Genomic DNA, 72089 nt, shown 5'->3' with positions numbered 1-72089 from the left:
CAGCCTCCATAAGTGCTAGGATTACAGGCATCAGCCACTGCATCTGGCCTCTTTTTTTTTTTTTTTTCTTTTAAGATGGAGTCTCACTCTGTTGCCCAGGCTGGAATGTAGTGGTGCTATCTCAGCTCACTGCAAGCTTCACCTCCCAGTTACAATCAATTCTCCTGCCTCAGCCTCCCAAGTAGCTGGGATTACAGGTGCACACCACCATGCCTGGCTAATCTTTTGTATTTTTAGTAGAGATACGTTTTGACCACATCAGCCAGGCTGGACTTGAACTCCTGATCTCTTGATCCACCTGCCTCTGCCTCCCAAAGTGCTGAGATTACAGGCGTGAGCCACAGTGCCCGGCATGTATATTTATTTTTTTAACTGATCAAAGAACAATCAGACCCACTCATCAGGGTGGCAATTCCCTTGGCAACAAGGGAGGGAGAAACTTGGAGGTGGGGGTGGGGGCAGTGGAGAAGACACAGCTGCCTTGGGCTGTGCCCAGGTGCCATGAGCTTTCTTCCTCCTTGAGGCCTCGGTTTTCAGAGTAACAATGGCTGCTAGGTGATGCCCAACTTAGACCATTAGGTGAATAGGGTGGCATATGCCAATGAGAGTGTCAGACCGCAATGAATTGGCATCACCCGGAGTGGGGAAAGGAGGGGAAGGATGGAAGTCCCCACAGTACACTGGGTCACAGCACCCTCACAGGCAGTCCCCATAACTAATCAACCAGGGCCCCTGGGGGGGACACAGCCTAAGTCCCCACCCATCAGATCATCTGGAACTTCCATCCAAATACCGACTGGAAATTCTCTCAGTCAAGCTCCAAACCTAAAAGAATCACTGCCACACCCACCAGGACTAACACAACTTTTAAAAGAATCATTTCTGTGTTTTAGGTGCATCCGTGTATTTCTGTACAACAAAATTATTTATTTTAAATGTTACTAGTTTTTTGCTTCTTACGTGTACAGTCTCACGATGGATAGACAAGGGGACTCTTCAGTCCAGAGTCCATGAGGCCAGAAGCGGACATCCTCAATTCTTATTCAGAATGAATTTAAACAAGCCAGCCAAGCGCCCTGCCATGAAACTCCTGGAAAGACAAGCGATTAAGAAAAGAAAAACAAAGTAAACAACAACAACAACAACAACAAAAAACAATGGTGTCAGAAGCAGTAGCTCATGCCTTTAATCCCCGCACTTTGGGAGCCTGAGAGCGGGTGGATTCCTTGATTCCAGGCAATCAAGACCAGCCTTGGCAACATGGTGAAACCTCATCTCTTCAAAAATATAAAAATTAGCTGGCTTCATAATTTGGACTCAAAATTAATAAATAAATAATTTGAAATTTAAAATGTAAAAATATCTTAATTGCTGTATTCTGTTATTTTTGCATCCTACCGTGAGAAGGACATAATATAGGTATTATCTGTCTCTCTGTTTGCAACAGGGTCTCGCTCTGTCTGTAGCCCGGGATGGAGTGCAGTGACATCATTACGGCTCACTGCAGCCTCAACCACCCCAGAGTCAGGTGATTCTCCCACTTCAGCCTCCTGAGTAGCTAAGACCCCAGGCATGCACCTCAGGTTTTGGCTGTGTTGTCCAAGGCTTGTCTCGAGCTCCCAGGCTCAAGAGATCCTGCCGCCTTGGCCTCCCAAAGTGTTGGGGTTTCAGGCCTGAGTCGCCGCACCCAGGCTGACTTAATACATCTGGTCTCACTACGTCCTGACTACATGCCCTTGAAGAACTCAAGTCAAGAGAGTCAGCAAGAGACTTTCAGCATTCTCTTCATAAACCAGTGAGGTGGATGGCGGCTGAGTGTCCTGGGCTCCTGTGGTTTTAGGTGGCCATGCGTAGAGGATAAATTTCAAATGCTTCCAGAGAGGTGGGAGCCACAGTCATTCGGGGCATCCAAGCTTGGGATACAGTTTCTGACAGCATCTTAAGGGCCAGGAAGGGCCAGGATCTGCCAAGGCTGGTGTTCCACGGTGGGGACAATGGAACCCAAGGTAGAGGGAGCCATCCATCCACACTGAGCTCCAGCCCTAGACCCCACCATGCAGATTAAGTCAGAAGGAACAGTCCTTCCTCCTACATGCCACATCCCTCCACTCAACTTGGGAGCAGATCTATTTTCCAAACATGAGGTGACTCTCGGTTTGAAATGAATCACAAGGGGCCCAGCTTTCTTGAGTCCGCAGGATAAAGAAGTCATTCTGTGACATAGAATGAGATATGCCTCGAATCTAGAATCTCCAGTTAAAACCAATGATGGTGGCCAGGTGCAGTGCCTCATGACTGTCATCCCAGCACTTCAGGAGGCCAAGGCTGGCAGATCACGAAGTCAGGATTGTGAGATCAGCCTGGCCAATATGGTGAAATCCTGTATTTACTAAAAAAACAAAGGTTAGCTGGATAGGGTAGCACACACCTGTAATTTGTACTACTCCGGGGGCTGAGGCAGGAGAATCGCTGGAAGCAAGGAGGTGGAGATTGCAGCCAGCCGAGACCATGCCACCGCCTTGGCAACAGAAGGAGACACCATTTACCTAGAGGGATAAAAAAACAACAGGGTCCACACCAGGATGGAAGTTCCCTAGGCAGTGACTGAGAGAGGGAGGGGCCTCCAGAAGGGAAGGAGAGAACGCAGTTGCCCCAGGCTCTGTGAAGTGGCCAGGCGGCCCTCAGTGCCACCTTTAAATAACAGTGGCCACTTTCAATAACAGTGGCCTTTCAATAACAGTGGTCACTAGGTGATGACCTACTTTAAAAAAAAAACAAAACATTTATTTTGAAAAATTGCAATTTAGGCTGGGCGCGGTGACTCACACCTGTTATCCCAGCACTTTGGGAGACTGAGGCAGGCAGATCCCTGAAGGTCAGCCTGGGCAACATGGTGAAACCCTGTCTCTACTAAAAAAACAAAAGTTAGGTGAGTAGGGTGGCATACACCTGTAATCCCAGCTACTCTGAAGGCTGTGGCAGGAGAATTGCTGGAACCAGGGAGGCGGAGATTGCAGCCAGCCAAAAAAACCCCACAGCCTGGGCTACAGAACAAGACTCTATTTAAAATAAAGTAATAAATAAATAAGTGAACGAATGTATGTAAAAAGAAAAATGCAAGGAAATGGCGGAACTCGGGAAGGCTCCCCTCATTCCTAAAGACCAGAGCAGAAAAACAGGACCATCAAGTTCAGACACCGGCCATTTTGAATCTGTTGTCACCATGCTCAATTGGTGCCAAAGAAGGGTAGGTTTCTGTGCCACCCATCTGTCATCACCACCCTTGTCAAATATAATTGCAGGGTCACGACTGCACAGAGATCTCTCAACCCACTGAATGCATCCGTATTTTTATGAGCCCTGTTGGGAGAATAAACAGGATATTTAGAAAAGTACTCATCGTGCGTTCTTTGGTCTCCCATGTCTCTTGTGAAACCAAACAAATTTATGGGCCATTTTTTTTCTTTCCAGCACTTGACCATCCATATAGTACCTAAATAAAAGAAGAATGAATGCATTTTATGAAACAAGGAGAAAAACAATGAAGCGAAAGTCTCAGAGGCTTGTGATACACAGGGGTATACAGAATGAGGAGACTTCCAGAATCCAAACAAAGACAGACGGAGGGATGGGAGGAAACGAATTGAGAAAAGAGAGACACAAAAAGATGAAGAAAAATAAATGCAAAGAAAAAGAGACAGAGATGTAAAGGGAAGAAAGATAAAGAAAATAGAAAGACAGAGAAACAGAAAAAGAGAATAAGAAATGATAGAAAGAAGGGAGGAAGAAAAAGAGAGGGAAGAAAGAAAAAGAAAAGAAAGAAAATGAAAGAAAGAAAGAGGAAGAAGAAAGAAAAATAAAGGAAATAAAAAAGAGAGAAGTGCATCAAGGCTTACACCTGTAATCCCAACACTTCGGGAGTTTGACATGGAAGAATTGTTTGAACCCACCATTTTGAGACCAGCCCTGACAATACAGTGAGACCATGCCTCTACTTAAATAAAATAAAATAAAATAAAATAAAATAAAATAAAATAAAATAAAATAAAATAAAATAAAATAAAATGTTAGCCGGGCATGATGGCAGGCGCCTGTACTTTCAGCTCCTTTGGAGCCTGAGGTGGGAGCATCCCTTGGGCTCGGGAGGTGGAGGCTGCGTTGGGCCTTGGTCAGGTAATGCACTGCAGCGTGTTGTCCAGGCTGGTCTTGAACTCCCGAACTCTTGCCAACTGCCTGCCTCAGACTCCGAAATTGCACCTGCCATATTCAACGGCCCTGGGGGTATCAGTGACAGATTTTAGTAAGCATGGTTGTTATGCCATATTGCCCAGGTTGGTCTCGAACTTGAACCCGGGAATTTGAGGCTACGGTGAGCCAAGGTCATGCCACTGTACTGCAGTCTGGGTGATAAAGCAAGAACCCATCTCTAAATATCTAAATAATAAAAACAATAACAATAATATAAACAATAATACAAAGAAATAACAAACAACAGCAATAATAATAAACAAACTAGTGAGAGTGAAAAATATAAAAATAAAAAAGGTAATTTAGATCACAATTAATTGCAGTAATTTCAAGGAGTTATTTCTTTAACCTGTCTCTCTTACTTTCTGAAACAGGGTCTTTCTCTGTCACTCAGGCTGGAGGGCAATGGCGTGATCATGGCTCACTGCAGCTTCGACATCCCAGAATCAAGCTATTCCTGCAATCTCAGCCACTTGGAAGGCTGAGATGGCAAGAACACCTGCGGGAGCCCAGGAAGGTTGAGGCTGTGATGAGCCGAGAATGCAATCTCACACTCCAACTTTTCAAAAAAAAGAAAAGAAGAATTAGAAGGAGAAGAAGTAAACATAAAACAACAGCAACTTCAGTGTGTAGAAAGGGGAGTAAGAAAAGTAAAAGGAAAAAGAAAAACAAAATGAAGAGCAGCTGAAAATACTGTGGAAACAGTTGGAGAGGAAGAAACGACGTAGTGAAAACAGCGACATCTCTTGAAGGAAGGTGGTAGTGCTGCTGATCTGAGTTACCCTTTCTACCTTAGAAATCCCAGGTTGACGGTCAAGTCCAACGCTCGCTGCCGACATCTCATGGACCCAGGGCTCGCGGAAGGACCCAGTTGGAACTTTATCACACCGATCCGGCTCACCTTTGCTGCCATCTAACTCCGCCGACGTGCCCACAGTTTCCCCACTGTCCGCTGGCTGACCTGGGCAGCGGAGAGAGGAGGAAAGCACAAAGGCAGTGACTGGTTCACATCCCATCGCCGCGCGCCTGGGGTGGGAAGAAGGGCCGTGACCCCAACGACCACCACGAGGCATGCGCGAACCGCAGGGGCACACCCTCGGACAACCACTCCTCAGTCATTTTCACCAGGCTCGGTGAATCCAATCTCAGCCCCTGGAGGAGTTCCCAGCAGGGTGCGAGGAGGAGGTGGAATCGGAGAGGTGGAAGGAGGAGCAGGGGCGCCACCCCTACCTCAGCAACCCCTGGCGCGGCACCTTGGAAAGCCCGAGGGTGGGGACGTGAGCCTCCCAATGCACAGCGGGCGCCGATGGGCTCTCGCGAGAGACACCCACTGCGTGATCCGGGGCTCAGGGGTGGGTGGGCATGAGCGGGCCAGGGAAGAGGTTCTCGGGAACAGGAGAAAGGAAGGAAGGTATATGTCAAGGGCTGAATTACACAGGACACGCCACATCACACACCACATCACCAGGTCCTCCGCACACGGGTGCAGAGAGCCTTGTGTGGAGGTCTGACTTTCAATAGATAGCAGCGAGGGAGCTGCTCTGCTCCATGGAAAACCCTGACCCAGAAGCAGGACGTCTGCGAATAGTTTAGCATCAGGTTCCCCACAAACGCGTTATGTGATGGGTCAGGGGGTGACCGCCTTTCTGGCAGCAGCCTGTTTCCCAGGATGGGGGTTTCTCTGCACCGGATCCCGGTTTCCGGAGCACGGCAGGACATGCGCCCAGCGCGGGGCGGAGCGGCACACCGGAGGGGACTGCAGAAGACCGCCTACCCGAGGCCAACAAAGGTTCCTTGGCGCTGCCTTATCATTCCTCATGGGCGGGATTCTTAGAGTCCTTCAGTCCTAATCCCGCTTATAGTAGCTTTACCCCATTGGCTCCTCAGACAAGGACATACACCAAATGTCTGAACCTGTGGTTTCTCTACTAATGAGCAGGATTACCATGGGAACAACACATGGGCAACAACACATGGGGAACACACACAGTAAAACTAACCTGTCTCACATGGGTCTAACCATAATGCTTTCCAGGGCATGCGCACCGCTCTGACGTGAATCCATTCCAGTTTGTCTTGCCCTTCGCAAAGAAAAGAGAACTCTCCAGGGGTGGTGGCTGCTGCCTGTAATCCCAGCAATTTGGGAGGTTGAGGAGGGCCGATCATCTGAGATCAGGATTTCAAGATCAGCTTGGCCAATACAGTGAAACCCTGTCTCTATAAAAATACAAAAATTAGCCGGGCATGATGGCGGGTGCCTGTAATCCCAGCTACCCAGGAGGCTGAAGTGGGAGAATCGCTTGAACCCGGGGAGGCGGATGCCTCCCGCTTGAACCCGGCAGGCGCACATGCCACCATGCTGGGCTAATTTTTGTATTTTTAGTAGAAACAGGGTTTCACCATGTTGGCCAGGCTGGTTTTGAACTCCTGACCTCAAGCGATCTGCCTGCGTTAGCCTCCCAAAGTGTTGGGATTACAGGCGTGAGCCACCGCACCCGGCGTATGTGTATAGAGCTCCTCGACAGGAAAGCCTCTATTATTACCATTGCAACAGTAAAAAAAAGTAGAGCTTTTTTTTTTTCTTTTGAGTAAGAGTTTCACTCTTGTTGCCCAGAATGCAGTGCAATGGCCTGATCTCAGCTTACTGAAAGCTCTGCCTCCCAGGTTCAAGCTATTCTCCTGCGTTGGCCTCTCAAGAAGGTGGGATTACAGGCATGTGCCACCACACCTGGCTAATTTTGTATTTTTAGGAGAGACAGAGTTTCACCATGTTGGTCAGGCTATTCTCGAACTCCTGACCTCAGGTGATACACCTGCCTTGGTCTCCCAAAATGCTGGGATCACAGGCATGAGCCACTGTGTCTAGCTTTTTTTTCTTTTCTTTTTTTTTTTTTCTTTTTGAAATAGTGTCTCCATCTATTTCCTAGGCTGGAACACAGTGACATAATCCTAGTTCACTGCAGCATCAAACTCCTGGAGCTCAAGCAATCCTCCAGTCTCAGCCTCCCAAGGGCTAGGATTATAGGTGCACGCCACTACACCTAGGTAGTTTTTTTTTTTCTTTTTCTACACAAAAATGTCTCAACATGGATTTTTTTTTTTCTTTTTTGGCAGAGATGCTGTCTCACTATGTTGCCCAGGGTGGTCTCAAACTCCCCGCCTCAAACCATCCTTCCACCTAAGCCTCCATAAGTGCTAGGATTACAGGCATGAGCCACTGAACCCAGGCCCAATAATTTTTATTTTATTTTATTTTGAGGCAGAGTCTTGCTCTGTCAACCAGGCTTGTGTGCAGTGGTGTACTCTCAGCTCACTGCAACCTCTGCCTCCCAGGTTCAAACAGTCCTCCTGCCTCAGCCTCCTGAGTAACTAGAATTACTCACGCATGCCACCACACCTGGCTAATTTTTGTATTTTTAGTAGAGATGGGGTTTCACCATGTGGGCCAAGCTGGTCTCAAACTCCTGACCTCAAGTGATCCACCTGCCGTGGTCTCTCAAAGTGCTGGGATTATGGGTGTGAGCCACCACACGTGGCTCCCAAGAACTCTCTAAAGGCACCTAGTGTCACAAGAACAGATAGCTAAACTGTATCTGAAAAAGTGGCTCAAGTGGGGAAATTTTTGGCAGATTTGGGGAAACTTAGGGCAAATTTTAAACATGAGGCCTTTTGTCAGATCACCTACATTCTTTGGATTCGATATGGGTTTGTCACAGATGCTTGGTGTGACAAATTGCATGGCTTCTACCACTTCATTTGATCAGCCTCCTATTGACTTTCAGCTAAGTCCTGCAGAATTGCTTCTCAGATTCTATCTTTCCGCAAGACAAAGCTATTTCATAGTCTCTAACTTCCCCATTTTGTGGCCGTTAATTTATACTTACATGTTTTCAACTCCTTATTTTGGTTTTCTTTTTATGAAAGCTTTAACCTGTGCTATTTTGAGGGAAATACTGATGCATATCTAAACTTTAAGAGTGTTTTTCACCCTGGCTGCAGACACTTGGTGAATAATTTTTCAGGTGATAGGAAAACCCATCATCATGAGAATGTAGCAACTTTTATTTTGCAGTAACTGTTAAAATTGTAGCCGTGGTGCTCAGTAAAATGGGACCTTTCCCTTGTAGGTGTTTGGGGAGGAGTGAAGTCCTGTCCTCCATTTTGTTATTAACCTGCTTATGGGTGGGCCATTATCACCCAGAAAGGAAAGGGATGCCATGGTATGCAGTTACACGGAGCTGCAGCAAGAGCAAAAAAAAGAAATTCCCTCATGTCTCCAATGCAGAGCTGGCATTTATACCTCTAACCCAGGCAGGGCCCACAAATCTCTGGCAGCTGTGAGCACCTGTTTTGTTTCTGCCTTCTTCCAGTTGGGAATTTTGGCTTTTGGGTTTTGGGTTTTTTTTTTTTTTTTTTTTTTTTTTTGAGACAGAGTCTCACTCTGTTGCCCAGTCTGGAGTGCAGTGTAGTGATCTGGGCTCACTTCAAGCTCTGCCTCCCGGGTTCATGCCATTATCCTGCCTCAGCCTCCTAAGTAGCTGGGACTATAGGCACTCACCACCACACCCAGCTATTTTTTTTTTTTGTTTTGTATTTTTAGTAGAGACGGGATTTCACCATGTTAGCCAGGATGGTCTCGATCTTCTGACCTCATGATCCACCTGCCTCAGCCTCCCAAAGTGTTGGGATTACAGGCGTGAGCCACTGCACCCAGCCTTTTTTTTTTTTTTTTTTTAGACAGACTTTCACTTCGTCACCGGCTGGAGTGCAGTGGTGTGATCTTGGCTCACTGCAGCCTCTGCCTCCTGGGTCCAAGTGATCCTCTTGTGTCAGCCTCCCAATTAGCTGGGATTAAGTTGCGCACCACCACAGACAGCTGATTTTTGTATTTTTAGTAGAGATGGGGTTTTGCCGTGCTGCCCAGGCTAATCTCGACTTCGTGATCTCAAGTGATCCGCCCACCTCAGCCCACCTCAAAGTGCTGTGATTACAGGTGTCAGTCACCTTGCCTGGTCTGTTGACAATATGGGGGGCATGTAAAATATCTGCAGCCCTTTAGCCAGTAAAACACAGAAGACTGTAGTATGTGGCTTCTCCATTCTCCCTCTTTCTCTGCTCTCCTAAATATTAAAGGGTTCTCCTTTTGCCAAGCCCAGTGGCAAAGCCTCAGGAAGGGTGGAGGTATCAGAAGCATCCAAAGGGATCCCATCAAGTAGCTCTAAGTCACTCTCATTCACCCCATTGGAAGTTCCTGCCATCCTGTATGCCCTGGAAGCTTCCTAATGCAGGCAGATAATATCCTTGGTGTGCTGTTAGTGTGGAGACTCCCTCATCTTTGCTCTTCTGCTTGAGAAAAAAAACTGACTGGTTACGGTGGCTCATGCCTGTAATCTCAACAATTTGGGAGGCTGAGGCAGGTGGATCACTTAAGGTCAGGAGTTCGAGACCAGCCTGGCCAACATGGTGAAACCCCACCTCTACTAAAAATACAAAGGTTAGCCAGGCATGGTGGCAGATGCCTGTAATCCCAGCAACTCAAGAGGCTGAGGCAGAAGAATCACTCAAACCTGGGAGGCAGAGGTTGCCATGAGCCAAGATCACATCACTGCATTCCAGCCTGGGCAACAGAGCAAGACTCTGCCTAAAAATATATAGAAATATAATATAACATACAAATATATTATATTTATATATATATAAATTTTTAAATAAATGAATAGAATTCATCACCTAACTTCTAAAGCTACTTCTCTGGATGAAATTCTGGGCACTTAGGAGTCAGCAGTGGTATATTGAGTGTATGGCTCTTGCTCACAGGTGCTTTTTTTCTGTCCCATGGCAGGCAGCACAAAAAGAAGGCTCCCGCAAAGCTAAGAGCTCCTTTTGCCCACGGATCAGGTGCAAAGTTTGCAGCTACACTGTCGGCTGTATTTGGATGTTAGCAGTTAGTTTAGCTTTGCGTCTTCAGAACGATTGTTCTTAGCTACTTTAAAAAAAAGAAGAAGAAGAAAATGAAAGAAAAGAAAACTTAAAATGTTCTTCATTGATCATTCAGGAGCATACTGTTTAATTTCCATGTAATTGTACAATTTCAAAAGTTCACCTTGTTGTTGACTTCTAGTTTTATTCCATTGTGGTCAGGAAAGATACTCGATATAATTTCAATAATTTTAAATTTGTTGAGACTTGTTTTGTGGTCTAACATATGGTAGAATAGACCAGAAGAGGGAGAATATTTCCTGTGCTGATGAAGGAATGTGTTTTCTGCATCTGTTGCATGAAATGTTTTGTAAATATCTCTTTGTTAGCCTAAAATGTAGTTGCTTTTTTTGTTTTTCTTTGAGACAGAGTCTCTGCTGCCCAGGCTGGAGAGCAGTAGCATGATCTTGACTCAGTGCAACCTCCAGCTCCCACGTTCAAGCAATTCTCATGCCTCAGCCTCCCAAGTAGCTGGAATTACAGATGCCCGCCACCACACCCAGCTAATTTTTGCACTTTTAGTAGAGACAGTGTTTTACCATGTTGGCCACGCTGGTCTCAAAATACACAAAATATATATATATTTTTTTTCCTTTCTTCCCCTCTTAATTGTTCATCCTTGTAATTTGGTGGATTTGTGTAGTGATAAATTTTGATTCTTGTCTCTTTCTCCTTTGTGTATGTGTTCTACCATTGAGTTTTATACTTTTTTGTGTGTTTTCTTGATAGTAATTATCATTTCACTTGCAGATGTGGGACTCCCTTGAGAATTTCTTGTAAAGCTGGTCTAGTGGTGATGAATTCTGTCAGTTTTTGCTTGTCTGAGACATTTCAGGCCTTTAGCTTCAGGAACTGATTCTAGTTCCCTGTCCTGTGGCGACAAATAGAAACAGATGCCTGGTACCATTCTTAGGTACAAAGCCAGCTAGATATGAGCAGATAAGAAAATCAAATCCTTCTATTTTGCCAGGGATTAATTCATTCCCAGGATTGTAAATATTACATTTCACTTTTCATCTCACAGAACCGTGAGACTGGAAGTTGAGCTGGGCAGCCTGCCCAGCAAGACATTATGATGTATACAACACAATGAACTACTAAAGAAGTGTCTTTAAAGGTATTTACAGCACATAGCTTTTTTTTTCTTTTAATTTTGCTGCTCTTTATTTGCAGTAGCAGGTAAGGAATTAAGAAAGCAAAAATAAGTGCTTTGACTAGGTCTTAAAATCCCCTCTTCTTTTTTATTCATATAAACTTCACCCAATTCAATCTGCCCCTCCCCCCAGCCCATCTGTGTTCACATGCTGTTCTTGCTGCTCTCAGTTTTTAAAAGCTTATTCCAAAATTACATGAAAGTAACCACATTTTGAAAAATCAGAATTCTGGTAGGAATGGCTTACCACAAGGCTGTTGAAGGACGCCCAGCAAAACTTTAGTACTTTTTATTTCAACCTCTCTCGGTTAAACCTATAATTTGGTAGTTGATATTATTATCTCCCTTTGGCAGGCCTGTGTCTCTGCCTTGGAGAAATAACAAAGTCCAAAGTAGTCTTCTCATTCAAAGATGTGGCAAATGAAGGCTGTTTTGATCTTCATGTATTAGCATTTGGGTTTTAATCTTTCTGGGGCTCCTGACAGAATATTCCTTTAAATTTATTATATAATTCTAAAATATTGGACACATTTGTTTCAAGCATCGTCAATATCCTTACTATTTTCATTCCACTTCCCACTGCCCTCAGTAGTCATTAGGTCCTACTGATTTTTATCTCCTAAGTATTTGTCAAATCTGTCTTCTCTGTATGTATTGTTCCTTATATAACTCCATCTCCATTGTCACTGTGCTGCTTTGGACTATCTTTTCTTGTCTAGATCAGTGCCTGAATTATATTATGAGCTTCATAAAGTTGTATCAATGAATGAATGATTCCTAATCTCAGCAACTGAATTCTAACACTTAACTGAAAAAAAAATCTTAGATCTATCTTCCATGTAAAAGCATATCTAAAATGCAAATCTTAATTTGATAATCTCCAGCTTAATAAAACTCTTAGATGGCTCCCAGACATTCCCCAAACCATCTCTCATTTCCCTGATCAAAAAAATTTAAAATTTTAAAACTAAAAAAAATTGAACACTTTATTGGTCAAAAAACAAAAACAAAAATGATCTCTGAGCATACCTCACTCACACCCCACCCTGCTCTGTTCCCCTCTCCCACCCCCAGCCTACAGGGACCATCCAATAACCTCTTCTTTGCTACATAACCCTTACCCTCCTTCTTCAATACTCATACTTTCTCCTTAGAAACATCCCCCCCCACTTCCTGGCAACAGTAGATTCTTTCTTGCTTATGTTTTTTGTAATGACATCAGCCATTTAGAACTCATGATGTGCCTAGGCCCCACTATCTGCCTCTCCACAGATCTTGCTCAGACAATTCTTCAGGATTTAGTCACAGATCCAAAGTAAGGAGCTAGAAGGGAGCTTCAGGCTTGGTTTTTTTGGGTTGAAGCTAGAAAGCTAATCTATGTTGAATGCAAAACAAACCAAGTAATAGCCAACCTATACATCCTAGGAATATCGATTGCTTTTTATTTTTGCTCCCAGCCATTCTCTCCACAGGACTCTCTCCTTCTTTACATTTCTTTTAAACACAGTATATTAACACAACACTGTTGTGTGAGAAATGGGATTCAGAAAACCAAGATACAGGTCTCCTTCCGCTATGCTATGAGTCAGCCATGAAAACTCTCTGGGCCTCACTGACTGAATTGTAATATCTGACTTTAATGAGGATTATATTCATTGAACTCTGAGGTCCTGTCCATTTCTTACACCCTGATGCAAAGACCGCAGAGAACTTCTAACCCAGATGTTTTTAACTAGGCTTCTTGTATGTCTGGGAAGATGATGAAAGAACTTCAAGGGGATCACGAGCTCCTTAAATTCTATCTAAAATCCAAGGCCAGGTGCCGTGCCTCACGCCTATAATCCCGGCACTTTGGGAGACCGAGATGGGTGGATTGCTTGAGCTCAGGAGTTCAAGACCAGCCTGGGAAATATGGTGAAACCCCTTATCTATTAAAATACAAAATAATCAGCCTGGTGTAGTGGTGCATGCCTGTAGTCCCAACTACTCAGGAGGTTGAGACACAAGAATTGCTTGAACCCTGGAGGTGGAGAACGTTGCAGTGAGCTGAGATCATGCCACTGCACTCCAGCCTGGGAGACAAACAGAAACTCTGTCCAAAAAATAAATAAATAAATGAATGAATAAATAAATAAATAAGTAAAATTAATTATATGTAAAATCCTATGTCAGATGGCTGCATCACCTTGGCCCATGGAGGGGGTTTTCTTATCTTTTTTTCTCTTCCAAGGTAATGATAGTCTATAGCTCACTGCTGCCTTGGCCGCCTGGGCTCAAGCAGTCATCCCACCTCAGCCTCCTGAGTAGCTAGGATAAAAAGCACACCCCACCCTGCCCAGTGAATTAAAAAAAAAAAAATGAGGCTGGGCACAGTGGTTCATGCCGTGAATCCCAGAATTTTGAGTGGCCAAGTCAAGAAGACTGATTGGGTCCAAGAGTTCAAGAAGCTGAGAAATATAGAGACTCCATTTCTACTAGTAAAAAAATAAAAAATAAAAACATTAGTTGGTCCCAGTGGCATTCACCTGCAGTGCCAGCCACTTATGAGTCTGAGGGAGAGGATTACTTGAACTGAGCAGTTCAAGGCTGCATTGAGCTATGATTGTGGCTTTGGACTGAGCCTTGGTGACACCACAAGACTCTGTCAAAAAAAAAAAAAAAAAAAAAAAAGAGGCTACAGGTAAGAAAGTACTTGGATAACACTAAAAAGTTAAACTCATGACATTGGACCTTATGAAATGTGTGTTACCCAAAGTTGTTTATTGTATGATAGGTCCCTCCTAGATAGTATTCAAGGTTTAATATAGAAACAGAGCAAGACTCTGTTTCAGAAATGAAATAAAATAAAATAGCTGGCCATCGTGGCTTGCACCTGCAGTACCAGCTGCTCAGGAGGTTGAGGCAGGAGGATGTCTTGAGCCCAGAGAGTTAGGGGCTGCAGTGAACTACGATCATGCCACTGCACTCCAGCCTACGTGACAGAGGAAGATGCTGTCTCTAAAAAAAATGATAACAAAAGTAACTAAAAAAGAACTCTGGGCCCCACCTGAGAGATTCTTATTCATTTGCTTTATCACAGGGTCATGGAACCTGTCCCAGTATCCTAAAAGCTGCCTCAGTGAGTTAACAAAAGTACTGGTATTGAAAGAGATGTCAACATGCTGTGACAAAGAGAAGTCTCCTCTGTGAGGCTGGGAAGTGGGGCCAAATGAGTTTTTTTGTTTGTTTGTTTTTTGTTTTTTGTTTTTGAGGAGCTGATTTAGGACAACTAAAATGGTTGTCGGAGAGCACAAGAATCTAAGGAAGGCTTGAGACCATGAAATTGTGGTGGCCTCAGCTGGTGCTTCTGTGCGCTTTGGTATCAGAATGATGCTGGCCTCATAAAATGAGTTAGGGAGGATTCCTTCTTTTTCTATTGATTGGAATAGTTTCAGAAGGAATGGTACCAATTCCTCCTTGTACCTCTAGTAGAATTTGGCTGTGAATCCATCTGGTCCTGGACTCTTTTTGGTTGGTAAGCTATTGATTATTGCCACAATTTCAGAGCCTGTTATTGGTCTATTCAGAGAGTCAACTTCTTCCTGGTTTAGTCTCAGGATACAAAATCAATGTATAAATCAATGTACAAAATCAATGTATAAAAATCACAAGCATTCTTATACACTAATAACAGACAAACAAAGAGCCAAATCATGAGTGAACTCCCATTCACAATTGCTTCAAAGAAAATAAAATAGCTAGGAATCCAACTTACAAGGGATGTGAAGGACCTCTTCTAGGAGAACTACAAACCACTGCTCAATGAAATCAAAGAGGATACAAATGGAAGAACATTCCATGCTCATGGGAAGGAAGAATCAATATCCTGAAAATGGCCATACTGCCCAAGGTAATTTGCAGATTCAATACCATCCGCATCAAGCTACCAGTGACTTTCTTCACAGAATTGGAAAAAGTTACCTTAAAGTTCATATGGAACCAAAAAAGAGCCCGCATCACCAAGTCAATCCTAAGCCCGAAGAACAAAGCTGGATACATCACGCTACCTGACTTCAAACTCTACTACAAGGCTACAGTAACCAAAACAGCATGGTACTGGTACCAAAACAGAGATATAGATCAATGGAACAGAACAGAGCCCTCAGAAATAATGCCGTATATCTACAACTATCTGATCTTTGACAAACCTGAGAAAAATAAGCAATGGGGAAAGGATTCCCTATTTAATAAATGGTGCTGGGAAAATTGGCTAGCCATATGTAGAAAGCTGAAACTGGATCCCTTCTTTACACCTTATATGAAAATTAAATCAATATGGATTGAAGACTTAAACGTTAGACCTAAAACCATAAAAACCCTAGAAGAAAACCTAGGCATTACTATTCAGGACATAGGCCTGGGCAAGGACTTAATGTCTAAAACACCAAAAGCAATGGCAACAAAAACCAAAATTGACAAATGGGATCTAATTAAACTAAAGAGCTTCTGCACAGCAAAAGAAACTACCATCAGAGTGAACAGGCAACCTACAAAATGGGAGAAAATTTTTGCAACTCATCTGACAAAGGGCTAATATCCAGAAACTACAATGAACTCAAACAAATTTACAAGAAAAAAACAAACAACCCCATCAAAAACTGGGCGAAGGATATGAGCAGACACTTCTCAAAAGAAGACATTTATGCAGCCAAAAAACACATGAAAAAATGCTCACCATCACTGGCCATCAGAGAAATGCAAATCAAAACCACAATGAGATAGCATCTCACACCAGTTAGAATGGCAATCATGAAAAAGTCAGGAAACAACAGGTGCTGGAGAGGATGTGGAGAAATAGGAACACTTTTACACTGTTGGTGGGACTGTAAACTAGTTCAATCATTGTGGAAGTCAGTGTGGCGATTCCTCAGGGATCTAGAACTAGAAATACCATTTGACCCAGCCATCCCATTACTAGGCATATACCCAAAGGACTGTAAATCATGCTGCTATAAAGACACATGCACATGTGTGATTATTGCGGCACTATTCACAATAGCAAAGACTTGGAACCAACCCAAATGTCCAACAATGATAGACTGGATTAAGAAAATGTGGCACATATACACCATGGAATACTAGGCAGCCATAAAAAATGATGAGTTCATGTCCTTTGTAGGGACATGGATGAAACTGGAAATCATCATTCTCAGTAAACTATCACAAGAACAAAAAACCAAACACTGCATATTCTCACTCATAGGTGGGAATTGAACAATGAGAACACAAGGACACAGGAAGGAGAACGTCACATTCTGGGGACTGTGGTGGGGTGGGGGGGGGGGGTGGGGAGGGATAGCATTAGGAGATATACCTAAAGCTAAATGACGAGTTAATGGGTGCAGCACACCAGCATGGCACATGTATGCATATGTAACTAACCTGCATGTTTTGCACATGTACCCTAAAACATAAAGTATAATAATAATAATAAGAAAAAGAAAATGTATAGAAATGTTACCTTACCAAAAAATTCCCAAAGTGCTTTACTTGCCAGCCACTGGAAGGAAGTAGAAATTCCCACTCAGGTTGTTACTTTTAATTGTCATTCCCTTTATGTTGTTTCCTAAAATACCAACAGGCATTCTAGAGATGATTTACCAAGATGGCTTAATGAGGTGTCAGATGAGTACCTGTACCCATGAGCCCCTTTACCTGAGGCCTCCTTATGCAAATTTGATGGACTCTTCTGAGCCCCACTAGATAAACAAAACAGACATAATTGGAGCAACTGGGCTGGAAGCACAGCTGGGCCATCCCCTTAAAGACCAGACTCTAGAACCACGTGCTCTTGCTTGCCCCAGGTTTCTCCCCACTGTTGATATTCATAGCTGCAGCCCATCTGGACCTGGGTCTTTTTCAGATGATCTCCACATCAGTGCTTGTTAGCATTCATGTGCACACAGATCACCTGTGCAACTTGTGAAAATACAGATTCAGACTCAGTGGCTGGGGTGGAGACTCTGGATCAATGTGTCTAACAAGCCCCCGAGTGATGCATATGGTCGTCAGATGGTCCTAGTCCCACACTAGGAGGAGCTATTTAGAGCCTGTAAAATAGCTACTCCCCTATCCAGTGTTTGAGTCCCAGAATTCTGGATTCTGCCAGCACTCAGATGCTTCTGGGACATGATGCTTCCTGTTCATCTTGGGTCAACACGTCAGAAAGGATTTCCTATATTGAGCTGAGATCTGTCTACCTAGGACTCACATTCACATGGCCTACTTCTGGACCTTGGATTTTATGTAGCAGGCTTAAGGCCTTAGAAAGTGGCTGGAATGTCCCTCAAGTATTTTTTTCAGGCAAAACGTGCCAGGTCCTCTGGCTGTTATTTTTTAATTTTTTTTAGAGACTGGGTCTCACCATGTTTCCAGGCTGGTCTCAAATTCCTGGGCTTAAGTTATCCTCCTGCCTCAGGCTCCCAAATTGCTGAGATTACAGGCATAAGCCACCATACCTGGTCTTGGCTAATCTTCTTATGCTATGGTTTGGTCATTCTGGTCATTTCTTTCTTTTCATTTTTATTAATTAATTTACTTATTTATTTATTTATTTTTTGAGATGGAGTTTAACTCTTGTTGCCCAGGCTGGAGTGCAATGGCATGATCTGGGCTCACTGCAACCTCCGCCTCCCAGATTCAAGCAATTCCCATGCCTCAGCCTCCCGAGTAGCTGGGATTACAGATGCCCAGAACCACCATTTTGTATTTTGGTACAGACGGGGATTCACCATGTTGACCACGCTGGCCTCAAACTTCTGACTTCAGGCGATCCACCTGTCTCAGCCTCCAAAAGTGCTGTCATTACAGGTGTGAGTCACCACACCCAGCCATAGTCATTTCCTTCTGATCCTGCTCTGTGTGTCTTTAGGCCTCTCCTCTTGTGATATCTATGCTGCAAAAGTAGCTTGGAACTGTCACCACCTCTCACTTACAGATAGTCTTTATGTGACTCAGGTTGTACTTGCTGTCAGCCATCATCCTTAATGCCATTTTTACACATGCTGTGGATCAGCCACATTTCTTCCTAGTCAGTAAAAATTATAATAATTATACTTAACACTCATGAGAATTAGTATAGTAAGATGGTTAAGAACATAGGCTCTGGAATGAGACTGCCTAGTGGGAAGCACCGTGATTGGTACCATGTGTTATATATCATCATCATCATCATCATCATCATCATCATCATCATCATCTTCCCTCACCATCACTATCACCACCATCAGCATCATCATCATCACCATCACCACCATCAAGATCATCACATCACCATCAACACCATCACCATCACCATCACCATCAGTATCACTACCAGTATTACCATCACCATCATTACCATTGCTATAACCATCATACCAAATCACCATCACCACCATCACCACCATAACCAATCATCACCATCATTTCCACCACCATCATTGCCATAATGACCATCACCATCACCACCATCATCACTGTCACCATCATCATCACCATCACTGTAACCACCACATCATCATACCATCACCATCATCACTATCATCACCATCATCACCACCACCATCATCACCATCACCATAATCACCAGCACCATTACCATCACCCATCACCATCACCACCATCATCTTCATCACCACCTTCATACCATCACCATTATCACCACCACCACCACCATCATCATCACATAAGTAAGCACTTTGCCTACATTAACTGATTTAATTCTCATAATAACGTCATAATGTTTTACAAGTGAGGAAGTGGGACTTCACAAGATTATGTTTTGTGCTGAGGGTAACATTGACAAGAATCTAAACCTTGGCAGGGTCCTTTGGTTGATTTTGTTTATGTTGTTGAGCAAAGTGCAAGATGGTATCTGTTCCTGCTATTCATAAATTTCATCTTTTAGTCAGCACTTTACCCTTATTTTACACTATCTTTTGGATTCCTGGTTCTGTCATCTCAAATGTTCCTGCTTCTAGCTTCATGCTGTCTGTCATATTGTGAGAAAAATATGTATCTTCACCTAGATCATACACAAGGTCAGAGGCCATGTGGCAACTCCTACAGATTCTGCTCACTGAGGCCAGATGGTGCACATCTCCTGAAGCTCCCTGAGCCTGCAGTCATGTAACCCACTCAGAGAAACCTAGGGAGTGGTCAGGCATGATTTGTATTTGAACATTGTATTTGGTTCCTGGGAAACATATTTCCTCCCTGCTTTCAGGCCTCCATTCCAGAATATTTTCCAAGATGGACAGCTCCCTCCAAATTTATGTTTGCTGAAATCAATCCTCTGGGCAGGGCCAGATGTGAGGTACAAATAGAAAGCAGGGTCTGCAGAACACACATCCCAGAGGAGATAATGACCAGTTGATCTCTGTGAATAGTTAAATCTAGAAGACTATCTGTGGGCTTCAGGGCTCCCTGCCTCTGAATCCAGCAGTGCAAATGCAAGCCTCTATGGTCCCCGTAAACCATAGGTGGCTGAATAGCCATGGGGTTGCCAGCATTTCTATAAAGGAAGAGCTCAGGGCAGAAATCTCATCAGAGGGGAGGGTGGGGCTGGACTTGAATGTAAATTGTATGTACATTTGGGGCAATTTGCAAGGAGGGGGTGCCCCGTAAGAGATTACATGAGCTAAATCCCTCACATAAACCCATTTTGTGCCACTGCTCCTGTGCCAACTGACCAGAAAGGCTGGACTGATTTCTCCTCTCTCTCCTTTCCTTGTTGTGTTCTCTGACCCTGGGTGATTAATGTAACCTAGCTATGTTCAATTACCCATCCTTTTCACGATGTCAGGATGTCTGCCTCCTGTCTCTGGTGCTCTTCTTGGATTCCTGTGAGCCATGACAATGGAAGCCTTGCGAATTTGGAGGAGAGTAGTGGGCCCTGGGTCTGCCATCAGTCTGGGCTCCCTAATCACATGATTGTCACTGGAGCCTGCCTGAGCTCTGAAGTTCCAAAACAAGCTTGCAGGGAACATTCTTCCATCCCAATATATTTCCGTCAAGAAATCGTCAAGCAAACCCTGAATGCTTTCTGTTGGTGCGGTCAGGGAGAGAAGTGCTGTCCCTCTAATACTAGAGCAGTCAGTGGCCATTTGCTGACTGAGACTAACAGCAGATCTAGAATGATTTGGAGAAGGCTGTCTTTGACCTCTTAGAACTGCATGTGACCCTAGCAGTGTGCATGTTTTTGGGACAGTGGTTCCCCCACAAGCCATGAAAACTGAAGGGACAGGTGGGGGGAGCTCCAGCCAGTAATGGGAAGTGTCTCAAACGTTAGCGAAGTTGTTATGGGAAGTCAGGGAACCCAAATGGAGGGACCGGCTGAAGCCATGGCAGAAGAACACAGATTGTGAAGATTTCATGGACATTTATTAGTCCCCCAAATTAATACTTTTGTAATTTCTTATACCTGTCTTTACTGCAATCTCTAAACATAAATTGTAAAGATTTCATGGACACTTATCACTTCCCCAATCAATACCCTTGTGATTTCCTATGCCTGTCATTATTTTAATCTCTTAATCCTGTCAGCTGAGGAGGATGTATATCACCTCAGGACCCTGTAATAGTTGCATTAACTGCACAAATTGTACAGCATGTGTGTTTGAGCAATATGAAATTTGGGCACCTTGAAAAAAAGAACAGGATAACAGCAATGTTCAGTGAGCCGGGTGGAACAGAGCCATATTTATCTTCTTTCAAAGGCAAATGGGAGAAATATCACTGAATTCTTTTTCTCAGCAAGGAATATCCCTGAGAAAGAGAATGCGAACCTGGGGGTGGGTCTCTGAACTGGCCCCCCCCAGGCATGGACATCTCTTATGGTCGAGACTGCAGGGAAAAAAATAGACCCCAGTCTCCCGTAGTGCTCCCAGGCTCATTAGGAAGAGGAAATTCCCGCCTAATAAATTTTGGTCAGACCGGTTGATCTCAAAATCCTGTCTCCTGATAAGATGTTATCAATGACATTGGTGCCCGAATCTTCATTAGCTATTTTAATTTTGCCCCGGTCATGTGGTCCTGTGATCTCACCCTGCCTCCTACTTGCCTTGTGATATTCTATTACCTTGTAAAGTACTTGATTTCTGTGACCCACACCTATTCGCACACTCCCTCCCCTTTTGAAATTCCCTTATACAAACTTGCTGGTTTTTGTGGCTTGTGGGATATCACAGAACCTACTGACATGTGATGTCTTCCCTGGATGCCCAGCTTTAAAATTTATTTTGTACTCTATCCCTTTATTTCTCAACTGGATGAAACTTAAGGAAAATAGAAAAGAACCTACGTGAATATCAGGGCAGTTTCCTCGATATGAAGTGATCTTGAATCTCTGATATACAGGGCTGATATGGACACATTATTCTCAAGAAAATAATGGTTTAGGGCATGGTCTCAAGCTCTATCTAGGTTGAAATTTTGTCTGGCGTGTTGGCTCACATTTGTAATCCCAGTACTTTGGGAGGCCAAGGAAGGAGGATCGCTTGAGCTCAGAAGTTTGAGACCAGTCTGAGCAACATAGCAAGACACTATCTCTACAAAAAATTTAAAAATTAGTTGGGCATGGTGGCACTTACCTGTAGTCCCAAATACTGAGAAGGCTGAGGCAAAAGGATCACCTGATCCCAGGAGGTTGAGGTTGTGATGAGCTGTGATCATGCCACAGCACTCCAGCCTGGGTAACAGAGTAAGACCCTGCCTCAAAAAAAAAAAAAAAAAAAAAAAAAAAAAAAAAATTACCAGCTCTATGATCTAGCACAATTTATTTGAGTTTTGCAGGCCTCATCCAAAGATAACAATTGGACTTACCTTATTGGTTATGACAACTAAAAAAAATAATACATGAGAAGTGCTTAAAACAGTTCCTGGCATTTAGTAAGAGCTTTGTAAGTATTAACTATTATTAGTACCATAATCATCTTTATTGCCACTATTTACTGGGTGTTTAATATGTACCAGACATGTTTAAGCACATACAGTACATGCATTATTAGCTTATTGAACGTCACTTTCTTTGACTGTTTGTTAGATTTTGCGGGGGACGGGGGTTGTTGTTTTTTGAGATGGAGTCTCACTCTGTCACTCAGACAGGTATGCAGTGGTGTGATCTCAGCTCACTGCAGCACAGGTTCAAGCAATTTTCCTTGTTCAGCCTCCCAAGTAGCTAGGACTACAGGTGTATGCCACCACACCTGGCTAATTTTTGTATTTTTAGTAGAGACAGGGTTTCACCATGTTGAACAGGCTGGTCTTTAACTCCTGACCTTAAATGATCAGCACACCTCAACTTCCCAAAGTGCTGGGATTACAGGCTTGAGACATTGTGCCTGGCTGAACTACACTTTGAAGTAGGGGTTAACCCCTTTGCTTCAGTTGAGGAAACTAAAAATGGGAGAGTTTAGTAACCTGCACAAAGTTAAACCTGCAAGTAATTGGAGTCAAAATCTGAATCAAGGGTTTTTTGTTAATTTTTCGTTTTGGAGACAGGACCTTGCCATGTTGCCCAGGCTGGAGTGCAGTGGTGCAATCACAACTCCCTTTAGCTTCAACCTCCTGGGCTCAAGTGACCCTCCTACCTCAGCCTCCTGAGTATCTGGGACAAGAAGCATGCACCAACACACCTGGCTAATTTTTTTTTAATAAAAAATAAAACAGGGTTTCATTATGTTGTCCTGGCTGGTCTCGAACTCCTAAGTTCAAGTGATCTACCACCCACCTTGGCCTCCCAAAGTGCTGGGATTACCGGCATGAGCCACCGTGTCTGGCATGGAATTGAGTTTTCCTAACTCCAGAGTTATGTTGTTATTGCCCTCTGCTATTGTCCATAGTAACAGCCATATTAATGAGTACTTCCCATTTGCTGAGTAGGGTGCTGAGCACTTTACATATCTCATTTCATTTAATGTTCACAATAATCCTATGAGGCATTATTACAGATGAGGTAACCAAGGTTACCCATTTTAGTCCCATTTTACAGATGAGGTAACCAAGGTTCAGAGAAGCTAAGCAGCCTCCACAAATTTATACAGTGAAGAAAGCCAGCATTTAAATCCAGGCCTGCCTGACTCTCAAATCGGTTCTACTGAGTTTGGCTGGCAAACAGGTAAGCAGTATGCTCCCAGGAGGATGGTAACAGTGATTGGTGATCCATGACATCTGGGATCCACTGAAACTCGGGGCTAGAGTTTGCCTAATCAGCCCTATTTTCTGAGCTATCGTTAGGGACAATTTTCATTTTTTTTCAGATGCTTCATTTCCTTGCAGCTTCTGAAAGCTGCTGATTTGCTCAGATTAAGACCAGCTTCTGTGCCTTTCGCCTCTCAGATTGTTGTGTACATGCTCAAGTGTATGGATGAATCATAAACAGTCCAGGAGGCCCTGGGGTACTATGCAAAGTTTTTGCCACATTGCTGTGGGAGGAATCTGTCTTTCTTGACTGAACACTTAAGGTTATGTGACTGCAAGATTCCAAATGTGCATTTCAACATCAGGTTGTGATGGGGCAACTTGTTTTGTGATGAATAGCACTATAGTAGAACATATTCTATAGACAAGGGATTCTTGGGCAGGGATGCATGGTGGGGCTTCAGAGGCTCTGGGAACATTCTGTATATGTGTGTGCATTTTACTGGAGAGAGAACTCCTAATTTTTATAATATTCTCAAAGGACTTCATGACTCAAAAAAATCATTAAAAAGCCATTGTTCTCTGGTTAGGTGCAGTGGCTCTGACTGTAATCCCAGCACTTTAGGAGGCCGAGAAGGGCCGTTCATGTGAGACCAGACTGGCCTAAATAGTGAAACCCCATCTGTACTAAAAATACAATTTGCTGCATGTGGCTGCACATGCCTGTAATCCCAGCTACTCGTGGGGCTGAGGCAGGAGAATAGCTGGAACTCGGGAGGTGGAGGTTGCAGTGAGCAGAGTTCAGGGCTCCCGCCTGCTTTTGCAGAATCAGAAAATGTGATCACTGCAAGGGTTGAGGGGAGGGTGCAGGGGACCGAAGTGGGAGAGCCTAAGGCTGGAGGGACAATAGCTCACCCTGGAATGTTTTCAAATTTGGTGGAGATGACTCAGGAAACAAGTTGACTCTGAAAATGTCAAGCATCATTCAGTGTTATTGCGTCTTTGAAAGGTGGGCGTTTCCTGGTTTTTCCTCCACACTCATTAGTATACTTCTAGGAAGTGCCATTTAGTTTCATACAATTTACATGTACCTAGTTTTGCTGCATCTGGAGAGATTCAGGGCAGTTCCTATTAATGAGAAGTCCCAGTGTGGAGCTACAATGCACTCTCCATTGTGAACCCTAATAACTTGAGACAGGTCTCAGTGAATTTAGAAAGTATATTTGGCCAAGTGTGGGGACACATGCCTGTGACGCAGTTTCAGGAGGTTCTGAGGATGTGTGCCTAAGGTCATCAGAACAGTTTGGTTTTATACATTCTAGGAACACAGGAGACATCAATCAATGTGTGCAAGATTAACATTGGTTTGGTCTGCAAAGGCAGGACAATTTGAAGCAAAAGCAGGAATTCTCAAAGTGAGGAGGGGACTTCTGGGTCATACGTAGTTGAGAAACAAATGGTTTCAATGACAAAATACTTATGATTGACTGCAGAACTGGAGGCAAAATCTTCATATTTATATTAGTTCTCCTTGTTCATGCTATATCTTTTGGAGGGATTTCAAAAGGCTCAGATGCGCATTGCACATGTGGAAGATTTGTATCACAGCCGAGCAAACTCAAGATTAAGAAACCTCAATCTTTTAGAAGTAGGTTACATGCAAACCTGTCCAACATTTGTCTCAGAGAGAAAACTGTCTTTTTTATATTGGATGAGTAATTTATCTGCCATTCACCTGAAAAGGAAAATTACTACCCTTTTCCCAGGCTATTTCTGTACAAAAGTCTTTGAAAAATAACCTGGAAAAGGAGAGATATGTGACATAAAAATAGCAAAACAACAAACTCTATAAGACTATTGGAGAATTATATCTCAGCAGCATGAATCCTTTCCATTAAATATTACACTAAGCAATCTTCTGATGTAAAAGATCCATTGAAGATTTTCAACATGAAAACTAACTTTGGATGTTTTGTGTTGTGAGAATGTTAAAGATTGTAAGAGACAGGAATAAATACAATTACCAAAGACTTTAGGGACATTAGAGAAAGGAAAGTTGTTGGATATTTTTCTTTTTCCTTTCCTTTTTTTTTGAGATGGAGTTTCCCTGTCTCCAAGGCTGGAGTGCAATGGCGCGATCTCAGCTCACTGCAACTTCAACTTCCACAGTTCAACTGATTCTCCTGTATCATAGCTGGGACTACAGGCTCCTGCCACCCTGCCCAGCTAATTTTTGTTTTTTTTTTCAGTAAAGACAGAGTTTCACCATGTTGGCGAGCCTTGTCTGAAACTCCTGATAGCAGGTGATCCACCTGCATTGGCCTCCCAAAATGCAGGGATTACTGGTATAAACCACTGTGCCACATACCAGAAATGAAAGTTCTATCTGTGAAGTGATGTAATGCTGGCTGGGTGAATGACAGGTGAGAAGAAATGAAAATAAAACACAATTGAACATATTTAGAATACAGTGAAATTAGTTGGCTTATTGGAAATAAATGACTGCCAATGTAAATAGCATATTTATTGTGAATGAATTGCTAATCTAGATTTGAGAGATAAAATCATTATTTTTACAACACAGAAACATAAACTGCATTTCCATATACCAACAATAAATTTGAGATTAAATTAAGAAAACAATTGTTTGCAACAACATTGAAATAATATAATGCTCAGCAATAAATTTAATAAGGAGGTACAAAACTTGTACAATGAAAAATACAAGATAAGAATATATATGAAATAAACTAAGAAATACTTAAATAAGTGGCAAGGAATTCCGTGTTTATGGACTGGAAGCCTTAATAAAGTTAAAATGACAATATTAGCCAAAGTAGTGTACAGAGTATTGTAATCCCAATTTTTTATTTTTTCCAACTTTTCTTCTGCACAAACAGAATAGCCCATTCTAAAATTCATATGAAATTTGAAGGTGCTCTGAATATCCAAAATAATCTTGAAAAACAGAACAAAGCTAGGTGGCTCACATTTTAAACTTCAGAACATAAAAAGCTACTGTAATTAAAAGTTTGACACTGGCATAAAAGTAATGATAGAGATAAAATTAATAAAATAGATAACTCTGAAAAAAATACCTTGCATAAATTGTTAATTGTCTTTTGACAAGGGTGCCTAAACCATTATGTAAAGGAAATGACAGTTTGTTCAACAAGTGATGCTGGGAAAACAAGTCCAAGTTTAAACCAGTAAGTTTAAATCTTTTCCACATTCCATGTAAAAAAATTAAACAAAAATAGATTCAAGACATAAAAACAACTGTTAAAACTTTAGTGGTTTCTGATAGTTGTTGTTATTTATGTGAGGTCAGTACTACCATGAACAACTTTATACACACAATGTGTAAAACTTAGAAGAGATAGATGCATTCCTAGACACACACACACTCTCCCAAGACTACGCTAGGAAAACATTGGTTTCCTAAACGGACCAATAACAAGTTTTGAAATTGAATCAGTAATACATAGCTTGTAAATCAAAAAAAGCCCTGGACCTTATGAATTTCCAGCCAAATTCTACCAAATGTACAAAGAAGAGCTGGTACAACTCCTACAGAAACCATCCCAAAAAAGGAGGAGAATTTCCTCCCCAACTCATTCTATGAGGCCAGCATTATCTTGACACGAAAACCTGGCAGAGACACAAGTATAGAAAACTTTAGGCCAACGTTCTTGATGAACATCAACACAAAAGTTCTGAACAAAGTATTTGTAAACTGAATCCAGCAGCACATCAAAAAGATAGTCATCATGGTCAAGTAGGCTGCCTTTCTAAGATGCAAGCTTGGTTCAGCATATGCAAATCAGTAAACGTAATGCATCACATAGACAGTATTAAAAAGAAAACATGATTATCTCAATATATGCAGAAAATAATAAGAGCCATCTATAACAAACCCACAGCCAACATTCTGCTGAATGGGCAAAAGCTGGGAGCATTCCCTTTGAAAACCAGTACAAGACAAGAATGCCCTCTCTCACCATTTCTATTCAACATAGTATTGGAAGTCCTGACCAGAACAATCAGGCAACATAAAAAAGTAAAGAGCATCCAAATAGGAAAAGAGAAACTCAAACTATCTCTGTTTGCAGATAATAGGATTCTATATCTAGAAAACCCTGTAGTTACAACTCTAAAACTTCTTTAGTCAATAAACAACTTCAGCAAAGTTTCAAGATGCAAAATCAATGTGCAAAAATCACTAGCATTTCTCTCCACCAAAGATAGCAACCCTGACGCAAAATCAGAAAGGCCATCCCATTCACAACTGCCACAAAAATAATACAATATCAAGGAATACAACTAACCAGGGAGGTGAAAGAGCTCTACAATGAGAATTGCAAAACACTGCTTAGAGAAATCAGAGAAGACACAAACAAGAGGAAAAACATCCCATGTTCATGGATAGGAAGATCCAATATGACTAAAATGGCTATACTGGACAAAGTAATTTACAGATTCAATGTTATTCCTTTCAAATTACCAATGAAATTATTTACAGAGCTAGACAAAACTATTTTAAAATTCATATAAAACCAAAAGACTGGGAGCGCCGCCTCACACCTGTAATCCCAGCACTTTGGGAGGCCGAGGCAGGCGGATCATGACATCAGATCGAGACCATCCTGGCTAACACAGTGAAACTCCGTCTCTGCTAAAAATACAAAAAATTACTGGGTATAGTGGTGGGCACCTGTAGTCCCAGTGACTCAGGAGGCTGAGGCAGGAAAATGGCATGAACCCAGGAGGTGGAGCTTGCAGTGAGCTGAGATCCTGAAATTCCACTCCAGCCTGGGAAACAGAGTAAGACTCTGTGGGAAAAAAACAAAACAAAACAGAACAAAAAAACCAGCACAAATAGATGAGGCAATTTTAAGCAAAAAGAGCAAAGCTGGAGGTATCACGTTACCTGACTTCAAACTACTCTGCAAGGCTACAGGAACCAAAACAGCATGATACTGTTACAAATACAGGCACATAGAGAAATGGAACTGAATAGAGAACCCAGAAATAAGGCTGCACATCTGTGACCATGTGATAATCGACAAAGCTGACCAAAACAAGCAATAAGAAAAAGATTTCTTATTCAATAAATTGTGCTTTGATAACTGGTTAGCCATATGTGGAAGACTGAAGCCAGACCCCTTCTTTACACCATATACAATAAATAAAAAATGAATAAATAAATGAATAAATAAATAAATCCAAGATTGATTGAAGACTTAAATATAAAACTGAAAAGTATAAAACCCCAGACGACAATCCAGACAATACAATCCTGGATACAGGCACGTGCTAAGATTTCATGACAAAAACACCAAAAGCAATAGTAAGAAAAGCAAACATTGACAAGTAAGATCTAATTAAACTACAGAGCTTTTGCATAGCAGAAAATAAAACTATCAATGGAGTAAACAGAGAACCTAGTGAGTGGAAGAAAACATTTGCAAATTACACATCTGAAAAAGATCTACTATCTCAGCATCTATAAGGAATTTAAATTTACAATAAAAGAAACCTCATTAAAAAGTGGGCAAAGGACATTAATAGACACTTTTCAAAAGAAGACAAACATATCGCCAACAAGTGTATTAAAAAATCCTCAGCATCACCGATCATTAGAGAAATGAAAATTAAAACCACAATGAGACGGCCAGGTTCGGTGGCTCATGCCTGCAATCCCAGCACTTTGGAAGACTCAGGCAGGCAGATCACGAGGTCAAGAGATTGAGACCATCTTGACCAACATGGTGAATCCCTATCTCTACTAAAAATACAAAAATTAGTTGGGTGTGGTGGCATGTGCCTGTTGTCCCAGCTGTTCAGAAGGCTGAGGCAAGAGACTCACTTGAACCTAGGAAACAGAGGTTGCAGTGAGCTGAGATCATGCCACTGCACTCCAGCCTGGTCACAGAGTGAGACTCCATCCCAAAAAAGAAAAAAAGAAAGAAAGAAAGAAACCACAATGAGATGTCATCTCACACTAGTCAGAATGGCTATAGTTAAAGGGTCAAACAATAAATGTGGGCAAGGTTGTAGAGAAAAGGGAACTTATACACTGGTGGTGCAAGTGTAAATTTGTTCAACCATTATGGAAAGCAGCTTGGCAATTCCTCAAAGAGCTAACAGCAGAACTTCCATTCAATAGTTCTGCTTGCAATCCCTTTGCTGCGTATATTCCCAAAGAAATAGAAATTATCCACCATAAAGACACCTACATGTAAATGTTCATTGCAGCCGTATTCACAATAGCAAAGATGGAATCAATCCAAATACTATCAGTAACAGATTAGATTAAGAAAATGCACCACATACATGTTATGGAATACTAAGCAGCCATAAAACAAAGAGATTATGTCATTTGCGGCAACATGGAAGTAGCTGGAAGGTATTACCTTTAGCGAACAAACACAGGAACAGAGAACCAAATACTGCATGTTCACAGTTGTAAGTGGGAACTAAATAAGAACTTAGGAACTCAAAGAGGAAAACAAAGGACATTGGGGTCCATTTAAAGTTAGAGGGTGGGAGGAGGGTGAGAAGCAGAAAAGAGAGCTATAAGGTACTGGGCTTAATACCTGGGTGATGAAATCATATGTACAGTGAACCCCTGTGACATATGTTTACTATGTAACAAACCTTCACGTCTACCCCCAAACCTACTGTAAAAGCTTTAAAAAGTTAAACTTAAAAAACTGTTAGGAAAAAGCATATGCAAAAATCTTATAACATGAAATTTGCTGATTGTTTCTTGACTGTTACACCAAAAGCATAGGCCACAAAATGAAAAACAGATAAATTGGACTTGATTAAAATGTCAATCCTTTATATTTTTTTGATGTGAAAAACACCCTGTTGTACATATTTTTTGATACCAAAAAAACTCACTTCTACTAAAATTTGGTACAAAAAGCATGAACAACAAAGTGAAAAGACAATCAGCAAATAGGAGAAAAGATGTGCAAATCACATATCTGACTAGGTACATAAGGTATAATATATTGAGCAGAATATATAAAGAACTTCTAAGACTCAACAACAAAACAAAACAACAACAGTATTTATAAAAAGGGAGAGGACTTGAATCTATATTGGGTCAATAAGCCTACAGAAAAATGCTCAGCATCACCAGTCATGAAGGACATGCACATCAAAACCACAATAAGGTACCACGTTACATCTATCAAGGTGGCTATATAAAAACCAAAACAACAAAAATGAAAAAGAACAGGTACTGGCTAGGATGTGGGTGAAGTGGAACCCTGGTGCATGGCTGGTGAGAATGGTTTATCAACTGTGACCAGTGGTTTATCAACTGTGACCAATAGTTTGGCAGTATATCAGAAAGTTCTATATAGAATTACCGTATGTTTCAGCAACAGGTGGAACACTTCCATATGTTTCAACTACAGGTGTATTCAAAATAATTACATGCAAGGACATAATCTGCAACCTCTGCCTCTGGGACTTAAGCGATTCTCGTCCCTCAGTTTCCCGAATAGCTGGGAACTACAAGGATGCACCACCATGCCCAGCTAATTTTTAAATTTTTAGTAGAGACAGGGTTTTGCCATGTTGCCCAGACTGGTCTTAAACTCCTGAGTTTAAGTGATATGCCCATCTCTACCTCCCAGACTTTCAGGATTACAGGTGTGAGCCACCATGCTAACACCTCTGTTATTCAATTTAAGAACTGCATGCACAGATGTGTTTGGGTTTTTCAATTTTATTCACTTATGCACTGATACTTTCACACCTATTTTTATAGCCGCATCATTTACAGTATAAAATGTAAAAACAAATCCAGATATCTTCTAAGAGATAAACACATAAAGAAAATGTGGTATAGATACACAACAGAATATTATTTAGCCTAAACATGAATGCAATCCTGCTGGGCATGGTGGCTTATGCTTATTATCTCAGGACTTTGGGAGGCAAAGATGAGGGGATGTCTTGAGCCTGGGAATTTCAGACCCGCCTGACCAACATAGCAAAATTCCATCTCTACACATAGTACAAAAATTTGCTGGCCTTGATGGTGTGTGCCTACAGTCCCAGACACAGGGGAAGTCCCTGTGAATCAGAAGGATCACTTGAGCCTGGGGAGGTTGAAGCAGCAGTGAGTCATGATGGCATTGCTGTGCACTCCAGTTTGGGTGAAAAAAGAGACTCCATCTCAAAAAAAAAATGCAATGCTGATACACGCTACAACATGGATGAAACTTGAAGACATTATACTATGTAAAACAAGCCAAATACAAAAGGATAAATATTTAATGTCAAATTTTTTGTGTAGGGGAATGTCATACGAGGCTGGCCCATTCTGAGGAAGAGCAGACTGTTGGGATGTTAGAATACTGATGGCTCATGTTTACAAACCAGGTAATGGTTCGCAAAGCTGGAAGGCAAATTCTGCTGTGGTACCCATCCATCTCAATTGATTGTTCTGAGCCCTGGAGCTGTTATCTTGTGCTTTCCAAGGCTGAAGTTCTGTGCAGACATATTTCTATGCCTCATCTGGGGAGCAGAAAGTTGCATGGGGTATAAGGAGCAGCAGTGATGGCCAGAAATAGCTCTGAGTCTTCCAAGTCTGGCTGCCAGTTACTGTCTTTGCAGAGTTCCACACAGGAGATTGACACAGTGTTTTAATCGGGTCACACTCTGTTTCCTCTGGTGCAGGACAGAAGCTTGCTGTTGCCAACAAGGGCCAGCATTGAAATGAGGTGACTGGAAGAACAGAGGGTTCTCTAAACCATACCAGAGATGGCTGAGAAAGGCCCCCTGTGCAGACACCGCCATGACAACACAAAAGGGCTCTGTCCCATATATTAACACACATATAGATATTGACATAGATGTAGATATTTGTTCTATTCCTTCTATTCCTCTGAATAAGTCTAATGCAAACTGTAACTAGCAAAAGACTGCGTAAATTACCAAAAACGTACTAACAAGAAAAGTCGAGAATCAGATGGCTTCACTGATGAATTGTTTTAAACATTAAAAGTTGTAAATCCAATTTTTCTCACTCTAACAATTGCAATTAGTCAATGCAATATACCAACTCAGTAGAATGAATTTTAGGAAAAAAAGATCATCTCAATTGATGAAGAAAAAATTTGAAACAATCCAAAACATTTTTATAAGAGCACCTGGTAAACTAGATATAGACTAAAACTTCCTCAACATAAAAAAAGGTACCTATAAAAAACTCAAAAGTACCATTATATGCAATGGTGAAAGACTAAAAAACTTTCTCCTTAAGATCAGGAACAAGACAAGGATAATTGCGTTCATCACTTCTGATCAAAATTGCAATACAAATCAGGTCAGAATAATTGAGCAATACAAGAAAAGAAACATTCCAAATGGAAAAGAAATAAGCTTATTTCTACATATAGATATTATAATTTTATGTATATAATTAAAATCCTAAGTAATAAAACTGTTAACACTAATAATCAAATTCTGCAAAGTTGTAGAATAGGAGGTCAATATATACACATTAATGGAATAGAATTAAGGGTCAGGAAATATAGCCATACATGTAATTTTTTTTTTTTTTTTTTTTTTTTTGAGACGGAGTTTCACTCTTGTTGTCCAGACTGGAGTGCAATGGCGTGATATCAACTCATGGCAACCTCCACCTTCTGGGTTCAAGGATTATCCTGCCTCAGCCTCCCGAGTAGCTGGGATTACAGGCATGCACCACCATGCCCGGCTAATTTTATATTTTTAGTAGAGACAGGGTTTCACCATGTTGGTCAGGCTGGTCTGAATTCCCGACCTCAGGTGGTCTGGACGCCATGGCCTCCAAAATTGATGGGATTACAGGCATGAGCCACCGTGCCTAGCCAACTCTAACCAATTCTTGAACTTGGCTTGCTTTCTTGTGTACCTTATAAAAGCCTTTCCTGCATGCTCCTTGGGTGGACTACAAATCACGGCTGGTTGCTTTCCATTTCACTAATCACTGTTTGCTCAAATAAACTGGTTAACGTTTTAACATGGATTCCCTTTATTTTTATTTTATTTTACTATTATTTTGAGACGGAGTCTCGCTCTGTTGCCCAGGCTGGAGTGCAGTGGCGTGATCTCGGCTCGCTGCAAGCTTCACCTCCCGGGTCATGACATTCTCCTGCCTCAGCCTCCCGAGTAGCTGGGAATACAGGCGCACTGCCCGGGTAATTTTTTTGTATTTTTAGTAGAGACGGGGTTTCACCGTGTTACCCAGCATGTTCTTGATCTCCTGACCTCTTGATCTGTCCACCTCATTGCCCCAAAGTGTTGGGATTATGGGTGTGAGCCTCTGCACCTGGCTGGACTCCCTTTAATTTTTAACAAGAGAGAATGGGGACCCCTCCAGCCGCAGCTCCTCCCACGCACACTCCAAGTCGGGTTTCTGCCCTTATGACCCACTCCTATCCCTGAACAATATGAAGAATACTCAGTGATTGGACTCCGGTGAAGACTCCAAGATGGCGATCGCCACCTTGGATACCCTGACTCAACATTTCTGGGTTCACCTTTCCTGTTCCCGCCACCCCGACGAATGTGCATGCCCACTAGGGCGTGTCACACTCAGAAGTGCAAAAAACCGACCCCGCCCCTACTCCACCCACTCCTCACCCAGCATCCATAAAAGCGCGCTGCACCTTTGGCAAAGCGCGACTTCCCTGGCCCTCCCCCTGTGGGCCAGTGAACCTCGCCCCAGAGCTCAATAAAGATTTTTGCCCTCTTTGTCTCGCCTCTCGGCCTTATTGATCCACAGTGCCCTTCCATTGCCTTTCATTGGTGCCGAAACCCAGGAGGGGACAGCTCCTAAGCTCCCCCAGAGGCTCAGGGGGACTCCCCTCCTGGTCGGATCAGGCCTGTCCCTCAGTCAGGTCAGGCTTCTCCTACACGGCCAACCGTCCGTTTAGTCCGGTTACTTGCCACCAGGTCACAGTTGCTGCAGCTACTCCAGTCCAATTTGGCTGACGCTAGGTGAGTACCTCTCCTTTTTCCTTTTGTCCCTTCATCCCTGGCCGAGAGTCATGCGCATGATCAGGGAGAGTTTCCTTCCTCAAGTGAAGGCCAATTCGTCACCAGGTGACCCAAGTTTACTTCCCCAGGGGAAGTCCAAATCTGCACTGACGACTCTGAGACATCTGTGTCTGAAGTAGCCGATCCGAGACTCCAGGAACCATGTGGTCTGAGTGACCCCAGAAGGCCGCTTCTGCTGTCCCTCAGACCGCTGCCATAAAGGGAAGAGGATGGGGTCCACCCAGTCCAAAATCACGCAAAACACCCCCTTAGGGTGCCTCCTGTGCAACCTCCCAACTTTACAACTCGATCAAGATTTAAAACAAAAGCGACTAATTTTCTTCTGCACAGTTGCCTGGCCACAATATACCTTAGACAACCAATCTCGCTGGCCCCCTGAAGGCACACTCGACTTCAGTATCCTAAACGACCTCACCAATTTTTGTCAGAGGCAAGGCAAACAGTCAAAAATCAAATTTGTTCAAAGGTTCTGGGACCTCTGCTCTCGTCGGACAGCTGCCGCCAAGTGTTTTCACTGGAGCAAGTCCATCTGGCTAGCCTTCCCCTTGAAGTCTGGCCAGCCTCTCTTGCCGTTAATCTTGTCTGTGGCCCCCATCTTAGTCTCTCCACTGCCATCTCCTTCTGCACCACCACCATCTTACTACCTGTTTCCTCACCTCTGCCATCTTACTTCCTTTTTTCTCTGCTGCCATTTTAGTTCTGCCACCATTCAGCAGCCATTTTAATTCCCGTTCCCATTTGTTCTTTTAACCCTGCCCACATAACTCCTTGGCTTCCGTCTTATCCCCATTCTTATTTCCACCTCCCGGTAGTGCCATACCAGTCCACTACATCTACTACTCCTAACACATTAGCTGTGGGCAGTGATATCCGCTAATCCTGGATGAGGCAGTGGAGGGCCCCCAAACCCCTATCCAGGACTTAGTAAAGCTGACGTTCAAAGTTTTTAATTCCTGAGAGGAGGCGGCTGAGGTACAATGACAGGCAAGACTGAAATAAAAAGTTCAGCTCCAAACCCAAGCCCTGGCAGCTGCCCTGCAACCAGCATTCCCTAAGAGCCCCAGCAGGAGAGGTAGCGGTACAATCTCCCGGGCCCTGTCTGGCACCTGCTTCAAGTGCTGCAACTCAGGACACTGGGCCAGCCGGTGCCCTAGCCAACAGCAACCATCCTGCCCGCCTTGCAACTGTATCAAGTGTGGCAACCCAGGTCATTGGGCAAAACAGTGCCCAAACCCCAAGCCACCAACATGCCTGTGCCCTAACTGCCAACAAATGGGGCACTGGAGGTCAGACTGCCCCAGCCTCAGAGTGGCCGCTGTGTCTCCACATGGCAAACCCTCCCCAGATGGCGAAGCTGCCCTCTAGCTCCTCCAACTGGACGACGACTGAAGAGGCCCAGACTTGGGAACCCCTCTCACCCTTGCCGAGCCCAGGGTAATGCTTCAGGTAGCGGGTAAGTCCATTTCCTTTTTACTAGACACAAGGGCTACCTACTCTGTTTTGCCATCTTTTAGCAGGTCCAGCCACCCCTCCTCAATCTCTGTTATAAGGATTGATGGCACTCCCTCCACTTACTGCCAGACACCTTCACTGCCCTGCCGCCTAGACCACTATATAACTTTCTTGAACCCATAATCTACCATCCTTCCCTTTATTCCTTACTAAAGCAAATACATCGAGTTATCTTCTTACTTTAGTAAACACTTTCTCAGGTTAGATTAAAGCCTGCCCTACCACTCATAAAACAGCAGAGGTAGTAGCTTCAACCCTCATTGAACAGATAATCCTGAGATTTGGCCTGCTTTTATCTCCAAAATAGTCAAACAGGTGACAACCACACTTGGTGTTAACTAGAAGCTACACATTCCGTACCATCCGCAGTCTTCTGGAACGGTGAACACACCAACGGCCTTGTCAAAGAACACCTAATCAAATTGGCTATTGAGACACGCCAATCGTGGATAATCTTACTTCCCTTTGCCCTCGCGCGGCTCCAGGCAGCACCCTGAAGCCCCACAGGCCTTAGCCCCTTTGAACTCCTATATGGGCGCCCCTTCCTCTTTCAAGAGCTCCCTGTGAATACCCCACCTTTTGGCACATACCTGCCCTACCTCACCCTGTTAAGGGAGTTGCTAAGAGAACATGCCAACCACAGCCTTCCAAAGCCCGGACCATTCAGCCCAGACAGTCTGGCCTAATAACCCCAGGAGATCAGGTACTAGTAAAAGACCTCCAGGCAAGAGGTCTCTCCCCACAGTGGAAAGGCCCCTATACGGTAATTCTTACAGCACCAGTGGCAGCTAAACTTATAGGCCTTCCCTCCTGGTACCATATTTCCCATCTTAAGAGGGCACCTACACAACATCAGGCCACTTGGACTGTCACCTCCATCTCCCCAACCAAACTGAAACTCTCTAAATCAAATATTGCATGAATTCTCTGCATGACAGCCTCCAACAATTTATTCAGGTTCTTCTCAAGGAAAGCTGGTCATTCCCTACTTTTGCTAATACCCTTCGCTGGCCTGAAAATCTGTTGTCCTATATAGATGAACTGGTGTGGCAAGGCTCCCTCCAGAACTTTCACCAACATGAAGTTTGCTTTGACAAGCCCCCTCTCAAACTCCTTCTCACTGTTTTTTTTTTTTTTTCCCCTCACTGAAAATTGGAGTTCCAGACAGGCAGTCTCGTCTAGACTAGTAGCCATGGCAGCATGCCCGCCAGCAGGGTGCCAGGCACCCATAGCTTTCCTAGGTCTAAAATTATCTTCCCTAGGGCCAGCTAGAAAAAAACCCTGCACTTTGCTTCCTGTATGATCAAAGTAACTCCAAATGCAATACCAGCTGGGTCAAAGAAAATGTAGGCTGTCCGTGGCACTGGTGCAATATCCATGAGGCATTAACTCGTACTGAAAAAGGATCTGACCCAATGTTCTATGTCAATACCTCCACTGGAGGATGGGATGGCTTTAACGGATTTAACCTCCAAATCTCTGACCCTTGGGACCCCTGCTGGGCCTCCAGTGTAGATGGAGGACTATATGAGCACAGAACTTTTATGTATCCAGTAGCTAAGATCCGCATTGCCAGGACGCTTAAAACCACTGTCACATGTTTATCCGACTTAGCCTCCTCAATCCAGTCAGCCAAGAAAGAGCTTGCCACCCAGCTTCAACTGGCAGGTGACCAGGCCAAGTCCTCCCCCTTCTCATGGTTAACTTTAATCTCAGAAGGTGCACAATTGCTCCAATCCACAGGGATACAAAACCTCTCCCACTGCTTCCTCTGTGCAGCCCTGAGAAGACCTCCCTTAGTAGCAGTTCCTCTCCCTACCCCCTTTAATTATACAAGAAATTCATCCACCCCTATACCACCGGTCCCAAAAGGACAGGTCCCGCTATTCTCCGCCCCTACAAGACACAAGTTCCCATTCTGTTACTCTACTCCAAATGCCTCTTGGTGTAACCAGACCAGGATGCTTACCAGCACCCCAGCACCTCCCGGAGGCTACTTCTGGTGTAACTCCATGCTAACTAAAGTTCTTAACTCAACTGGTAATCACACCTTGTGCTTACCCGTCTCTCTCATCCCTGGCCTGACCCTATATAGTCAGGACGAACTTAGCCATCTGCTAGCCTGGACCGAGCCAAGGTCGTGAAATAAAAGCAAATGGGCTATTTTCCTACCCTTAGTACTAGGCATCTCCTTAGCCTCCTCCTTAGTGGCATCAGGGCTAAGAAAAGGAGCCCTCACCCACTCAATCCAAACATCTCAAGATCTGTCTACTCGCCTGCAGTTGGCCATTGAGGCATCAGCCGAGTCCTTGGCCTCCCTACAGTGACAGATCACTTCAGTAGCACAGGTCACGGCAAAGAACAGGCGGGCCTTAGACTTGCTTATGGCAGAAAAAGGAGGGACATGTTTATTGTTACAGGAAGAATGCTGCTATTATCTCAATGAGTCAGGGGTAGTTGAGACCAATTTACAAACTTTAAAAAAAAAAGATCCAAGAGGAGTTAAAACACTCCTATGACCCTCTCTGCCCTGGTCTTTCTGGTAGTTTCAACAGATGCTCCCTTTCTTTATCCCAATTATAATTCTCTGTATAATATGTGTTTTGCCCCAATTCTAGTACAGTTTCTCCACCAGCGGATACAAGAAATCACGAGGGTCATTCAACCAGATGTTACTTCACCCCTACATCCAACTGCCAACCTCTGATTTAGGCCCCCTCCCCAACGATGCCCCTTAACAGCAGTAAGTAGCCAGACGATTTTGTCGTCCCTTTTCTATAACCAAAAAGAGGTTGGACTGATTGGACTCCAGTGAAGACTCCAAGATGGCGATCACCACCTCGGATACTCTGACTCTGCGTTTCCGGGTTCACCTTTCCTGTTCCCACCACCCCGACTAACGCGCACGCCCACTAGGGCATGTCACACTCAGAAGGGCAAAACTCAACCGACCCTGCCCCTTCCCCGCCCGATCCTCACCCAGCATCCATAAAAGCACACTGCACCTTTGGTAGAGCATGACTTCCCTGGCCTTCCCCCTGCGGACCAGTGAACCTCGCCCGAGAGCTCAATAAAGAAGATTTTTGCCCTCTTTGTCTCGCCTCTCAGCCTTATTGATCCATGGTGCCCTTCCATTGCAGGGCTGTGGGAGCACAGCAGAACGCCACTCAGGGAGAGGACAGGACTGCACGAGGTGGGACGCGGGGATCCCCACTGCTGGCCCAGCCACCATCTTGTGGCCACAGGGGACTGACAGCCAAGCTGCACAGGAGACTTGGAGCTGACCATGGGGAGGCCAGTCCTGCCGGTTTTACAGGCTGCTCTCTTCTCTCGGGATGCCAAACCTCCATACTCTCCATTTCACAGCTTGCAGGATTTCCTGGTATCTTAGCTATGCATTGGCAAGTACCTGCAGATTACAGGGCTATTAACAGAGACTGTGAGGAAGTCGCCTGGAGCTCCCAACATGGAGAAGGCGGAAGAGGAGAGATAGTTCCCAAGTTCCAGCGCAAGGGAGAGAAAAAAATTCCCGCCAAACACCGGAAGCCACGCCCTCCCTTTCTCTCCAACTGCTTGCCTGATTGGACGGTTCCCACGCCACTGCCAAGGATTAAAGTTCCAGGGCCCACTCACTCCCGCCGCTACCCCCACTCCTGCCCCTACCCCCACTCCCCCTCAGCCTTAGTGCCTTTCTGTTTTTTTTTTTTTTAATTAAGTTCTGGGATACATGTGCAAAACGTGCAGGTTTGTTCCATAGGTTTACATGTGCCATGGTGGTTTGCTGCACCTATCTCAAACTCCCAACCTCAGGTGATCCACCCCTCCACCTCCCAAAGTGCTGGGATTGCAGTCATGAGCCACCGTGCCCCTCTGCTGCACCTATCAACCCACCATCTATGTTTTAAGCCACACACACTTTAGCTATTTCTCCTAATGCTCTCCCTCCTCTTGATGCCCATTCTCAGGCCCGTGTGTGATGTTTCCCTCCTTGTGTCCATGTATTTTCACTGTTCAACTTCCACTTATGAATGAGAACATGTGGTGTTGGATTTCCTGTTCCTGTGTTAGTTTGCTAAGGATGATGATTTCCAGTTTCATCCATGACCCTGCAAAGGACGGGAACTCATCTTTTTATGGCTACATAATATTCTATGGTGTATATGTGCCTAATTTTCTTTCTCCAGTCTATCATTGATGGGCGTTTGGGTTGGTTCCAAGTCTTTGCTATTGTAAACAATGCTGCAATAAACATACGTGTGCATGTGTCTTTATAGTAGAACGATTTATAATGCTTTGGGTATATAACCAGTAATGGGATTGCTGGGTCAAATGATATTTCTGTTTCCAGATCCTTGAGGAATTGTCACACTGTCTTCTACAATGTTTGAACTAATTGACACTCCCACCAACAGTGTAAAAGTGTATCTATTTCTCCACAGCCTCACCAGCATCTGTTGGTTCCTGGCTTTTTAATAATTGCCATTATAACTGGCATGAGATGGTATCTCATTGTGGTTTTGATTTGTATTTCTCTAATGACCAGTGAAAATGAGGTTTATGTTTTTTGTCACATAAATGTTTTTTTTATTATTTATTTATTTATTGAGACAAAGTCTTGCTCTGTTACCCAAGCTGCAGTGCAGTAGCAGGGTCTCAGCTCACTGCAATATCTGCTTCCCAGCTTCAAGTGATTCTCCTGCCTCAACATCCTGATAAGCTGGGATTACAGGGGCCCACCCAAAGACGCAGCTAATTTTTTGTATTTCTAGTACAGACGAGGTTTCACCTTGTTGGCCAGGCTGGTCTCATGATCCTCCTGCCTCAGCCTCCCAGAGTGCTGGGATTACAGGCCCGAAACACCTCACTCAGCCAAATGTCTTATTTTGAGAAGAGTCTGTTAATATCCCTTGCCCACTTTCTCATGGTTTTCTTTTCTTTTTTTTTTTTTTCTTGTGAATTTATGTTCCTTCTAGATTCTGGATATTAGATCTTTGTCAGATGGATAGATTGCAAAAATTTTCTCCCATTCTGTAGGCTGCCTGTTCACTCTGATGACAGCTTCTTTTGCAGTGCAGAAGCTCTTTAGTTTAATTAGATCTCATTTGTCAATTTTTCTTTGTTGCAATTGCTTTCGGTGTTTTAGTGATGAAGTCTTTGTCCATGCCTATGTCCTGAATGGTATTGCCTAGGTTTTCTTCCAGGGTTTTTATGGTTTGGGTTTTTACATTTAAGACTTTAATCCAGCCAGGTGCAGTGGTTCACACCTGTAACCTGAGCACTGTAGGAGGCTGAGGCAAGCAAATCACAAGGTCTGGAGTTTGAGACCAGCCTGGCCAACATGGTGAAACTCCGTTTCTACTAAAAACACAAAAAATTAGCTGGATGTAGTGGTGGGCACCTGTAATCTCAGCTGCTTAGGAGGCTGAGGCAAGAGAATTGCTAGAAAGGTATTTCCCTTTCTATTTGAAAATGGAGTTTCAGTGAGCCGAGATCAATCCACTGGACTCCAGCCTGGACAACAAAGTGAGACTCCATCTCAAAAAATAACCCGTGAAACAAAAATCTTTAATCCATCTTGAGTTAATGTTTGTATAAGATGTAAGGAAGGGATCCAGTTTCTGTTTTCTGCAAATGGCTAGCCAGGGTTTTCAGCACCATTTGTTAAATAGGGATTGTTTTTCCCCTTTGCTTGTTTTGGTAAGGTTTATTAAAGATCAGATGGTTGTAGATGTGTGGTGTTATTTCTGAGATGTCTGTTCTGTTCCATTGGTGTGTATATCTGTTTTGTACCAGTAGTTGTTGTTTTGTATAGTTGTTTTGGGGGCTATAGCTTTGTAATATAGTTTGAAGTTGGGTAGCATGATGACTCAAGCTTTGCGATTTTTGCCTAGGATTGTCTTGGGTGAACAGGCAAACAGGCTCAAATAGTTGGAGTCACATGCCCAGAGTATCACAGCTAATTAAGAAGTGAGCTGAGACTTGAAATGCACTTGTTCTTTCCCTTTCCTGAGTCTGTTGTATAATGCATCTTAGCAGCTATTTAAAGGTAGGAAGTAGAACATTTGGAAACCTTTTTCACAACTTTTTAAGCATTTTGATAAGCAGGAAAGACCCTTGTCCCATCCCTGAGCCCCTCTCTCACAACACTGTACCCCACTGCTGACCACATCGTGAGGTGGCCATTAGGAATCAGGCAGGAAGCCAGGGCTGGGAATAAATAAGCAAGAATTATATTGCCCAAATTTGCTCATCTAAGAAAGGCTCCTCAACCATACTGTGTGAAGAGGTTATTCCAGGGTAGTTGTGCCCTGACTGTGCTGCATCTCAGTCTGACTTCTGTTTTTGAAAATCACTGTATTACTCTTATTAACGGGGGTAATTCTCTTTCTATTTGAAAATGACTGACTGTCCTCTGCAGGTGTCCTGATTTGATTTGCTAGTTTAGATTCCGAAGGTAGTGGTGAGAAAATATTCGGGCCACATTTAGAATACCTCATTCTCAGCTGGAGGACATATAGAAATTTCTTAATATCTAACCGTTTTCTTAATAACCATTATATTTAACTGTGATAGCTTGGAGGGCAGGGCTGGACACAGATGACACAATCTTCAAAGTTTAATTTGGTTGTATTTTTTTGTTTCATTTTGTTTGGATTTTGGATACTAGGTCTTGCTCTGGTGCCCAGGCTGGAGAGTGATGGTGCACTCATAACTCATAATTTGATTGTAATGGTTCTTTAAATAACATATTTTTGGCTGAGTTTGGTAGCTCACACCTGCAATCTAAACACCTTGGGAGGCCAAGGTGGGATGATTGCTTGATCCCGGAAGTTCAAGACCAGTCTGGGCAACATAAGTTGGCTCAGTCTCTAGAAAAAGATTTACAAATTATCTGGGTGTAGCGTTGCTTGCCTGTAGTCCTAGCTACTTGAGAGGCTGAGATGGAAGCATCACTTGAGCCTAAGAGCTTGAGGCTGCAGTGTCCCATGATTCAGCCACTGCACTGCAGCTTGGGTGACAGAGTGAGACCTGTATGTGTATGTATGTGTGTGTGTATGTGTGTATATATGTGTGTGTGTGTGTATATATGTGTGTGTGTATATGTGTGTGTGTATATATATATACATATATACACATATATATATGTGTGTGTGTATATATATACATATATACACATATATATATGTGTGTGTGTATATATATACATATATACACATATATATATATGTGTGTGTGTATATATATATATATATATACACACACACCAGTATGTATGTTAAAAAATTCAAGCATGGGAGGTAAGTGAAAGCCCATGGTGGGGGATGTGGAGATAGGCGGGTATGGCTCCAGCAACTCAGTGAGACTTGGTTTTCCATCTTGAAGAATTGCCCATCCACACTGAAACCATACCCTAGCACAAACCAGTTCTCACACTACACCTGCTGGGATACAACTATGTACTCTTTTTTAAAAAATAAAATCTTTCACCTAAGAGAAGGAGAGGAGAAAATGAGGGTTTCACATTCAAAGCCTTCATTTTCTTTTTTTTCTTTATGAAACAACAGCCGCTTGTCATTTGAGTTGTCCAAAGGTGAGTGACAGCACTAATACACTTAAGGAATCAACCAAAGAAAATAGGCCTCTCAGGTGAGGAGGAGGCACAATGGTAACTAAACCCAATCCATTCTCAGCTTTGCATGGTGAAGGCATCTCAAGAAGTGGTGTTAGCCATGTGAGCCGTGTTCACTGGACAAGGCCAAGGGAAAGGAATTTCTAAGACATAGAGCACTCTCTAAACACTTCAAAAGACATTCAGCTATACACATGGCTGATGACCTGCCTGCTCTGCAGAGGGATTGCTGAGCATCAGCCACCAGCTGTAAAAGCTGTAAACTCTTCTTCTCATAGGGACAGGCCACCCCCACACACCTCCCCCACCGTGAGCCCATAGGCTCCGGTAGTAAGGTTCACCTGGGGGACAGCCTTCCTCCCATCTCATTAGCTCTCCAAGAGTGTCCAGATGACTCTAAAACCTAGCCCCACAGCCTGGCACCTCTCCCCCACCTAGCCTTCACACTGGCCTTTTCTCTTCTGTCACCAGTGTCAGGTGATGTTCACCAGAGCTACAGTCATGAGTCTGGTAAACGACAGGTGAGTAAACTCCAACTGAGTGCCTGTTAGTCCACCCTCTTATCACCCACACAAATGACATTATAAGCATAATTTTACCTTTGATCTAATTTATACATATTCTTCTTTTCATACGATTACTGACAACAGCCCTCACAACCAAATGAGTCTGGGTTACAGAATACACGGGTGAGGCTGGTGTGGCAGGTTTCACTTACTTTATTCCAATGTGAAATGAAAATGTGATGGTTTAGAGACAAGAAAAAGTTATTTATCAAGTGTGGAGTTGCTGCACTTGCTAGTTTACCCTCACTTCCTTTGAAACAAGGTATCTGAACAGGCCATATTCAAAAGTAGCTCTTTGCAAAACCCCAGACAGAAGCCCCAGTCAGACACAGCTTCCTCAGGCTCAGAGGGCGGCAGCCTCCTCCTCCATGTTGGGCTCTGCCAGCAGGAAAGGGAAAGAGCACAGACAGGACTGACAGGGAGTAGCCCAGGGTCTGAGGGATCCCCAAACTTGCCAGACCTGGTCTCTGCAGACGGGGCTGTGTGGCAAGGATCAGGAAGGGAGCTGGGCTCCACAGAGAGGTGACAACCACTCCTGTATCTCTAAATTTCCACCAGGATCCATGATCCAGCCCTGCTTTCCCCCAGGCCCTTCACCCCCCACACACACTGTGTGTTAGGCAGCTCAGGTCAAAATGGCAGAAGAATACATTCAGATTGTAGCTTTCAGGTATTCCCATCTGGCATGCAAGGAGTAGGGAGGCAAGTCAGGGCCTGTGGTGGTGCCTCTTGCTATGTCTGAGGGCAGGCAGGCCAAAGTTGGGCACCTGGATGTCTACATGACCACCATTGCTGACTCCCTCCCCATCACTCAGAGCTGCAACCAGCCCAGGCCTATCACGATTAACAAAACCACTGCAGCTCTCATCATGTCACAAAACTAATGTGCACCCAGTGCCAGCCCTACACAGATCTCTGGCTTCCTATTCCAGGACACAGAAAAGCCTCTTATCTTTGCTATTTAAAATCCAGATTTTAAACCATATTGAGCCTGGGGATAGTGGCAGCAAAAGCAGCAGCCAGATGTATACACTCCAGGTGTATATACTCATGGCTTGGGCACGTTCCACAGTTGTTGGAGGATGAGGCCTGAGAGGCACCTGTTTCTCAGCTGCTAACTGAGGTCCACACACTCCATTCATGTGTCTTCATGTAGGCCTCTGCATCAAATATTCATTGAGCCATTGCAAACATATCTTTTTGGAGGCATTGTTAATTGCAGCACCAGCCCCCACTTGTTCTAGAGGCAGTCAGGAGCAATCTGGTCAGCTCCTAATCCCCTAGGACAAAGATGCTGTCCTCTTGCCAGTGGTCACATCCAGCAGCACCATCTCAGGATGTTTTTTTCAAACACAAGCAGTGTGAGGTAGCAGGCATGGCATGACAGGCTCAGGACCATGGGCAGCTGACTGCTGGAGAAGCAGCACAGGGCAGATGCATCTGTGGGTGGTGCCATAACAAGCCAATGCAGCCACAGCCCCTGCGCCCCGCCACAGCCCCAGCCCAGATGGCATTCTATTCTTCCCAGGTGGTATTGGGGTGCCCGATGCCTATCACTCACCCACTAATTAGCACTGCCTTGTGTTGGTTACTCAGGAGAGGGGGTGGAGGGTGTAGATCCAGGTGGGCACCACCTCACAGCCAGTGTCCACCTGACTGCCGACCAGCAAGAAAGCCCAGGTAGCTCTGCTCTACACACTTGGCCTCATCACCTCTGGCTGCACTTTCTGTGTATACTTTGTACAAAGGTAGCAAAAAGAGGTCAACAGTAGCTGTTTTGACATGAAAGTCTATGCCCCCTTAAGACCTTCTAAAATATTGTCTTAAGCCCTCTTTCTTCTAATAAAATTTTTACCAATACACAAATACAAGACAGAAACTACTATAAATGAAATATTAGGATATTTAAAACTGATAAATAAACAGACAAACATGAAAACAGTCACTGTTTTGTTCCAGAGCACACCCTCAGGAAGCAATTATCAGATGAGCAGACAGGCCCCAGATCCCCCACCCCACGATGCTCTATCTCACTTTGCAGAGCTTCTGCATTGGTCAGTCCTCAATGCTTTCTGGTGAGATGTCCAAGGTGAAGTGAATGTTGAAGGCTGTACAGCTGATGGAGCTGACTGCCTTGCACACATTGTAAATCACCCCCTGGATCCAAGGGTCAGCTGTGGTGAAACCTCTTGATGGGAGGTAGTGCCAAGCCACCATCAGTGTGCCTGCGCTGCCCTGATCTATACACCCCAGCTCCTTGCTGGGATGTCTGCCTGCTTCTCTCAGGGGATGGGTCATGAGCCACCTCTGGCAAGGACCAGCTGGCTGGACAGGCTGGGTCCTCTCCCCCCACATCCTCAGCAGCCTTGCCTGTGCTGATGATCTCCAAGGTAAGATTAGGGGAAATTTCTTAAGACAACTCTTTCCCCCTAATTTCTCTATCTTAATAACAGCAATGATAACTTTTAAGCCCTAGCAAGCTGAACCTGCAAGACAAATGAGCTCCTGCCTTAGAAGGGCCAAGGTTGGGCAGTGTGTGCCCAGGTGAGAGCCCATTGATTGTTACTGAAGGTGGGGAGCTGGCTGGCCCTGGACACTAAGCCTAGTGAAAAGTAGGGTCTTCTTCCAGAGAATCAAAGTCTCGAAGGCCAGGAAAAGATGCTTGGGTCATTTGCCAAGAAGCAGAAGGGTAGAAGGCCTTGCAGGGAACCCCAGGCAGCCTTCAGGGTGACTGAGAGGGCTGGGCTCATTCCTGCTTTCCTTGCTTTCATTCTGTCAGCAAGAAAACCTGCCTGCAGATGGTAGGTGGGCCTGAGGCTGCCAGTCAGTCACTAGGGGCTGTAGGCACTTTCACTGTGGTTCTTTCTTGAAGCAGCCACTCAGGCCGTTCTTGCAGAGCAGTTCCCTCATTGTCTGCAGCTCCTTGTTTCAGTCCTGGGACCATAGAGGGACCAGGGAGGGAGGCAAGGGCTCAGCCTGTGCCCCACAAGTTGCTCTGAGAAGTCTACCTTTTCTTTCTTTCTTTCTTTTTCCAGATGGAGGAGAAGTCTCTTTTGTTACCTCCCTACGGACAGCCTCAAACTTCCAAATGAACAGATCCAGCATGGAGCCTCCAGGAAAGTGCACAGAATTCTGTCTAGTACCCAGAGGAAGGGGGTTCCCACTGAGGGCAGGATGAGTCTGCCTGCCCCTGTTCAGGAAGGTTCTCCTCATAGTTCAGCCTCAAGGTGCGGGCATTCTCTGTGTGCACACAGTCCATGGCACAAACAGGAGAGAGGGAGATACAGAGCTGACCGAGCCAAGAACCTGGCCATAGGCTTCTTCTCTGAGACTTCCATCTGCTCTAGGATCTTCTTGCCCTGAGAAGCTGCCCTGAGGTCAGATAGAAGCAAATGGCCACCACTTCCAGAGATACCCCCTGTCACACTGACAGCTCCCTAGAGGGGACTCAAGCAGTGGAGACAGATTGTTTGGGCAGAAACTCTGGAGTTTGGGCTGGCTGGTTCATCCAATAAGCCCCTGTAACATGACACAAGTCGGGGGAGATGAAACAGTGACTTTTATTTTATTTTACTATTTTATTTTTTTCTTTTATTTTATTATTTTATTTTATTTTATTTATTTATTTTATTTTATTTTATTTTATTTTTTGAGAAGAAGTCTCACTCTGTCACCCAGACTGGAGTGAATCAATGTGATCTCAGCTCACTGCAACCTTCACCTCCCAGGTTCAAGGAATTCTCCTGCCTCAGTCTCCAAGCAGCTGTGTCTACAGGCATGCATCACCATGCCCAGCCATTTTTTGCATTTTTAGTAGAGATGGAGTTTCACCATATTGGCCAGGCTGGTCTCAAACTCCTGACCTCATGATCTGCCCTCCTTGGCCTTCCAAAGTGTTGGGATTACAGGCACGAGCCACCATGCCTGGCAGCCTTACCTTTTCTTTCATGGCATGACAAAGTGTTTTGTGACGTTCAGGCTGTGGTACTTGAGCAGCTCCAGTGGCGAATGGCTTAGGAAGCAAAGGCTGGTGAGCTTGGGGTTGAGCAATAGGCTGTAGGCCTACAAGGAGGAAGTGGGCACTGAACAAGTGTCCTGGTTGTCTGTCCACAGGCCCAGAACAAGTGACATACCAGGAGCCTGTGGGGAGCTGGCAGGGACTTACTGGATCCAGTAAAAGTCCCATGGGGATGCAGTGATGGGGCCCTTCTGGTCCTTGTCTGTAATTACAAAGAGGTATATGAGGTCCACTTGCATCTTGCAGTTTCTAGGAAGTGGGTTCCAGCTGCTCATGCTGGGCACTTTTAGGCACTAAAGCCCTTCAGGAATGGTCAAGTAGAAATAAGCTCTTCACTTCACCAAGGACCCTCTTCTTTGCCCCCTTTGGGAGTTCCGCCTTCCAGTCATGGCTCTGGAGACACAATGGTCCCTCTTGGGACCCTGGCAAGATGTACTCAGGTGGCAAACAGTCAATGAGGCTCATCTCCAAGCCATTCTTTCACTTCCTACTGTTTGAGGAACTCGAGGCTGGTGGTCAGCACAGGGCAACCCAAGGCCAGCTGTCTCCACCTAAATTTGACCCTGGTTTGAGTGCCGCTAGGCCAGACCCCTCCAGGTGGGAAAACCTGGTCCTCAGCCTCTGGCTTCCATGCTCCCCTTCCCTCTTTTCAATCCTGGCCCCAATGTCTCCTCCACCTCTCAGGTCATTGGAGAATATGCTCGGGAAGAACAAGCAGCTTTAGTCAGCCCTGCTGAAGGCAGCAGATGGGTTCAGGCTCTCAAGCTGCTCTAGGACGTGGTTCATGTGGAAGCATGCCTTGAGTAGTGTGTGTAGCTCTTTCAGGGAGAGGGAGTAGGATGTGACCAGGGCCTTGTATCCTAAAACATCGCATCTAGCACAGAAAATAGTTTGCAAGATGCTTTCATGGGTGATTTTAATTTTCAACTTTAGGCTTCCATTTTCAAATTCCATAATGAACACATAAGGTGGGGTTCTAATTTCAACACACACACACACTCACACAAACACACACTCCTGTCTGCTAGTGGGCAGGGATCATTTCTTACAAAGAATCTTCTGCCAAATGCCTCTGAAGCACAGGTGGGTCTTGAGCCGACAGGGCTAACTGCTTTTTCTGCACTAGTGTCTTGGGTTGAAGGAGCATTTAGAGCTGCCTTTTTGGGCAGCCCTCATGAAGGGGTGTGCTGAGGACTCCCCAGGACCTCCTACTTCAGACGGTCTTCCAGTGTGTGTTTCACTGAAGTTTAATGGTGACTGTTTGGGGAAAGGGGAAAGTTCCTGTGATCAACTATGGGCACCATTGAGCTACAATTCTTTTCCACAATTGCTCTTAGCAAGAAGGTAGACCCTGGGAACATAAGTGGCTGTTCCCCAGAGAACATGAATACATGAGAGATTTTGCTTTACAACCAGGTGAATCTCACCACAGCAGTTGGTGCTGCACTGGACAGATTTCTCCACTCAAATACTGTGAAGCTTTTTAAGTTTTTTTTTTTTCTAAGACATCATTTACTTTTATAGAATTTGATTGGGCCGATATCAAGCCTGGCTTTGTACTGCCTGAATTTTTTAGAATTACAACTCTGTTCTTACATTCACATGCTTATCTGTGACACAAAGACCTCTGAGGACTGGGGAAGTGCTGCCTGGCCCTTCTTTTTTGGGGCCCTCCCCAAGGCAGTCTACCCAACTTCCAAACCAGCCTTCCCTCATACACAGCCCTGAGCCCTCCTGCAGCTCCTCACTGTTTTGCCGCCCTGGGAAGTGCTTTGGCATGTTGCTAACCAGGTGCAGTGAGAAGGAGGTGCAGTGACACATTTCTTCATGGACCATCAGCACCGGCTAAATCTCCTGCAACATCTCCTTAAGGGACAACTGCAGGGAGAAGGCACCAACAACTCTGATGAGAAACCACATGGCTGGAAGCAAGGACTTACTGTTTCCCAAGCCCAAAGTCCTGAGAATCATGCCCAAAATTCTCAGATTTCCACTTTTTGCATATTTAATTATTTTTAGAATCCCAGGCCCCCTCTGTACATGCCACACCTACCTACACCTGACTGTGTGTGCAGAACAGAGCCTGGCCACACTGACTATTCCTGAAGACCAAGAAAAATCCCTATGCAAAGTAGGGGGAGATGGAACAACTAAGGTAGACAAAATGGCAGCTTTGCCTCATCCCTTGCCCAGTGCTAAGGTCCCCAGGGCAAACAGCTTTTGCCTTCAACTTCAAGTTAACAGCATACAAAATATATACATTTTTACTTCCCCCACTCTATTATTAATGTTACAAATTATATCTCTATATATTGTATGCATTTTCACAGAGATTTAAGAATTTTATGCACCATTATTATAACAATAGCAAATTTTGTATCTGTGTATATATTTATATTAACAGAGAGCTTTACATTTTCATATCATTTTATGATGCTGTCCAGCATCATTTAATGTTTCAACATAATTGACTGTCTTTTGCATTTTTTTCTAGGGTTATTCTAGTAGTAAGCAACCTTAGTTTTTTTTTTATTTTAAACTTTGAAAGGCTTTATTTTTTTCTAATTTTTGAAGTACAGTTTTTTCCAGGTCAATTATTCTTGGTTGTTAGGATTTTTTGTTTCATCGCTGATATGTGTAAGGTTTCAGCATGCCCTCTTTTTCTCCCAGATAACATTTATGTCATTTTCTTCCCATATTCTTTTCATAAGACTCTTTCTCTGAATATATTGGTCTACTTGATAGTGTCCAGTAAGTCTCATATTTAACCCTTATTTCTTCCATTTTTTTCAAAAGTTAGTTTCCAGGCCTAAATATTTGTGAATAATATATATTTAATTTCCTGATTCTTTTTTTGCTCCATTGTTTGCTGTTGTGTCTCTGCAGTGAATTTGCAAATGCCAGTTATTGGATCCTTCAATGCCACAATTTCTGTTGGGTTTTTAGAAAAAAGGTTTCATCTCTTTGTTGATATCACATTTCGGTCATTTATGATTTTTAAATGTTATTCAATTTTCTATTTTTGTTTCATTTTTGTTCACTGAGAATGCTTAATTATTTTTAATTCTTTATCAGATATGCAAAAATCTTCATTTCTTAAGATTCAACTTCTGGATATTTATTCTGTTTCTTCCAGTGAAGTATATTTTCCACCTTCTCCATATGCCTTGTAATTTTTTTATAAGATCTGGAAAATTATAAAATATCCATCAAATCTAGTGTTTAAAGCCTGGCATGGCTGGGCACGGTAGCTCATGCCTGTAATCCCAGCACTTTGGGCAGCTGAGATGGGCAGATTACTGGAGGCCAGGAGTTTGAGACCAGCCTGGCTAACATAGCAAAGCCCGTCTCTACTGAAAATACAAAAAAATTAGCTGGGCGTTGTGGTGCACCTCTCGTCCCAGCCACTCAGGAGACTGAGACAAGAGAATCACTTGAACCCGGGAGATGGAGGTTGCAGTGAGCTGAGATCACTCCACTGCACTCCAGCCTGGGCGACAAAGCAAAACTCTTTCTCAAGTAAACAACAACAACAACAACAACAACAAAACTGGTTTAGTAAAGGGTGATATTGACAGCAATCAGCCAGGCTATAGATTCTGGGTGCTTCACAGATGCATTCTCAGATATGTCTTCTCTGGATCTTTGTGTATTTCTCAGTTAAAGAGAATTTGTTTCATTGTTTTTAGATTGATTAGCTATTTTCTTCCCCAGTTGACTGTCTGTGGTATTGCAGTTTCTCTAGTGCTGCAATTTTCTTTCTTGTCATCAGACACAACTGTCATCTGTATGAGTCCATCATGTCCTTCAGCACTCCATGTCAGGAAAGACAGAATCTAGTCATTAGGCAATATCTCAAAAAGACAAACATTTCAACACATACTCTACAGCGTTAATTCTCTCCTGAGGAAGATGCTGAAAGTTGGGCATTTTCCAGTGAGCCCACTTACTATTGCGGGGAAGGGAAAAAAAAAAAAACTCTGGTGGAAAGTCTGTAGCAAAGAAAAAATTCCTGCAGTGTGAAAAGAGAGGAGGCAACAGCCATACACAAAGCAAGGTGAAAATAAATGAGCAGGTAACACATGGGAGAGGTCCAAAGGTCACAGAGAAAGACAGAGCTTAAACAGGGTTTGGTCATCTCTGTTGCAATGGAAATTGTTTTAGAAAAGCCTAATTTTATTTTTCTTGCTGTCACAGAGAAACATGTTCCTGTCCCATGCTTACTATGCTCTTCAATCTTCTATGGCTTCTTTTCTCCCTCCCAGAATCTTCCAGTGCATTCATACTGAAAACCAAAGTCCTCCCAGAATCTGTAAGAACCTACATGATCTGACTAGTGTTCATTAATTTTGGGAATCTGGGGAAATCTGTGCACATTTCTGGAGACCTCTACATTATGCAATTTTTTAATAAATATGTGGTGCATCAAGTCAAAAGTGTGTGAAGGGAGTTGTGAAGGCATTGGGAGGCATCGGGAATTGGTTTAGAAATTCCAAGAACAGTAGTGTAAAGGTCATGTGAGCAAGGTGCTTGGAGCTGTTGCGGCAAGCCATCATTGCTTGTGAACATCCTGCTCACCGGTACACCAGGGGTTGGAAAAACCACACTTGGCAAAGAACTTGCATCGATATCAGGACTGAAATACATTGATGTGGGTGATTTACCTTGAGAAGAGCAATTGTTTGATGGCTATGATGAAGAGTATGATTGTCCCATTTTAGATGAAGACAGAGTAGTTGATGAGTTAGATAGCCAAATGAGAGAAAGTGGAGTTATTGTTGAATACCGCGGTTGTGATTTCTTCCCTAAAGGCTGGTTTCATATAGTTATTTTTGCTGATGAAAGATACCAACGTATTGTATGAAAGACTTGAAACAAGGAGCTATAATGAGAAGACTCTAACGACAATATTCAGTGTGAGATTATTCAAGTTCTTTATGAAGAAGCCACAACATCCCACAAGGAAGAAATTGTACATCAGTTGCCCAACAATATACCAGAAGAGCTAGAAAATAATGTAGATCAGATTGGCTGGGTGCAGTGACTCACGCCTGTAATCTCAGCAGTTTGGGAGGCCGAGGCGGGTGGATCACGAGGTCAAGAGATCAAGACTATCCTGGCTAACACGGTGTCACCCCATCTCTAGTAAAAATACAAAAAAAAAAAAAAAAATTAGCCGGGGCATGGTGGTGGGTGCCTGCAGTCCTAGCTTCTCAGGAGGCTGAGGCAGAAGAATGGCGTGAACCTGGGATGTGTAGCTTGCAGTGAGCTGAGATCACACCACTGCACTCCAGTCTGGGTGACAGAGCAAGACTCCGTCTCAAAATAAATAAATAAATAAATAAATAAATAAATAAATAAATAAATATAAATAAAAAGGAAAATAATCTAGATCAGATCTAGAAATGGATTGAACAGTGGATCAAATATCATAACTCTTGACTTATAAGGCCAGCTACTTTACAATCACTCTTGTTGATATTACTTTGCCGACATCATAGAAATTGTTCAAGGATCAGTAACACTTTATTGAAATCATGTTGCAGGACTAGCAGGTGGATAGTATAGAAGTGTATGCCTGTGTTTCTTTTTCTCCATGAGAAACCTAAACATCTGAAATATAATGAATATAGTATTACTAAGGATTGAGACAAAAACTGTAAGTTTAAAACAAATTGCTAAGAAATAAATAATCTGACAAAATGGGTGGATATGTTTTAAGTTTATTACAGAAAAAAAGCAGATGATCTCTTAAAATAAAACTAAATACTAAAGAGAAAGCATCACAGTATTCTTTTTTTCTTTCTTCAAATTAGAGAGTAAGGGAAGTGTTGTACTCTATACAAAATTTAAAAGGTACAAAAGAGCATGTTGAAAAGTTAGGTCTCCCTTCCAGACCACAATATCCACAGTTGCTCTAGGATCCTTCACTTCAGGAAATAATGTTACTGGTTTCCCGTATGTCTTTTGAGAGGCTTTATGCCTGGACAGTGTATACATATGTGTGTACAATTTTTTTAAGAATATAGTAGTATATTGCATACACTATTCTGTACCTCTCTTTTTTTTACTTAATATATTTGGAGATTATATCATATCAGTACAGAACTCCCTGTTCTTTTTTTTTTTAGCCAAGATATACGTATCATACAATAAAATATACAATTTTGAAGTGTATAATCAGAACTAGATATGGTGGCTTAGGCCTGTAATCCCAGCAGCTGGGGAGGCTGAGGTGGAGAATTGCTTGAGGCAGGAGTTTAAGAACAGCCTAGACAACATAGTGAGACCTTCAAATCTAAAAACAAACATAAATGAAATATACAATCCATTTGTTTTTAGCTTATTAACAAGGTTATGACTGTCACCACTGTGGGGGAAGCAGTGATGATAAAGGGAAATCCTATACCCTTTAGCAGTCACTCTCTATTCTTTCCTCCTCATCCCTTTGCAGTTACCAGTCTGCTTTCTGTCTGTATGGATTTGCATATTGTGGATATTTCATATAAATGGGATTATACAATAAAAAAAAAGAAATTCCAGGAACACCAGAGAGAGAAGACACATGTTTTCTGCTTTATAATTTCATATCCTATGAAGGTTTAAAACATAATTCCACAAAAAAATTTGATGGAAAATCTTTATGTGCAAAAGTATCTTGTTAAATATAAAAAAAATTTTTATGGAGAATTATTTTTTCTTATCAAGACCTAATCTTAAAAATTTAAACTCTATATGCCAACAGTGTCTATTGTAGGGTGGTTTATTGTATGTACTCATTTTATGGATTCCTTACAAAAACTTTTCCCATAGGGGAAATTAGAACATTGCTGTACATACATTGAATTTCCAATTATTACCTTATTTCTCACTTATTATTTTGTGATTCTGTCTTCTTTAACAACAAGAATATCATGACAGCGTTTTCACTTTCTGAATTGCCATATGTCTATAATTTGTCTGTAATCTTAGTTTCAGAAGTTCTGCAATAGTATGTTCAAGGCCTGGCATGGTGGCTCACACATGTAATCCCAGCACTTTGGGAGGCAGAGGTGGGCAGATCACGAGGCGAGGAGTTTGAGACCAGCCTGGCCAACATAGTGAAACTCCAACTCTACTAAAAGTACAACAATTGGCCAGGTGTGGTGGCATGCACCTGTAATCATAGTTACTCGGGAGGCTGAGGAAAGAGAACCACTTGAAACTGGGAGACAGAGTTTCAAGTGGTTGCAGTGAGCCAAGATCCTTCCACTGCACAACAGCCTGGGCAGCAGAGTGAGACTCCACCTCAAAAAATAAATATATAAATAAAATAATACAACATTCTCAAATGTATATGTTATATATAAATTATATAATTTATTAAAATATTTGTCTTGTATGTTTCATTGACTTTAGGAACAATGTGATTAGTAGCATTTTCTTCCAGTTTCCTCAATTTTTACCTGAATTGTAGCACAACTTATTCCCAATATTACTTTATGTATCAATTTTTATACTGTATTTAAAATATATATAGTTATTGTATTTAGAAATGTAAGACTTTTCTTCTAAAGGCTAGATTACAGCCTCACCACTTTGTAAGACAAGCAGCAATGGGCCGGGCACGGTGGCTAATGCCTGTAATCCCAGCACTTTGGGAGGCCAAGCCGGGCGGATCATCTGAGGTCAGAAGTTTGAGACAAGCAGCCTGACCAACATGGAGAAACCTCGTCTCTACTAAAAATACAAAATTAGCTGAGCGTGTTGGCACATGCCTCTAATTCCAGCTACTCAGGAGGCTGAGGCAGAAGAATAGCTTGAACCTGGGAGGCGGAGGTTGTGGTGAGCTGAGATCACGTCATTGCCCTCCAGCCTGGGAAACAAGAGTAAAACTCCGTCTCAAAAAAAAATAAAAAATAAAAAATAAGTGGAAAAACAAAGCAGCAATATATCAATGTATCAGTAGCATAATTTAGAAGTTTCTCTAGTATTACTTAAATGCTTATTTTTTAAAACTTTCTCATCAAAGCTTTATGAATAATTATAATATGTTTTCTTTGAAATGTTGTTGCCTTAACTGTATCAAACAATTAAAAATTCATGCTTTTCATGGATGCACAGTTAGAGTTGAAAATTGTAGTTATCTAGAATTTTTTCTCTGTTTATTGAGGATTTTATGGGTTAAAGTTGCTCTTCATTAAGTTTTGTATTTTATATTTCTGTATTTTTCAGAGTAGGCTGCCTCACATCAATTGTGTTTCTAGCTTCTACCTATTTATTATGGTTTTGAATTGCAGCATTCAAATCAGAATTTTGGGGGCTAATGTTAATTTTAACTTTGTTTGCAATTTTGTATCTGTTTGTTTCATTTTTTAGGGTAGGCCACCTTACATCAGTTTACTGTTTTTAGTTTTAATTTATATATTATAATTTTGTATGACAATTGTCAACTCTGTACATCTTAATACAGTGTGAGGCAAAAGTCAACTATGAATCAGCCCTACTTCCTTTTTCAATATAATTATCTAAGTGTTTGTTTGCTTGTATAAACGTTACACCTATTTTGTTTATGATTTGTATATTTTTCTTCCTGGCTGGTGGCCAATAATTGATTCTGTCTAGGTGAGTATTCATGGAAATAATTGTCTTAATTTCAACATCTTTATCTTATAATATCTTAATGTGAAAGAAACTGTTTTGTGGTTTGAAGGTAGGTTAGATGTCTTATTTATTTTTAAGACAGAGTCTTGCTCTGTCACCCGAAGTGCAGTGGCACACTCTCAGCTCACTGCAACCTCCACCTCCCAGGTTAAGGCAATTCTCCTGCTTCAGCCTCCTGAATAGCTGGGATTAAAGACATGGACAACCATGCCTGGCTAAGTTTTGTATTTTTAGTAGAAATGGGGCCAGGCTGGTCTTGAATTCTTAATCTCAAGTTATCTGAACACCTTGGCCTCCCAGAGTGTTGGGATTACAGGCCTGCGCCACCTGCCCTCAGGTGTCATTGTTAATTTTAATTGTGGTAAAAATATGTAACATAAAATTGAGAATCTTAAATATTTTTTCTTATACAGTTTAGCCATGTTAAGTGTATTTACATTGTTATGCAACATATCTGTAAAACTTTTTCTGTTGCAAAACTAAAACTCAATATAAATTAATAATACCCATGTTTTTTTTTACCACCAGGCTCCTGATGAAAACGATTCCATTTTCTGTTTTTAAAAGTTTCAATACTTTCGATATTACATGTAAGTGGAATCATAAAGTATCTGTTTTATTGTGGATAAGTTTAGTTAGCATCATGTGCTTCAGGTTTATCTTTATTGTGGATGTTACAAGATTTTCTGCTTTTAAAGGCTGAGTAGTTTTCCATTACTTTTATATGACAAATTGTATTTATTCATTTATTTGGTGAAAAAAGTTTGTTTTGCTTTCAAATATTGGCCTTTGTGAATAATGCTTCAAAGAATATAGGTGTTCCATTAACTATTTGCCCATATGTGCAAGGTTTTCATCTGTGCTACATTGTGTTTTATTGGAAAACTTGTCTGTCTTTATGCCAGAACCAAACTGTTTTTATTACTGTAGCTTTGTAATGTGCTTCGAAATCAGAAAAGGTGACATCAATAACATTGTTTCTTTTTTTAAACATTTTTGGGCTCTTTTTTTTGTCCCTGAGATTCCATATAATTGTTGGTTACTTTTCCTACTCCTGAAAAAAAAAATTAATTTAAAAGGGATTGCATTGAATCTGTAGTTCATTGGGAAGTATGAACATTTTCACAATATTAAGTCTTACAACCCTTGAACACAAGCATGCTCAAAAGTGAGTTGTTTAATTTCCATATGTGCTGATATTTTTGTTTTCTTCTGTTATCAATTTCTAGTTTTATTCCATTTTGATCAGAAATAATAGTCTTTAAGATTTCTATTCTTAAAAAATTATTAAGTCTTGTTTTGTGGCCTAATAGGTTTTGTATCTAGGAGAATGTTTTATAAACTATTGAGAAAATTGTGTTCTTCTGTTGTTGTGTATTCTGTATATTCTCATTAGATCTAATTTTTCTCTAGAGTTTTCAAAATTTCTGTTTCCTTATTAATATTTAGGCTAGCTTTACTATTCATTATTAAAAGTTTGAATTAAAGTATTCTACCTTTTTTTGTCTATTGTAATAATTATTTCAATGTTTACTTTGTACATTTGGAAAGACTGGTGTGAAAAATTTATGTGTATATATATATATACACACACACATATATAATAAAATTTCATAAGTTCTAAGTGAATGAGCCCTTTTATTATTATTTAATGCTCTTCTTTGTCTCCTGTGACAGTTTAGACTAAAAGTTTATTTTTATTTTTGAGCAGGAGTCTCCCTCTGCCGCCCAGGCTGGAGTGCAGTGGTAGGATCTCAACTCACTGCAAGCTCCGCCTCGTGGGTTCACGCCATTCTCCTGCCTCACCTCTCGAGTAGCTGGGACTACAGGTGCCCACCACCATTCCTAGCTATGTTTTTGTATTTTTAGTAGAGATAGGGTTTCACCATGTTAGCCAGGATGGTTTCCATCTCCTGACCTTGTGATCCACCCACACTGGCCTTTCAAAGTGTTGGGACTACAGGCATGAGCCACCATGCCCGGCCTACTTAAAGTTTGTTTTATGAACTATGACTGAAATATATTTTGCCTAACACAGCTGTGACCAGCACTGCTCTCATAGGATTTCAATTTACATCAAAAGTCGATTTTGATCTTACTACTTTCAGTCTAGTTTTGACATTAGATCTAAAGTGAGTCACTTATGGAAAGGATAAAGTTGTTGTTGATTAATCCATCTATTCAATTTACATGTTTTGATTGAAAAGTTTAGTTCATAAATATTAAGATATCTTTTTGAAATTGAAGAACTTAATTTTGTCATTGTTTTCTCTGATTTTCATAGCTATGTGATCCCCTTTACCCACTCCTTTCAATCTTCCCTTCTGTGTTGATTTTTATAGTGGCATGCTTTAATGTATTTGTGTGTGTGTGTGTATCTCTGTAAATGTTTTTCTTGCAGTTACCATGGGGATTGCATAAAACCTTTTGTTTTTCTTTTGAGATGGATTCTGACACTGTCGCTCAGGTTGGAGTGCAATGGTGCAATCTCAGCTCACAGCAACCTCTGCTTCCTGAGTTCAAGTGATTCTCCTGCCTCAGACTCCCCAGGGGCTGGGATTACAGGGGACCACCACTATGTCCAGCTAATTTTTTGTATCTTTAGTAGAGATGGGGGGTTTCACCATGTTGACCAGGCTGGTGTCAATCTCCTCACTTCATGATTCTCCCGTCTCGGCCTCCTAAAGTGCTGTGATTACAGGCATGAGCCACCATGCCCAGCCAGCAACAAATTAATTTCAATTGCATACGAACATTCTTTCTCTTTCCTTCTGCCTCAACTTAATATTATTGATGTCACTAATATCTTTTTATATTATATATCATTAACAAATGTTTTTGCATATTTTTAGTCTTTTGTTTTTTGATTATATTACATAATTACGTATGTTTTCTGAACCATCATTTGAATTCATCAGAATTTTATTTTTGTGCTTGCATGTTTCTTTTCCAAAGAGTTATGTACTTTCATCTAATTTTGCAATGCTATTTAGCATGACTTTATTTTTCATGAGAAAATCTCTCTTTAGCATTTCTTGTAGTGCAGTCCTAGTGGTGATATGCTGTTGCAGTATGTGGTCATCATGAAAAGACTTTGCTTTTTCTTCATTGTGATAAATAGTGTATCTGGATATAGTATTATTGCTTAAAATTTTTTGTTCTTTCAGCACATTGACAATATTACCCATGTCCCTTCTGGCCAGCAAGATTCCTGCAGGTAGATTCACTGATTATCTGACAGAAGAACCCATATAAATGACACATAGCTTTTCTTTTTTAGCTTTCAAGATCATCTACTAGTCTGTGACTTTCAAAACTTTGCTTATAATTTTTCTCATTATGAATCTTTTTGTGTTTATCTTAGTTAAAATTTGTTGAACATTTTAATTTTTATGTTTTTTTCTTAAGCTTGATAATTTCTCAGGCATTTTTTCTTTTTATATTCTTCAACTTCATAATTTGTTCTCTAATATTTTTTATGTTATTGTGTTTGTTCTCATTTTCCTGATTTTATTTCGTTGTCTGTGCTCACATTTTGCTCACTCAGCACCATTTAGATAATTATTTTAAAATTTTGTAGGTAATTTATACTTCTCTATTTCTTTAGGGTAGATATCTGGATATTTATCTTTTTTTATTATTTTTCTGTATTACCCTAATACTTTGTATATATTGTAATTTTTGGCGGATTATGTTATATTACATTATATATGTCCGTTAAACTTGGCCATTTAAAATAATCACTTGTCACAGTTTTTACTTAGAGGCTTTGTTCTGAGAGAATCTGACCCAAACTTGTTGGCCTAGAAATTCTGAAGTTCTCTCAAACCTTTTCTCAAGATTCATTTTCTTTTACTACGTTTGGTCTCAGCCAAACCAATCTGTCATTCAAAGTACACTACTATGTCTTTGAGCATTCTGAAGCCAGGAGTGAGGAGTCCACTCCTAGATGCACCATGCTGTATTGGGAAGGAGAAAGAACTGTGGTGTGTAAATGTAACAAACATTCCTTTTTTTTGTTTTGTTTTTTCTGGGATATGGTTTCACTCTCATTGCCCAGGCTGGAGTGCAATGGCACAATCTCAGCTCACTGCAACTTATGCCTCCCAGGTTCAAGTGATTCTCCTGCCTCAGCCTCCTGAGTAGCTTGGATTACAGGCATGCACTTCCATGCCTGACTAATTTTTCATTTTTAGTAGAAACAAGTTATCTCCATGTTGTTCAGACTACATTTGAACTCCTGACCTCAAGTACTCCACCTGACTTGGCCCCCCACATTGCTGGGATAACAGGCATGAGTCACTGCACCTGGCCACAGACATTCCTTCTTGTGAATGTGGAGGACATGCATGTCCCTGACAAAAAAAGTTTTAGAGTTTTTAAAAAATTGGATATGGGTTTGGGGGTAATCTAAACACTACTATAGCTACAAGAAATCCTCATGTAATTTTGTCAACTGTGAAGCAAGAGCATCCATCAGTATTAATAGCCTGTATGAAGTGCATTTTCCCACTGAGTTCTCCAAAAAAGTCCTCAGTGTAGAGATAGGAAAACACAGGCTTCGCAATTTCAAGTGGCTGCTGAACAGCACGTGGGTCAGAACTAAGAACCTTCCAGAGAGGGCTGCATGAAATTTCCTCTAAATTACCTGCAACACAGCAGCTTCTCACACTGAGTGCAAGAACCTGGAGAAGCCATATTTCCTCTGCATTTTGGAGACAGTGAACAGGGCAAGACAGCTTAGAAAGAATTAAAGCTACATTTTTTTCTTCCTTTTTTTTTTGAGACAGAGTCTCACACTGTCACCCAGGAGTGGAGTGCAGTGGCAGGATCTCGGCTCACTGCAAGCTCAGCCTCCTGGGTTCACGCCATTTTTCTGCCTCAGCTTCCTGAGTAGCTGGGACTACACGTGCATGCCACCACATCCGGGTAATTTTTTTGTGTTTTTATTAGAGATGGGGTTTCACCGTGTTAGCAAGGATGGTCTCGATCTCCTGACCTCATGATTCACCCGCGTCGGCCTCCAAAAGTGCTGGGATTACAGGTGTGAGCCACTGTGACCGGCCCTTCTTTATTTCATATTAAGGAAAGTCTTGAGAAAGAGACACAACATTTCCAGACCTGGTAAGAAGATAAATGCTGGGAGACTCCAGGATTAATGACAGAGTCAAAGATCTGAGGAGATAAATTGAGGAACAGAAAACCCATATCTATATTTAAAATAACAACTACCAAGTGACTTAAACATATCAGTTGGAAAAATGGAAATAAAAGGAAAAATATGTTTTTATTGTGCCCACAGACATGAGATTGTCAGAAAATTAAAAGAATGTTAATATCCAGGGGAGGCTGGGTTCAGAGAAGCAGCTTTATTCAGGGACTGTTGATGACAATGTACTTGCCACAGACCTTGTGGAAAGTCATCTGCCTGTAGCTTTGGAAATTTTACATATGTATATCATTTTACCCAGTAATCACTTTCCTGGCAATCTACCATTAATACATATCATGTTCCAAATTGTGTCCCTTCTCCCAAATTTATATGTTGCTATTCTAAAATTTATATGTTGACATTCTAAGGCATATATAAGGTAATTAGCCTCAAATTGTGAATGACTGTGTGTTTGGACATATCATTTTTAAAGAGGTGACTATGATTAAGTAAGTTCAGTAAAGTGAACCCTAATCTAACATGACTGGAGTCCTTTCAAAAAGAGTAAAGACACAGAGGCTCAAGAGAAGACCCTGTGAAAACAGAAATAGAAGGTGGTCAATTAATCTCAAGTAGAAAGAGGCATTAGAGAAACCACTTCAGCCAATAGCTTGTTGTTCAATTTCTAGCCTCCAGAATTATGAGAAACTCAGTTTCCATTGAGATCTTCAGTACACGGTACTAGATTATGGAAGCCCAAGCAAACTGTTCCAGCCAATCATGACACACAGATAAATTTTCTTCATTACAGCTAAAATGAAAATAAAATGTTATCATGGCAGGCTCCACCAGCATTGAAAGGCTAAGCCACCCTGGGAAATTACCTTCTTTTATAGAACATTACGAAGACATGTGAAGGCACAGCTTCTACCCTGATGGGCTACAGGGATGAGTTCTCTGAGGTGCCACATTGCAGGCAAAGACAGGGAACAAAGTAACCTCTTTTTCACGTAACCTCTTCCCTATTTTTGTGTGAAAACCTTCTTAGTAATGGTGGTGGCTTTTAAGTATTGGAGAAAGTCTGGCAATACAGTGAAGCTGCCTGCTACAGAAGATACCTGGGCTAAATAGTTAATACAATACAAACTGTAGCAACATGAATAAATACAGTCCAGTGTAAAGTAAAAACAACACAAAGGCCTCCTCTGGTATTTCTACAAGTATGTGAACAGGGACTTTACACCTAACCAAGTTGCCACTGGGACTAATGAAAGCCAGATTTTTGGCTGCAGAACTTTGGGTCACTCTGAGAAAAACAGCTCTAAGACAGAGCCCAGAGACAGTCCATATTTGGGTCTGGGTTTTGGACCCATCCTGGCATTGTCAGGCCCCAGTCTGTAGAGACTCCCATGTGCCTGCTCTCACCATAGCTCACTGGGCCCTGCTTGGTGGTATGGTGAACCTGCCCCTTGTCCAAGGAGATGGGGACTTGAACTCATCAAACAGCTGCTCATTGATTTTGATACAGGTCTGTAAAGAGAATGCCCAGCAGCCAAGCCAAGCCAAAAAAAAAAAAATGTTAATGGTCTCCCTTGTTTTTACCACAAGGTGACATCCCTATTAGAAATTCTGCTCCCGCCTGGGTGTGGTGGCTTATGCCTGTAATTCCAGCAGCTTGGGAGGCTGAGGCAGGTGGATCATGAGGTCAGGAGATCGAGATCATCCTGGCCAACATGGTGAAACCCCGTCTCTACTGAAAAAAACAAATTAGCTGAATTTGGTGGCAGGAGACTGTAGTCCCAGCTACTCGGGAGGCTGAGGCAGGGGAACAACGTGAACACAGGAAGAGAGCTTGCAGTGAGCAGAGATTGAGCCACTGCACTCCAGCCTGGGTGACAGAGTGAGATTCTGTCTCAAAAAAAAAAAAAAAAAACAGCTCCCCAGATCAGACACATAGGAGCATCTTCATAGATCCCCAGTGCATGAAGAAACCAGAGGACAGCTGAAGACCTTGAGATTCACATCTGAATAGACATACTTGCTCCCCAACACTCAACTATTTATTCAACCAGCCATGACCTGGGTTTGAACATGACGAATTCACCAGAGTTCCAAAGCCTGACAACCTGCACCTGTCAGGAAAAGCCACCTCCTTTCCTGTTCCCCCTGCAACACATGGTTATGGTGGGCCAGATGGGGTTTCCCAGATTAGATGACAAGAGAGGCCTGGCATGGACAGACCTGCCCTGGACTACACTGCATTTCCTGTGGGTGTCTCTTGCCAAATGGGCACAGGTATCAAGGATGTGGGCTCAGCCAACGTCTGTATTATTTGAAAAGGCTCTCACTTTGGACCTTTCTAAGGTAACAGCTTAGGAATATCACCACGAAATAAGAACATAGTGTTCTCTTAAGCATATCCCATGAAATGAGCTAGGTACAGGGCTGTCTCTAGAATGTGGATGTCTAGTTTTCAAAGTTCTAAATTCTATCAGGTTCTGTCACAAGAGGAGTGTGTTAGTTCTTCAAGGTTCCATCATCCCCTGAGCCCTTTTCTTCTATAAATGTATGCAAAGTCTCTGCACAGCTGCTGATTACTCACCTTCCTATCCCGTGTCAACTCTTCATCTGTATACAGTTATGCAAACACAAGCCCTTACCCCACGAAAACATCTAAATACAGCCAGGGCCCCAGGTTTGAGGGAAAAGAGCTGGATTAGAACATTCTTTTTCTTCTCATTTCTGTGACCATAAAAAAATCACTGTATTTCACGTCTCCCCAGCCCTGAAATATATGCACATTGGGGATTCTGCTAGCATCGGCTTCCAAGCAATTTCTTTGAATATATATGAGATAGAGTGAATAAAATTCAGTTAGGTGCAGTGGCTCATGCCTGTAATCCCAGCACATTAGGAGGCCAAGGCAGGTGGATTGACTTAAGGCCAAGAGTTCGAGACAAGCCTTGGCAAACATGGCAAAAATTCAGGAGGCTGGGGTCAGTGAGTCGCTTCAACCAGAGAAGCAGAGGTTGCAGTAAGCCGAGAATGTGCCACAGCACTCCAGCCTAGGTGATAGAGCAAGATCCTGTCTCAAAATAACAATAATAATAAACATGATAAAAAGATTAGCTAGGTGTGGTGGTACATGCCAGTACTCCCAGCTACTCAGGAGTCTGAGATAAGGAGAAGATCACTTGAAGCCTGAAACATTGAGGCAGCAGTCAGTCATGACCCACTCTAACCTGGGCAATCCTGTGAGAAAGAGAGAAAAGAAAGAAGGAAAGAAGGAAAGAGAAAGAAAGAAAGAAGAGAGAAACAGAGAAAGAAAGAAAGAAACAAATGTGGGCAGATCACGACGTCAGGAGATCAGGATCATCCAGAACAACATAGTGAAACTCTGTCTCTACTAAAAATACAAAATTAGCTGGGTGTGGTGGCGCGTGCTTGTAAATTCAGCTACTCAGGGGGCTGAGGTAGGAAAATCACTTGAACCAGGGATACGAAGATTGCAGTGAGCTGACATCATACCACAGCACTCCAGCCTGGTGACAGGGCTAAAAATAAAATAAAATAAAATAGAAATAGAAATAAAAAATAAAAAAAAGAAAACTGCACTTCAAGCTTGGCCACCATCCCATGTGCATCTCATATTGGATCTGCCCATTTGTCAACTCTGAATTCTATATTTTCCATCTTTTTTTTTTTTTTTTTTTTTTTTGAGATTGAGTCTCCCTGTGTCACCCAGGCTGGAGTGCATTGGTGCAAGCTCCTCTGCCTCACAAGTTCAAGTGATTTTCCTGCTTCAACCACCTGAGCATGTGGGACTACAGGAGTGCGCCACCAAGCCTAGCTAATTTTGTTTTTTGGTAAAGACGAGGTTTCACCATATTGGTCAGGCTAGTCTCAAACACCTGACTATAAGATCCACATGCCTCAGCCTCCAAAAGTGCTGGGATTACAGGAGTGAGCCACCATGCCTGGCCTCATCTTTTTTTTTTTTTTTTTTTTTTTTTGAGACAGGGTATCACTCTGTCATCCAGGCCAGAGGGCTGTGGCTCGAATTAGGCTCGCTGCTACCTCCACCTCCCAGGCTCAAGTGATTCTTGTGCCTCAGCTTCCCTGAGTGTCTGGGATCACAGATGCATGCCACCATTTCTGGCTGATATTTGCATTTTTAGTAGAGATGAATGGGGTTTAGCCATGTTGGCCAGGCTTGTCCACTCATCCTGGTTTTTTTTTTTTTTTTAATTCATTTTTTTTTTTTTTTTTTTTTTTGAGATGGATTCTTGCTCTGTCACCCGGAGCAAGAGGGCAGTGTCCTGATCTTGGCACACTGCAACCTCCACCTCCCAGGTTCAAGTGATTCTCCTGCCTCAGCCTCCCCAATAGCAGGGATTATAGGCTCCCACCACCACACCCTGCTAATTTTGTATTTTAAGTAAAATAAAGACATGGTTTCACCATCTTTCAAGGTTTCACCACCTGTTCAAGACAGGCTGGTCTTGAACTCCTAGCCTCATGATCCACCCACTTCAGCCTCCCAAAGTTCTGGGATTAAAGGCATGAGCCACCCCCACCACCAGCCCCACTCATCTTTAAGATGACAATACTGTACAGTAGTTTCAGAAAACAGGGTGCACTTACCGAATCCTACGCACGTTCCTTCCTTGTTGGGTTTGTGTAATTTTGGTCACCAGTCAAGGAGATACACCTTCCCCCACCTTTTTCTTTTATTTGTTTCTTTCTTTATTTTAATCCTCCTGCCTTGGCCTCCCTAAGTGCTGGGATTACTGGGGTGAGCCACCATGCCCATCTATCCTAAAGACATATCCATTGAAAGTAAGAAATAGAGAGGTCCTTTCAGTCATGTGATTTATTGATTGATTCAGAGACAGTGTCTCATTCTGTCACCCTGGCTGGAGTGCAGTTGTGCCATCATAGCTCATGCACTGCAGCCTGGACACACCTTATTTCAAGTGATCCTTCCTCCTCAGCCTCCAGAGTAGAGTAACTTGGACCACAGGCACGCGCCACTGTGCCCAGATTATTTTTAAATTTGTTCTACAGACAGTCTCATCACTTCATTGCAATCCTCCTGTCCCAGCGTCTCAGAGTGCTGGAATGATGGGCATGAGCCACTTTGCCTGGCCTCCTGGTAATCACTCACAACCACGACATGTGTTCTGATTTTTTTTCTTTCTTTTCTTTTCTTTCTCTTTCTTTCTTTCTTTCTTTCTTTCTTTCTTTCTTTCTTTCTTTCTTTCTTTCTTTCTTCCTTTCTTCCTCTCTTTCTTTCTTTCTCTTTCTTTCTTTCTCTTTCTCCCTTCCTTCCTTCCTTCCTTCCTTCCTCTCTCTCTCTCTCTTTCTTTCTTTCTTCCTTTCTTCTCTTTCTTCTTTTTTGGATGGAGTCTTGCTCTTTGCCAGGCGAGGAGCATCACCTTGGAAGCCACAGCACCGCATTACAAAGCCCCATTCACATGCACAAAGCTTTATTCCCTTCCTGAATTCCTAGCTGGTGACTTCTATGGCTTCAGGCTTCTCTCCATTCAGAAGCTTTTGCAGGATCCACCCCACCCAAAGCCTGGGGTGTGGGATGGAGCTAGAAAGTCAGTCTCCCACCTTTTCTAGCTTGGCCACAACATCCTGTGTCCCCCACCGCTTGCTCACCCTTTGAGATCCCCGGCCTCCATCACCTTGGAGGCTGACCTCTTACTTTACTTTATGTCTTTCTTCCTTTCTTGGGCTTGAGTAGGGGGTGTAGAGGTGAGAGTGTGTGAGGGGAGGGATGTGTGTGATGAGGACATAGGGGAGTGTCCTAAGGGTCGATTTACTCTCATGCTTCTTTTATCACCATCACCGTAGATGAAACCAACAATAAACTAAACACGGTGTGTTCTCATCTGTAAGTGGGAACTACATAATGAGAGCATGTGGGCAGAAAGAGGGCGACCACAGACACGGGAACTTACTTGAGGGAGGAAGAATGGTAGGAGACATAGTTTCAGATTAAAACACAAAAACTGTCAGGTATTGCGCTGAGTACCCAGGTGATGAAATAATCTGCACTCTGAACCCCCCAGTCAGAAGTTACCTATATGACAATCTTGCACATGTATGCTTGAACAAGAAATAAAATTTGAGAAAGAGAGAGAGAGAAACAAAACGAAACACCACCTCCTTGACCTGAGGCAGGGGGTACCGGCCTTATAGGGGACATTCAGTGGCAATGCAAGAAAGCCACAGTTAGCCCCATGGAATATATTCTGTCACTTAAGGGATCAGAAACTGCAAACAACTGTAGGTTCTAAAGGGGAAAAGGGAAGGAAGGCAGGGGATTACTTCAGTCTTCTTTTCTGAGACTGAGTCTCTTGCTCTGCTGCCCAATCTGGGGTGCATTGGCACTATCTTGGCTCACTGCAACCTCTGCCTCCTGGGTCCCAGCAATTCCCATGCTTCAGCCGTCAGGAGCTGGGATTACAGATGCACACAGCCACGACAGGCTAATTTTTGTATTTTTAGTATAGACGGGGTTTTACCATGGTGGCTAAGCTGGTCTCGAACTCCTAACTTCAAGTCTCCTGGCCCTCCCAGAGTGCTGGCATGACAGGCGTGAGCCACCGAGATTTCAGCCTTTAAAAGTGTATGTTCCGCCGCCTTTCACTGCAGCCCTTATGTTCTGAATGGTGTGTCATTTCTGCTATAGGTTGACTCTCTTAGTCCCCTCTCCCCGTTATTACTCAGTTAAGTAAGTTAGTTTTGTTTTTTGTCTTCTTGGCTTTTAGACGGTGCTCTCACCACAGCTGTTGTCGGTGGCTAGCAGACTGTGTGTCATGCCAAGTCAGATGCACGGAATCCCACTGGGAGGGGAGAAAAGGATAGGGGTATCTGGAGACTTTTGCCTTGGGAGACTGTCATTTTTCACGGCTCACAAAAACATGGGAGCAGGGAGAGTGCTTTGCCTTCCACCCTCTGAAGTTTCATCTGAAACCTCAACTCGTCAGAGGCAGAGGAATAAAAGAATAGGCAGACATGTCTCTGGGACCTGTCTTCATGGGAGTCTACAGAACGAAGGCCCCGAGAGGATGGGGAAATTGTCCGTGTATATGCTTGAATTCCACAGGGTGTGTTTTGTTTGACTGTAGGTCCTGAGACCCCCGTTCTGGGGAGGGCCCTGCACCTTCCACGAAAGGAAGGAGTGCCATATTTAGAGAGGATGAGAGAAATCTAGACAGACAGGCACTGCTGGGCTTCCCCACTCGGTGTATGATTTTGGGAGGTAGAGGCCAGGTCTGCACTTGGATGGAAGGGGCATGTTCAGGCTTTTCCCCCTGTCTCTTGTGGAGTCTACATCTCGTATTTCCCTGACAAACTCCTCAATTTAAAAATTAACGGTTAAACAAAATCTGACCTAGTGAAACCACCTGTGAAGGCAATGAGAAAGAAAGCTCATTACTGTGGCATAAAATTCTATACACATGGTGGGGCACGGTGGCTGATGCCTGTAATCCTAGCACGTAGGGAGGCCGAGGTGGGCGGATCACCTGAGGTCGGAGTTCGAAACCAGCCAGACCCACATGGAGAAAACTTGCTTGTACTAAAAATAAAAAATTAACTGCGGGTGGTGGCATATGCCTATAATCCCAGGAACTCAGGAGGCTGAGGCAGGAAAATCGGTTGAACCTGGGAGGCAGAGGTTGCAGTGAGCCCAGGTTGTGCCACCACACTGTAGCCTAGGCAACAAGAGCGAAACTCTTGAGTGATTTCTAGTAAATGGCACTGTATCGCCGCCAGGCTAATACGGCGGTGATGTTCTCGTGGAGAGACACTGTGGGGAGTGATGTGTAGTGTGCGACTCCGATCTTAGAGGTCGGATGTGGATGCTCTGGGATTCACTGAACTAAATTTTTGACTGACTCACGACAGAGAGGACTTTGGGGAACACGATTGAGAAAAGGGTACTTCAGGAGTGAAAACTGGCCTGAGGACAGGAGGGAATTTGGTGTAAGCTGTCCTCTCCGGGAAATCCATGCTGTGACGGAGCATGGATTTAATGGACTTTGTTCCATTGTGACAGGTATTTGCCACTCTGAGGTCGTGGGTCTGGAGTATACCCTGAAACGCTATGGACTGGACTTCTGCCTTAGATAGGTCCCACCTCCAGCCCTAGCCTCCATCCGCACACCCGTGTCCCCGTGGTCCTCTTTTCTCTCTGGGGGAATGGAAGTTCCAGAAGATCCCATGGGCAGAAACGTAGGCTGTGTCCTCTGTGGGGCTCTGGTCGCCTAGTCGTGGGAATTGCCTGGGAGTTCTCCCTGGGCCCGGAAACGACCTGATGTGAGAGGGATCTGGAAGAGGCCAGTGACTGGGGTGTGCCTCTTCCGCACCCCATCCCCAACCTCCACCCTGACCCAGAACGATGCATCATTCCTTTCTTTTCAGTGCCGACTGACACTTGCAAGCATCGGTTGTCTTCGGGCATCACCTAGCGGCCTCTGTTATTGAAAGTCGAGGTGGCACGGAGGGAGATCTGGCCGACTTCACAGAGCCTGGGGCCACTGGCTTCTCTCCCTCCCTTCTGGAGGCCCCTCACCCTCTCCCTCGTTCCTAGGGAACCTCCGCCCTGGCGGGGGCCCCTGTTGTTCTTTTCTCAGCATATTATTTTGCTTCACCTGTTGGTTTCTTTAATGCTCATAGGCTCTTCCACTTTGGCTTTATGTACGGTCACTTTAATTTTTAAGTCGCCGCCCGGACCCCCAAGCCCTTTTACCTTCATTTAGTGTTAGTTAGGTGGGTTTTCCCCAACCCCCTCATCTCCTACCACTGTGCTTGGAAACGTTCGAGAGTCACCAGGGTGTGCCTCCGTCTTCTCTCCCCTTCCCCCACTGCTCGCTGGTGATCTCATTCCCACCAGGCTGACATTTGCATTGGTGGTCGTCAGGCCTCACTCACTGGCCACAGTTTTTGAAGATGGGGGCGGCACTGTCCCACTTCCCGAGAGGCAGCTTGGGCCTATGGGATAGAGCTTGACCCGTGTGGACAAGCGGACAGGCAGGCGGGACAGACTGCAGTTGTGAGTTTTTTTCCCCCTTGGCTCCTCAGGCCTCTCTTCCTAGGAAAGTTCCATCCTGGCTGGGTCTTAATCACCTTTTATCAAGATTTATTTATTTATTTTTTAAATTTTCTCCTCCCTCAGGCCAGCATATTTTCAAAATGGGAAGGGCGTCACCGCTCTACCCTGGGCCTTATTAGTATGTGCCCAAAATACAAACGCTTTCTACAAAGCATTTTGCTGGTTTAAGATTTCCAGAGACAATGCTTTGGTCCGTGTTTGTTTGCTTGTTGTTTTTTTTGTTTGTTTGTTTTGTTTTTGTTTTTCTTTTTCATATTTATTTATTTATTTTCAGCTGAAGTAGAATTCACCAATTTTTAGGAAGATGTCTATTTTCCCCAGGACATATTAGCGGCTGTTTTCTTCTGTTGTTAACTAGCACTTTTGTGAATCTCTCAACATATATTGAGAACCAGTTGATGTAAACTATTGTTCATAACATCTTACTTTCTAAAAATCTGTGAGTGTTGCTGCTCCCGCCATTGTTTTTGATGTTCTTGTTTTCAAAGCATTCTACAGCCACCGTTTATGACATCAGAGCATTATAAAATATATGTAATTATTTCCTGAGTACCCCCTTCCTCTTCCTCTCTCTCTCTCTGCCTCTCTCTCTCTCCCTCTCTCTCTCTCTGTCTCTCTCACTCTGTCTCTTTCCTTGTCTGTCTCTCTCTCCATCTATCTCTCTGTGTTTCTCTGTTTCTCTCTGTGTCTCTCCCTCTTCCTGTCTCTGTTTCTCTGTCTCTCTGTCCTCCTTCATTCTTTCTTTATTCATATCTCGTTCTCTGTGTCTCTCTTTCTCTCTGTGTCTCTCTCTGTCAGTCTCTTTCTCTGTCTGTCCATCTGTCTCTCT

At 43.0% G+C, this 72089-nt stretch overlaps 1 pseudogene; it reads left to right on the top strand.

The window, feature by feature from the left end:
* The first annotated feature begins 37536 nt into the window (after positions 1-37536).
* On the top strand, positions 37537-53777 carry LOC129138930 (adenylate kinase isoenzyme 6-like; annotated as a pseudogene).
* The last annotated feature ends 18312 nt before the right edge of the window (positions 53778-72089 follow it).

The sequence above is a fragment of the Pan troglodytes genome, chromosome Y (genome assembly GCF_028858775.2).
Source record: "Pan troglodytes isolate AG18354 chromosome Y, NHGRI_mPanTro3-v2.0_pri, whole genome shotgun sequence".
NCBI classification, from domain to species: Eukaryota; Metazoa; Chordata; class Mammalia; order Primates; family Hominidae; genus Pan; species Pan troglodytes.
This window is presented reverse-complemented; position numbering and strand designations above follow the sequence as displayed.